Source organism: Vigna unguiculata, chromosome 4 (assembly GCF_037176805.1).
Source record: "Vigna unguiculata cultivar grain cowpea cultivar isolate G323 ecotype 2 chromosome 4, ASM3717680v1, whole genome shotgun sequence".
Lineage (NCBI taxonomy): Eukaryota > Viridiplantae > Streptophyta > Magnoliopsida > Fabales > Fabaceae > Vigna > Vigna unguiculata.
In genome coordinates this window covers 18,042,381-18,114,469 of record NC_140795.1, presented here as the reverse complement: position 1 = coordinate 18,114,469, position 72,089 = coordinate 18,042,381, and the positions used below count along the sequence as shown (strand labels likewise).

Genomic DNA, 72,089 nt, shown 5'->3' with positions numbered 1-72,089 from the left:
CTTTTCCCAGTTAACCCTCTCTCCGATGCTATGCTTCATCAGTACCACCTGCAACATCATCTGCTCCCGTGTAACGCATTACACGATCATCGCCAAACACAAGCAGATAGGGTGAGCTCATAAACAATTAACATATAAGTTAATAAAAAAAAGTCAAGATACATCCATCTATTTTATTCTAGTTAATTCTTGGCCCAAACCTTAATCCCCAAGGCTTTTCAACCTTCACAACACATAAATAATTAGCCTCGGATTCAGGGTTTATGATGCTCACACGAACCTGCCCGCTCGTGGTCCTGCCTCTACGAACCTCCCCGCTCGTAGTCCTGCTCTACGGACCTACCCGCCCGTAGTCCAACACACGTGATCCACCAGCTACGTACCTTCCCACACGCAGCATCTCTCAAGTGTGAGCACGGAACATACGAACCTACCTCGCTCGTATCCTCACACGAGAGTAACATGATATGAACCTCCCCGCTCATATCATCACGTGTTCACCACCATCCATGAACCTACCCGCTCATGGCATAGCATCCTCTGATCCAAGTTTCACAACACAACATGATAACGAAAACAACCAAAGCACACCTGATGTGACCCTAATAAGGCTTATAGCATTGGGCCAACGCCTGAGCCCAATCTTTTTAATTTCTTTTATTTTCTTTTATTTTTAATTAAATAAAGGATGTTCTAATTGGGCTTGTTTTGTTAATTGCAGCCAAGCCAATTATTGGAAGCATGTTGCATAATTTCCTTTTATTGGGCCTGCGCCCAATTACTTTCAGAGCTTCTGCAGCCCACGCATTTCACCATACCTCGTCAGCACGTTTTCCTTCAACCACAATGGTATCTCGTGCAGCACATTATGCATGATGGGGGTGTGGAAAGAAGAGCATCTGCCTAATGTTGGAGTGAGAAGCCGGCAATTGGGCTTCGTCTTGAGTCAGCCCAATTCATTGTCTAGCAGCAAGGAGGTGTCTCTGCTGACCCGCATTTAGTGATGTTTAAGGCAGCCCTTTCACGTGAATTAATTCGTTCAGCCTCCAACCAGCCAAAACTTTTCCACCTTTGTTTTGTGTTGGAGCGCTGTTAGGGTTCTTGTTCGCCCAACCTTCTTCCAGCCCAATTCCTTCAGCTGCAGCGAAGGTCCATAACATTCACGCGTATCCATCAAGCTGCCGCTAGGGTCATCTTCGTCCACCAGCCACTGAGATGGATCTTTCAAACCTTCACGCATCCCACACTACCTTCCGTTAGGGTTTATTCTGTTAGGTTTCAACGTATTCCCCAACCCCTTTTCTGTTAGGGTTCGTGTACACGGCCGTGCTGCCGTTAGTCTCCTTCCATACTTTTTCTGGTTGCCTTTTTCACCTATATAAAGGCAAGCCAATCTCATGTATTAGTCAGCTTTGATGAATGAGAATATTGGTTGAGAGTACTCCCACCGTTCGTCTTAGCTCCCCTTTCCCATTAGAAGAGGATTTCTCCTCCTAGGGTTCCAAACACAGTGTGCGTGTGAGTTCAGTGTGAGAACAAGAGCAAATCCAATCTTAAGAGTCTTCCGCTGCGTTTCCTCGTCGATTCCACCGAACAATCGACGATTGGAGGCCATTCTCCAACGAACGGAGCATGTTTCCGCCGATCAATGGCGCCGATGGCCTCATCAACACCACCCTACACAAGGTACATACTCAAGCTGGTCTTAAGGATTCCAATGCTTCCACGAACCTGCCCGCTCGTGGTCCAACTCTACGAACCTCCCCGCTCGTAGTCCAACACACGTGATCCACCAGCTACGTACCTCCCCGCACGCAGCATCTCTCAAGTGTGAGCACGGAACATACGAACCTACCTCGCTCGTATCCCCACACGAGAGTAATAGAATATGAACCTCCCCGCTCATATCATCACGTGTTCATCACCAGTCATGAACCTACCCGCTCATGACAACATCAAGCATATCCCAGACCAGGACCCACACCACAAACCATGCAAAACATATCACAATGCACCCTACCACTACACCATCACCTAGCGTAGCCTAAGCGCCGCTAGGCGAAATGGCAGTACAGACCGCCTAGCGGTTCCACATCACCGTCGGGCGCCACAACTTATAAGACATTCCTGTTTCATACTATCGCTTGGCGGTTCAGTCTACACCGCTTGGCGCTACACCAGTAATGTGACACTACTGGGTTTTAGGTACTCTAATTAATTTCCTAGAATTCAACCATTTAATTCTCAAACATCCAGAAATCAACATACACATTCATATATTCCAAATTACAACATCACAACACATATGCATCTTTCAAGTATAAGCACACATTCCTCTCTTTTATAATTCATATATACTTACCTCTTAAATCAATTCCAACACACACTTTATTTTCCCCTTCTCATTTTCCCAACCCTTTGCATGCTTACAATTCCATTACATTTAAAGTATGATTATCATGTTCCCATACTTTTCCAAAACCCGTCATGATCATGCAACACTCGGTCATAGTGATATCATCAATAGTGGCCTTATTCCCACGCTTATAACATCTTACATTCGAGCTAACATATATAGGTTCATATATTCAACATGTCTCAACAAGCACTACCAAAAACATACTCATCAATCATGCATCAATATATTTATATATATACATTCACCAATCAAGGCCATACCAGCACTTGATCACACTCAATCATCCATTAATAATAATACTATTAAGGAATTCAACAACCAATCATGAGTGACGTATATCTCCCTCTTCAGGCATCCAAAATGAATCTCCACCGTTCAAAGTGAAGAACAACATGTTGTGAAACACCTTACAAAATTTCACCTAAATCAGACGGTTAACGAAGCGGGAAATGCAGTTTCACGAAAACTGCGCAGACTAGAAAAATCGGTGGCGCCTGGCGGCATGAAACTACCGCCGGGCAATTCCTGTTCCACGAAAAGTACGAAAAATAGCGTTTTTTGTGAATCAGAGCACCATGTCTCACTGGTATGGCGCCTGGCGACCAAATGGGTGCCGCCAGGCGGTTCCTGCACCTGCGAACCTTACCTCCTTCACAACAACTCTAATTTCCATCAATTTCTGACTCTATAAGATCCGATTCTATCTTTTAGGATTACAATTCATCTCTAACACTTTCCATACGCGAATCCATTCACATTTTTCCATTTAGATGTGTGTCGTTTTCGAAATCCCCAATTCATCAACCTAAAAAGGGTGTTCTTAACAGTTCTCTCAAATTAACTCTAATTGATAGTGAAATTCCCCAATTTCTTTAGTCAAGTATTCAATTAAAAGTTAAGGATCCCTTTCCTTCCAGCAGTTCATCATCCGCCAGGCAGCAGTTCATCATCCGCCTGGCAGTAGTTCATCATCCGCCAGGCGGTTTCTGGAAAATTCTAGAAACACGAATTATACACAGCAGGGTATTGTACATGCATCAATTTAATCATACAGTTCATGAAATTAAACAGTACGCAATTAAAGGTACAATTCTAGCTCCCCTAACCTCTGATCCTCGCTCCAAACACGGATTGCACGTGACTTTTAATTCAAACTCACCCTTGCTCTTGCCTCACTCTTCCACAATGGTTTCCCACTCCAATTCTCCTCTACAATTCGTGCCAATCGCCCAGAAGTCTGTGATTTCGTATGCACTCCCCTGTCTCAGACTCTTAATCCCTTAATTATCCTCTCTCACTCTAATTCATTCCACCCTTAATTTCACTTAACCTTTTAAAACGAAAATTACAATAAAAGTGTGTGTTAATGTCTACTCAATATCCCTCACAATGTATTTGTCTACTCAATATCCCTCACAATGTATTTTTCCAGCACTCACGGCTGCCTTCTTGGCTACTAGGTTTTCCAAACCTTTTCACATTCATGCCAAAGGAAAAATTGGCAAAAAGAAATTATTTAGTTCTCAACAAGGTTTGAACCCACACCCATGCACATACCAAACCAAGGCCAAACCATTCAACCAATCCAGATTTCATGATAACTCTTACAATTCTAGGAATTTATCATCACCCCATGCATTCAATATATAAACACACAAAAACGCATAATTTAAATAACACCCAAGTGGCACGCATAGGACTCGAACCCAAGTCCTCACACACAATAAAATACTCTCAACCACTTGAGCTAGTACTTTTCCATGTCATAGTTCCTCACATTAACTGCTTTAAATGTTTCTATTACCCGCCATAATTAAATAATTATTTAAATAACTATTTAATTTTCTCGGGTCTTACATTGATATTTTGTACTGGCTTTTTTTAAGGCCTGTAACATGGAGATTTTATTTGGTTTGCTTTGAAATGATTCTGATGCTGATAAACCTAAATTTGAAGTCCTTACCCAAGACCTTCCCCTTCAACCCAATTTGTAAGCACCAATTTTTGTCTTACATTTTATCCAATATTACTATCTTCATATGATACTGTGATTTAATTTATGTTCACATATTTAGAGATATGATTGTGGCATGATAGTGTTGAGATATATTGAGTTGTGGGATGGTGAAACAATCTTTGATGAAAAAAACTTCCCCGCATACACTTCTATAAGTGCCTTTTATTGAATTTCGTTTTGCTCTCATGGTATTCACTCGTTATAATTTCATTTACTTTATTCCATACCGCAGGAACAACTTCAAGCACTCAGGCAACATTACATATGTGATTGGTTTATGGATTCCGAAAATATTCATCGGAATTACTTGCTCCAAGTTTTAGATGTATATAAACGTAAATAGTTTTTGTTGAAAACAATTGTAAAATATGATTCGAATATGACAATTGTCATTCAAACATTTCACTTTTGATTATATATGTATTAGGGAGGGAAATATTTATCCTCCTGTGCTTTCCATAGCCGTCCACATTAATTTGGTTCCAAAATTTAGTGGTGGTTACTAATTAATGTTTGTAAACTTTCATCTTACTTTGGAAAACGTTAAAGGAAAATTGTATCCCAAATTCAATTACAATTAATTTTGTAAGAATAAAATGGTAATTGGAATAAAGTTCCTTTTCTTTTTTGCAAATTAATTTTACGAAAAAAATATGTGGGTTTCATATTAATTGTTATGTACATGCAACTTCACTTAAAAAATGTAGCAGGGTTGTTTTCCCAGGAATGCCCTAAGATAAGGTTTAAAATAAGTGGAATGTGGAATGTCCCTATTGTGCATAGGTGGCGTTTTCCCTTTTATCGAGGGCTGAAAAGTTGGTCCATCACTTGTCAAATATGTTACTTTTTATCTCGTGCATTAACTCGTATGTGGGTTACAACTTAATTCGCTTCGAATTACAATGTAGTCTTAAGACTGATCCAGGTTAGTATACATATGAATGTTAATTCAAGAAATAATGGAATGGTAAAAATGATTATATGAAACGTCTTCCCAAATCCACTTAAGTTCATACACATGTTGGTGTGGCTCCCTTTCAATGAAATCAATGATGATAAGTTTTTATTGAAATGTATTGAATAAAAAATATCCTCGAAGTGGATCATGCATTGATTATAAAATCAGTTGGTCAATGTACAATGAAGAAATCATCCATTCAAGTGTTAAATGTTTAATACGAAAGACTCATTCACCATACCTATGGCACAACAAAAATTACAATCATGTTTAATCCAAAAGAGGACCAACCCATGGCCACATGTTCTAAATACTCCATACAAAATAATAAATTTGTGGACAATTCAGAGATGTCATTTATAGACACATGTTTCATGTAACGATGTTTGTTGATGCCATTTCATTTTCAAGTGCCCATGTCATCAAAATAAAAGACCAAACCATCGTCATTCCTGCAAAAAAATTATTTAATGAGTGTTGGGTGAATCTGGATACTAAATTTTCTCTTAATACCACAAATAAGAACGCCATGCATAAGTTATTTTACTATACCTAAAAATTTGTTCCTTGTGACACATTTTGTGTTTGATGTGTAGTATTTTGAATTGAAGTCAAGAGGGAAACAAATCCACTACACTGGACGTGTTCAAACTGCCAAAAAAAAATTAAGTAAAATTACTATATGTTGGCAAAAGCAAATACAAGTCTAAATGCTGAAGCAAGATTTTGATGATGATAAAAGAAGCCTAAAAGCCATCTGGAAGTCAATATGAAGAACATGTGTTGTTATGTATAAAGCTATCTTGTAAAGTGTAATTAGAATAGTTATAATCAATACGCAAAAAGCAAATTCTGGTATTTCTCGAAAAATCAAAGTGATAATCGGTTATCACTTAGGATAATCGATTATCTTGAGCTGAGTTAATTTTTTCACGAAAAGCACTGGAATAATCGATTATCACCTCTGATAAATGATTATCTGTTCAAAAATTTGTTTTCAAAAAACACACTAGAATAATCGATTATCAATTGTGATAATCGATTATCTTGGTCAGTTGGGCGCGACTATTCAGCTTTTGACCTAATTTTCAGAACCTTTATTTAAGGAACATTAGAGTTACTTCTAACTTACCTTTTTGAGAAGGTAGAGTGCTAATGCTGTGACTGCAAGAGAGTTCTCTTAGTGTTCTTAAAAGAAGCTTTGAAAAACCTAGTGTGGGTAGAGCGATAACTTTTCCTGAGAGGTTTTCTAGGAGATTGAGTGCTGCTGCTGTTGCTAGGAAAGCTAAGGTCAAGGTTCTCTGTGTGATTCAGAGAAAGGTGTTCATTGCTTGTGTGTTCAAGAGAGGTGTTTTCTTTCCTTACTCTTTTTATTATCTGATTGTAAATCTGATATTTGTTAGTGATTTAGTTAATCTTGTTTTTGAGAGATTAACAACTGGACGTAGGGTCTTTTGATCCGAACCAGTATAAATACTTGTGTTCAATCTTCTTCTCTATCTCTTTGTTTCATCTACTATTATTTTTAAAGGAATTAATATTTGATTTAATTGATAAAATTTTGGAAAAATTTTAAAGTATTAATTTTACCACTTAAAACCAATTCACCCCCCTCTTGGTTTTTGTTCAAACGCTTAAACATTTCGCTGCGCGATACCAACAATTGGTATCAGAGCTTGCTTTGATAGTTGTTCAAATTTTTCGAAAATGGTTGGACAAAATCAAACTTTTGTTGAGGGTGCGTCTATCAACAAACCTCCTCTATTTACTGGTGAAAATTATCCTTTCTGGAAAGTTAGGATGCAAATTTTTTTGGAATCTGTTGATAGAGGTATTTGGGATGCTGTGTTAAATGGTCCATTTGTTCCTGTTAATATTATAAATGATGTGCAGGAACCAAAGCCATTCTCGCAATGGACAATAAACGAAAATAGACGCGCTCAGTATGATGTAAAAGCTAGAAATATAATTTCATCAGCCTTAACCCTAGATGAGTTTTACAAGATCTCAGTCTGCACCAGTGCACAAGATATGTGGGAAATATTGCGTGTAACTCATGAAGGAACAGACAATGTGAAAAGGACACACAAGAACTCCTTGATTCAAGAATACGAAATGTTTCGGATGCAACACGGAGAAACTATCTACGATGTGCAGAAACGATTCACACACATTGTCAATCATCTCACAGGTCTAGGTAAAACTCTTGATACTGATGAATTAAATATAAAAATTCTTAAATCTTTGAACAAAACTTGGCAGCCGAAGGTGACAACCATCACAGAGTCACAAAATCTTGCGACAATGACGATGGCGGCCCTATTTGGAAAGCTGAGAGAGCATGAGCTTGAACTGGGCAGACTAAATGAAGAAGAAGATATTGGAAGAAAGAAGAACATTGCCTTCAAAACTGAAGTGGTTAAAGGCAAAAAGCAAAAGGAAGAAGATGATTCAGATGACGATGAAACTCTTAGTCTTATGATTAAGAAGTTTACAAAATTCATGAAGGCCAAAGGTAAAAATCAATTCAAGAACAACAAGAAGGATAATCAAGGATCATCTTCAAATTTTAAATGCTACGGATGTGGAGAATCTGGACATGTCAAGGCTGATTGCCCAAATTCAAAGAAAAGTGAAGAGAAGAAGGGCAGAAAATTCTTTAAAAAGAAGGCATACAAAGCATGGGAAGACAATGCCTCAAGCTCATCAAATTCTAGCGATTCTGATAATGGAGAAGCAAATCTATGTTTGATGGCTAATCACGATGATTCTGACAGTGAGGTAAATTCTACTTGCAATGAAAATGAGTATGATGATTTGTATGATGCTTTTCAACAATTACTTCTTAAATCTAGTAAATTGGATAATGCTCATAAAAAGTTAAAATCTGATTTTAAAGATTTGCAAAGTAAATTTGAAAAATCTCTTGAAGAAGAAGAATTTCTAAAAAATAAAATTTCAATACTAGAAAATAAAGAAAAAGAAACGGTTGAATGTGCTTCATGTAAAAGTTACATGTTTGATATATGTATTTTGGAGAAACATCTTGAAGATGCCTTAGAAAATAAAAATTGTGAAAAGTTTGATCTCAAGAAAAATCCAAATAAGTCCAAGCATGCTCATAATCATGATTTAAAAAATAATACTAAAAGAACTCGTAGAGTTTGGGTAGAAAAAGGAACATCTCATTCTATGAATACATATGCATGTACTGCTACATGTTTTTATTGCATGAAAAAGGGCCATACTTCAAACAAATGCAATATTAAACATTTTGGTGTTCCAAATGGGAAGTATGATTGGGTGCCTGTTCATAAGTAGATATTTTTCTTCTAACCCTAAAGACCCAAACAAGTTGTTGGGGACCTAAATGAATTGTTTCCTTATTTTGCAGATGACTTCTAAATCCAGAAGATCAATGTGGTATCTTGACAGTGGTTGTTCAAGATACATGACTGGAGACAAAAAGAAGTTTAAGAACTTTAAAAGAAAGGAACAAGGATTTGTCACTTATGGGGATAACAACAAGGGAAAAATACTTGGAACATGTGATGTAGGTGGAAGAAATACTTTTGAGATCAAGGATGTACTGTATGTGGAAGGACTAAAGCACAACCTTATTAGTATAAGCCAATTATGTGATAAAGGACTCAAAGTAATATTTGAGAGTGGCTACTGCAGTATTCATCAAAAGGACTCCAAATAAGTAACCTTAAAAGGTATGAGACACAATAACATTTACTTGATTGATCTTGATACTGCATCATCTAGTGATATAACTTGTTTGGTTGTTAAAGAAGAAAATCCTTGGTTGTGGCATAAACGAGCTGCTCATATTCACATGCAACAATTAAACAAACTAATTTCTAAAGAATTAGTAATCGGATTGTCAAAAATAAAGTTTGAAAAAGATAAACTATGTGATGCATGTAAAAAAGGAAAACAAGTAAAATCTTCATTTCATTCAAAAAATGTGATTTCTACATCAAAGCCTTTAGAACTTTTGCATATGGATTTGTTTAGTCCTTCAAGGACAAAAAGTGTTGGGGGAAATTATTATGCTCTTGTTATTGTTGATGATTACTCAAGATATACATGAACCTTCTTTCTCACATTAAAAAGTGAGGCCTTTAAAGCTTTTAAGAAATTTGCAAAAGTAATTCAAAATGAAAAAGATTTGAAAATTAAAGTTTTGAGAAGTGATGATGGTGGAGAATTTTAAAATGAATTATTTGAAAACTTTTGTGAAGAAAACACAATTATGCATAATTTTTCTGCACCTAGAACTCCTCAACAAAATGGAGTTGTAGAAAGGAAAAATAGATCTTTAGATGTTTTTGGTCTTAGGTGTGTCTTTCAATCTGTTGAATGGTTTTTCAACAGGTTAAAATGTCTCTTTTAGTTTGTTGAATGGTTTTTCAATAGGTTAAAAGGTTGGCTGTAGTAGTTTTAAACTGCAACAAATTCAATCAGTTGATTTAGTTTTTAATCGACTGATTTCACTTAAGTCAAGTGAAATCAACCGATTGATTTGACTATAAAACCTGCCATTTTTGGAAGAGAGGTTTGTTGATCATTTTAAAGCACGAATTTGTTCTGGAAACTTGTGGAAACTCTCTCCTTCGTGATCATATGTGTTGCAGCTGTTGAAGATTGATCTTGGATCAATTCTTGGAGCTTTTGGCTTGGTTTAAAGCTTTGAGAAAGTGGTTTGTGGTAGGATAGGTTGTGCTACCACTGAGGTTTGATCTTTCTCAAGCTTTTTGTGTGTGCCTGGTGGTTTTCCAGGTCTGCAACAGGGTTCTTGCTGTGCTGGTGTGATTCTTGTGTGATTCAATAGTCTTTTGTTGTGTTTTTGCATATTTTGGAAGTGTAAGGGTGGATACTTTGTAAATCTTTTGAAATAGTTCAAAGTCAAGCTCAGGTTGCTTTGACAAACTGGATGTAGCTCAGGTTTGAGTGAACCAGTATAAAATTTTGTGGTGTCCTCTCTTCTCTAACCTTTCTCCTTGCATTTTCATTTTAAAGTTTAAAGAACTTGTGCTTTAATAATCTTTTTCATGTTCTTGCATGTTTTCATAGCATTTGCAGCATTGAGCATGTTTACATAATCATTTGGAACCTATCTTGATCATTCTTGTGCATTGTTCTTGGTTTAAAATTCAAATTCGCATTTTTGCATTTTTCCCAGTATTTCAGTCGACTGTTTTCTTGTTTCAATCGATCGATTATACTAGAACAGAATCTGTTTAGTAAAATCAATCAATTAACTCTATTTTTGATCGATTGAAAGTGTACAGTTAAGTATTGTTTGCATCTTAACTTAGTAATCTATTTGATTCAATTAAAGGTGGTTTTTAGCTTGCAAAGATGGCCTAAATTTTTTTAACTAGCCAATTCAACCCCCCCTTCTTGGCTTTTCAACCATTTCAAAACAAACAATTTGTGCTACGATTCAATGTTGAGTTGGTAAACCAAATAATGAAAATTAATAGTGTCATGTGAATAATTATTTAGTGTTAAGGAAACTACTTAATTGAATGAGGATGTCCTTGTGTTCAAAATCTTACAAAGAAAAAGACACATAGTTGTATACAAAAAAACACATTGATACTATGGTATTGAGATGACATTTGAAATGTTCTTTCGTAGTATGATTCAACATTGAGTTGGTCAACCAAATAATGAAAATTAATAGTGTATTGGAAATATGGTTATTTTAAGTTCGGTAGAATATAATAAATTCTTTATTAACAAACAATAAGATAACAAAAATCATTGGATTTATGTTCAGCAGAAATTAGCTTTCTTTTTCAGACTTTTTGGACCAAATATAAAGTCCACAGTGAAATACTTGTTTAGGAAACAATAATGGTTTTCTGCCAACATGGAATGTTAGTGGCCTTAACTGAATTTACCTTTAGTAGTAAGTGTTTTCGTATTTCAGACTTTTTGTACAAAATAAATTGCAGTGTGACATACTTGTTTGGGGCAAAATTAATGTTTTTCTGCAACCATGTTCTAAATTTCATGCACATTAGACAAGCCTATAATGGTAAAAACGTATATGGAATTACCTTTAACACTAATTGCCTTCTTGTTTTAGACTTTTCATACAATATAAAATCCAGAGATTCTTCTTTACAAGTGAGATTCTTCTTTGCAACACCAATAATGCTTTTCTGCCAACATAAAATGTCATTGAGTTTTTCAGTTGACTTAGTTTTAATTTGAGTGCACGTTAACTAACCATAAAATTATAAAAATAGTAATTGGACTTCCCTTCAGCATTAACGACCTTCATCTTTCAGACTTTTTGTACAAAGAAAATCCCATTGACATGTTAATTTCGGAAATATGGTAGCCCTTATTTTACCATATTCATAAGGACAAATTAATAATATTTACATATATAAGGCAGTTATACACCTAAAGATGTTATCCTAATCTTAAATGTTTAGCGACTCTCCTATGAATTCTTGGTTGACTACTAATGTTAATAGAATTGCTTCAGGATATGCTAAGACTTGACATGGTTCTCTATCTCTCTTTCTTGACATGTTTCTTTGCCTTTCATCTGACATTGCCATATAGTTGAACCTACGCCAATTATTTTTCATTCACTAAATTACAGAGTTATCAACAGTCGCCTTTATAATAATCAACATTATAAATTTAAATATAAATAATTTTAAACTATAAAAAAGTACTTTTTTACTAAATACCAAATAAAAAGTAAAAGCTTTGACTTTTTTTATTCATCAAAAGAAAACCTTTTAAATATATTTTTATCTTACCTGCATAAAGAATTTATGAAGCATTAAATTAAAATACATTGAAAGATTTAATAATTAAATGAAACTAATATAGAATTTTTATTAAAAAAGCATCCAATATCTTAATTATGCAATAATTTTCTTGTACACAAAGTATTATTAATTGAAGATAGGATTCAGAGCACACGAGTTCAATTTTTAAAGTTTAAGCAATGAAGCAAAGCTCATGTGAATCTAACCCAAGTAACAAGGTTCTCTTGTCCACTTGATTGTGACATATCCATTAGTTTCCTTCCTGTCAACAATTCCAGCAAGACTCAACAACCCCATAACTTGAGATATTCCAAAACTCATAAAATTGCAACTTCGAGTTATAGGATCATACAAACTCGTATGTCATGCAAGTGATTGTTTGGTTTCCTATTTTTTATCAAATACATTTTCTAATATCCTCCTTTTGGGCAAGTCCAATATTCTTGAAAAATGTCAAACAAAATAAGAAACATTTGTCGTAAAAGAACCTACATCACGCCATTCCACATTTTATTAGTTAATTCTAATTCCACAAAAAAATAGAATGTCTTACCTTGGACAAACCTAACTCTGATTTGGAAGAGAAGCAAATGAAAAATTGCCTGAATTTTTTCCCCAAAATTTTCTCAACCTATAAGCATAAAAAACTATTTCATGAGTGAAGATAAAAAAACCATAGGTGCATTTAGAAATATTCACAATTCCCAAATAGAACATAACAACAAATTTAGAATTTTAGATCAACAAATTCCAATCCTTGAGCGAAAATAAATGTTACACCTGATGAATTCAAACATTCAAAATATGCTCACAGTACAATCTAAACCGTGTCAAATAATCTCTAAGGAAGCCTTTCCATTTAGTCAACCTAGTGGAATCATTATCAAGTTGGATCAAGAAGTAGACATAAGAAATACAAACAATAACAACAACCAACTAGATCAAGTTGTAGATAAAAGAATCTTATTTTAATAGTGAGGGAAAATGAGTCAACAAATGGTGTCAATTACAATAATGATACAGATTCCTAGCTTTACAATTTGAGTTAACAATGGGCAGGTTTTTGTAGGGTACTAAAGTGTCTCTACTCCTCATAGGTTTTAAAGAAAATAAGGGCACATAACAGTAATGATCTTCATGCAAACAGAAACCTCAATTTCCATGCTCACACGCAATGGATTCCTGTACAAATGAACCCAATGTGTGCGATTTGTGCGGGTTCTCATTGGATTCAAATCACATGGTCATGTTAATTTAAAATACACATAAAATGGAAAGCTCAAATGGGACCACAACCCAATCATAGTAGATACCTCAGTTTCATATCAATAGTAAAACTGTAGTCCATGACCTCTGAAAAATGATGCGACAAAAAAGTTGAAACTTAACAACCATTCACAACCATAAATGAAGAACTTACTACCAACAAAGGAACAACTTTGATTGCTCTGAGTAGGTGACTAGTGACCTATGACCTTGACAAAAAAGGAAGGCAAAACCGTTCAGTCTTCTTTCAAATGCTCCTCTTCAAAACCAAACCAAATTTGTAAATGCTTGGTGTGGGTTACCATTAAGCCAAGAGGAATGACATAAAAGAATGCAAAAGCGATAACTAGTGGCCACAAACCTATCTTCTTTAAAAGGATAACTAATGATGATAGCCGAACAACTTTCTCAAGCACCGACCATAATTCTCCCTTGCTTTATTAAGTGTTGGGTGACCACAAAGGTGAGAAAACATATTTCACCACTTGGCTTCCTTTCTTTGGAGAAAACACTTCCTTTTTTTCACACATACTCTAGACTTCACCACCACTCATAATTGCCACATCACAAGGGTTAAAAAAATTCATAAAACTTAAAAGGAAAATAATATAGTAACAAGAAAAAAGTGACAACTTCTCTCACTATCTGATGTGGTAAGGTTTTTTTAATTTTAATTTTTTTACACAATTTCCACGTTGGCCATGTTTTTGAAAGAAGTGCGAGAGAAAGGGAGGTTTTTGTTGTTCGTGTGAAGAGTGGAGAGTGGTTACACTGTGTTGCAGAACTAATCAAGTGGAAAAACAGTTACCATGGTTTCGTCTTCTACTTCCTCTGAAGTTCTTAATCTTCCCTTGAAGGTCATTACTTTCCTCTGAGCTTAAACCCCACTATCTTCTTCCATTCACCGTTCGGTGTGTTTGTTGGCGACGCTTTAGTTGGTGGAGAAGGTGTGGGTTTACGGAGTGGTGGAAAATTTTTGTGGGTAGTTGATGAGTCATTATTTTCTTCCATTCCACTAGCCTTTGTGTACCCATTAGACAGTTGTTCAGTGCTTAATTGTTCATCTTTAGAGTGTTTTTCATCTGTTGGGCTTTATTGGGCCACTTTTTGAATTTGAACTAATTTCACATTATTTGGCCTAATTTTTGTTTTTAATTATTTTTAGGTATTTGGGTGAAGCAATTTTGGAGCTTGGACGTCAATATTCAGTTGAAGAGAGTCGCCACATCATTTCCATGTCATTTCCACGTCAGCAAAGTCAATGGGTCAACATTTGAGGCCCAGAGTAGCATTTTTGTAATTCTGCAGCTCATAATGGCAGTTTCGTAAATATGAGTGACAGGGGGTGAAATGACTACGCAAATTAGGTCTGCATGGAGGAGGAGCCGCTACTTCATCTTCTCCATTCTCTCCAACTCCATTTTTTCGTGCTCCAAGCTTCCATGGATGTCCCCTTTTGCGGTTTTTCACGTTTTTAGGTCATTTTTACCGTTTTTATGCACATTTGACAGCACCCATTAAGGGTTTTGCGTTTTGATTTCGTTCTACATTGGGCAGCTCCTTTTGTGATTTCATTGACTTGGAACAATACCCATTCATGGGTTTTTTACATTTATATATGATAGCACCGTTTTGCATTCCATTTAAGCTTTGAAATCTCTATTTTTGCTCTTAAATTGCGTTTTCAGATTTCATAAGTTAGGGTTCTTGGTTCTGTTTTTGTGATACTAGTTTTGAAGTGTTTAATTGCTCATTTCCATGTCTAGCTAAATTCTTGTAATGACTCCTTGATGAAAAATGCAATGAAGCTTTGAGGTTGTGCTTGTTTTGTGAAATCTGCCATATTTTTGTTCTGAATTCGTGGAATGCATGTGGTGAATCTGTTAATGCTTAATTTACAGAGTAATTACATACGTTTTGGTTAAGATATGTTCATGCTTAATGTATGTAGCTTGGCTGTCACGAATTTAAGGAGTGTGCATTACTTAATTGCATAATGAAGCTAGATTGTAATTTTCGCTTAGTGAATTATTATCTAGTGGATTGAGATAAGGCAGAGTTGGTGTTAATTTGGTGGCCTATGATAAGTGAAATTGCGTTTGAATCAAGGATATCAATACGGTTTTAATCACTGTAGCATTTAATTTAATCTGTTGATTAGCATTCTGAATCTGTCTGCCAAACCCCCCCTTGTGTTATTGTTGTGTTCATCTGAAAATTTCGCTTTGAATGAAAATATTGGTCGTTGGGAGACGACTTGGTTCACTTTCATATACTGCATTTAATATGTTCTAATTTGGTGGGGTACGACCTCTATCAGTAGTTCTTGTTCTGAATCTTCGTCGAAAGGAGGCCTTTTTCCAGTAATGTAGTCAGTGGCGTGGATATTTCAAGAGTTGCATTTCAATTTGGTGTTCGATCAGTTGTTAGAAGGTAAGTAAAACATTCGAAAGTGATTTTAGTTTGTATCTTTGGTTGTCTTCATGGGTTGTGTTGTACTTAGATTTTTGTGGGTGAAAGGATTTTTTTTTCGTTTAGGGTTGATCTTAATTCCATCTTCTAGCTTTCTGTTTAGACGAAGGAAATGAGGTTACATGTTGTGGTTGTTGTTGTTGGTTATAAATGTGATATTGCTTGGTGACTGCATTTTCGTTTTGGGTGGAAGGTGAATATGTTAATGATTTGGTTTTTGGTTAAAGCGAAATGGCTGGGAAACAAAAAAGAAATTCTTCATCAGAAAATTTGGAGAAGGATGTGAGTAAAGGAAAGGCATCATGGAGTAGAAAGAAAGTATATGTGAGTGATGCCAAAGCTTTTGATAAGAAAAGAGGTAAGTTAAATAATGAATGAATTTATGCATTACATTTGGTATATTTGTGATATTGTTTACATTTGTGGTTATTGTAAGTTGAATTGTTTGGTTTTTTTTTTAGGTTCACATTGAGCATCGATGCCAAATGAAATACATTGTTCAAGCAAATGCACTACTGAGTAATACTCATCGTGCAATACTTGAATTTACACCTTTTTCTTCTTGCCTACGGCTAAAGAAGGAGTTGAACATCAACTGTGCGTTGCTAAGAGAGGTCTTGAGTCAATGGGTTCCCAACGAGGAATCCATCCAAATTAGGCAACAGTTGGTTAAATTAAATTTTCAGATGTGAGTATATGTTTGGGGTTGAGTGCAGTAGGCAATGATGTTATTTTTGACAGTGACTTGTTCGGGGAAGTCGATTGCTTTTTCGTTCTAAGGATATAAAGATCATTCACATAATTGAAAGGATGTGTGTGGAGAGTGTTTGCCGACTTTATGGGCTTGTATGTCTTGTTGTTTTGTTTTTCCCTAGGACTTCTAGGACTCTGACAAACCTGCCTTTTAGGTTATTAGATAACCTAGATAACATGAGGAAGTATCGGTAGGCCAATTATGTTCACAATTTCATCATTGCTTCTTTGAATCGATCATCCATAGTGTATAGAGAGAAGGAAAATGAGCACACTATATTTGTGTCCGGTTCAGTCATTGTGGTTCAGGTACATGTTTTTTCAATTGTAATAATTACAGTATGTCTTAGTTTTTTGACATGTATTAATAATGTGAAATTTGTTGAAGGTATGGGCTTGTCAGAGGCTTTCTTTGGGAGATATAATTGATACAGTTATGTTCCCTAGATATTTGTCTTAGCCGTTGCTGAGAATGCAGGGAGAAAGAATCATGAAGTGTGTTGAACGCAATCAGGTGCATTATGTTGTATATATTTTTGTGCATTTAATTGAAATACCGTGTATAATTGCCAACCTATATGTATTGATTTGCTAAGTATTTGTGTATTGCTAAGTATGCATTGTATAACTACGAAGCCATTGTTATTGATTTTCAAATTAGGTAATCTAGAAAACTATGATGGTGGTAGTTCATAAATTGGAAGTTTGGGTTTATCATTTCATTATTTGGCACTTAGCATAATTTGGCATTGGATTAGTGGAATATATTGAGTGCATTTAGAAAATGAAGTATTTGGTTATATAGTATTACATATTTGCGAACCCATGTAATATTATTTGCACATATGCCTTTAATTGTAATTTGATAAGAGCAGGTTTAATTTGCCTTCAATGTATTTAACTACAAACCCCTGTGTTTGGAAATGCAAATCCATGATATGTGATATGAACAACTGTATTTTTTGTTTTTGTTTCCTAATAACTTTTACTTGGGATTTGGAACCAAACTCTGTGTTGGTGTAGGTTCAAATGGATTAGGAATTAACCCAGGAGGAAATGAACCTTCCTATCTTGGTTGATGAGGCATGTCCAATGGAAAAAAAAAGAAAACATAATTGCTGGACAAGTTGAATGCTAATGCAAAATTGCTACTGAAATTGAAACAAGAATTGGAGAAGATGAAAAAAAATTTTCACAACAAGGTTGGAGTAGACGGTTGATGAGGACCATAGTGCTGCTTGTGATGTAGTTCAGGTCAATGGTGGAAGAGATAATGATCAAGAAATTAATGTTAAGGAGGGCCACATTGAGTTTGACAACACTGGTGGTCCAAAACCCCTAACAATTGGTGAATGAGCGCCAATTGATAGTGAGTAGATGTTGCCTGCTGCAACCAATGCAATTGCTGAAGTTGTTGAAATTTGTGGAGCATCAACATTGCATAATGACGACATTGGTGCAACAGCTGTGTCTATAAGTGTTGAAGGTGATGGAACTCCTGAAGCACAAAATTTAGGCATTGAGGAGACAACTGGTGGTCTAGGGACAAGTGTTCAAGCTGTCACCATTGGTGGACATGCAACTAGTGTTAGAGCCTCAATCAGTGTTGTAGGTGCAACTAGTGTTGGGCTTGCCAGAACTACTGCAACAGGCATCAATGGCAAAGATGGCAGATCTGCTGAAGCAGCCTTGAGCGCTAAACCTCGAATTACCCCTAAAGCTACCCAAACTACTGAAGAAGAAGAAATTTACAAAGAGCATAAGGTCGGTGATGATGCCACTTTAAGTGACGATTTTGCGATAATTGTTGAGGCACTAGCCTTTGTTTCCCAGTAGTTAGGCACTAGCCTTTATTTCCCAGCAGTTAGGCGATCTTGAAATGATCATTTCAACATTTTGTATTTTAGTAGGAAGGTTGTAACACATGAATTTTGGTGCATATTTGTCATCAAAAAGCCCATGCATCCCTTTCTGAAGTTACAGATGCCATCTTGAAGGAAGAAAAGGTAATGGACAGTGAAGTAGGTGATGACAACCTGATCGCCTAGCCATTGTTCCTTACACTATGCCAAAATTAGGAATAGATAGCGCTATTTAGATAACGCTTATTTAATTAAATGCTATGTATTAAAACACATGCTAAAAGACAGCGTTTTATTAAACAAATGCTATAAAAAGCGTTATACATAGACAACGCTTGATTAGAAAAAACGCTATCTATGTTTGTTTTATACTTTTAAAAATAATAATATTTTAATATAAACTGATAGAAAGCGTTTACAAAGTTAAGCGCTATTTATGTTACGTTGATATATAGCTTTTAAGCAAAAAAACGCTATTTATTTTAGCATCTAAATGATACAGTTTCATTTATATGTTTAAAACTAAATAAATTATTTTAAATAGATGAAATAGATAGCGTTTTATAATCAATGGAAAGCGTTTATGCAAAAGAGCGTCATCTATGTATCATAAAAAAATTCTCTCGCGCCATCCAATCTTTCCCATTGTGTTTTCTTTTCATCTAACCCTCACGCGAAAACAGAAAATCCTCGTCTCCCACCAGTAGAAGCGGCTATCGTCTGCAGCCACAGTAGAAGCAGGCGCGTCTCCAACCAGAGCAACAACGTTCGCATCCTCCAAGCACAACAACATTGATATTTAGAGTGGGCACTATTGATTAAGGTTTTGGGAAATTCGTTCTTCTTCTCCATCAATTTTTCCAGCAACGAACCAGTTCTCTTAGCAACCATTGCACGGTCCTTCATTGAGTAGCAAATTCTCTTCCTTTCTCCTCGATTTTTTGTATCTTTGTTCATTCTTTGTATTGTTTTTATCTATCTTTGCCATCAATGTGAATATATATGCACTAATCATCGATTCTGTAAACCCTCCATGTAAATGATCTACTGTTCTTCTTATACCTTGACCGGAGATGTAAATACTAAACTCCAAATACTATTTTTAAATGTACGGGGGTTGTGGTTGTGCGTGAGTGAGCGACAGAGAAGAAATTAAATGGAAGTCACGAGGGAATTGATTTCTGATAAAAATTAATATTGAATTCACCTACCCCTACAAACTCTGCATTTCAATTTTAACCATTTGCTGGAAACCGTTTGCAATTCTACCAACTTGATTCATTTACATTCAAAAGATTGGCAACCATGGCAGGAGCATTACTATATCACAGTCTGCAAAAAATTGTTTGTAATTTAGGGCTTATTGGAAATGGTTGAGGTAACATTGTTTCTATTGTTTCTTTTTTTTCTCTGATGAATGGTAAATATTAATTAGGAAACAAAATTTGTATTATTTTATTTTGTTGATGATTATTAATGATACTACTTATTTTGAATTTTGTACACTAAAAATCTGATTGCATTATGAATTCAAAGATATTAAGCATTATACCAAAATGCTGGTAGGAATGTGGTAAGGTCCATTACGCTGATTCTTTATTCCGTGAGGTTGGTGAAACGTTGTCATCGTCACAAGCATGGCGGTGATCGTTCGAATTGTTTACCATTTATACAATATTCTAATCCTAGGCATTTCAACATGGATAATGACCACATGCACCAAAAGGGGTAGAGAAAGAAAAATTGAAGCAACTAATGTGGGTAGAGTGAAGTTGAAGTCAACAAATGTTACTTCTTAGTTCACCTGAAATCAGTGGTATTGATCCACTGCCATGTCTGCGTTACTAAAATCCACGATTCTCCCTATCATCATAATGCAGAGCAAGAGAAATCAGAAACTTCCCTTTTACTGATTTTGATTTTGGTGTGTTCTTATTTTCTGCAGTTTGAAATTTCATCACTACCTGGTATCCTTGAGAAAGTATCCCATATGCTATCTCCTTTGTTTCCTTCATCTGTAGCTCCCTCAAACTGTGACAGAAAATGTTTACCTTCTTTCTTAAACTGTCATTTCAATTAGAATTTGAAGTAAAAGTTTGTATTAAGGTTTAACATGAATTATGCAGATGAATGAAAATTAAAATGAAAAAGGTTTGTATAACTCGGTCTAAGTTTTGTGAGCTGAATAATAGAAGGAAACCTGAAATGCATACCTGGTGAGCTGAAGAAGCAATTCCAAATATAAACCCTTTTGGGAAATCTGCTCTACTTATTGATTCTGCTTTCTCAATTGTTATGAGGACAAGAGTTAGAGAGAAAACAATAAGCCTCATGATGGTTGTTGATGTAAAATGAATCTTTGGTGGTTAGAGTCTAAAATGCGTTGGTTATATTTATATACATAAAAAATGTAGCTATCTTTGTTGTAAAGGTGAAGGTTGTGGCAGAAGAAGAAATAGACTAATTAAATAGAGTGGGTTTCTTGAGAAATCTTTTGTTCTTGGTATTCAACTTCTCTGAGGGACCATGCTCATGAATCAAACACAGATGAATTTTGATGGCATCATTGGCATGTAATATTTGATTAGCAAGAGATCTTTCTATGTTCTTCTTATCTAAAAATTGTGTTTTGTGTGTGTAGGGAGATGCAAAAGGGTGTCTTCGGATAATGTTGATGATGAGGAAACTTGAACCTAAGGGAATGGTGCAGTGTGCTTGAATAATAAGGTTACAGTTGCGGGGAAGAGATTATAACTTGTGTTGTTAGCTTAATGCCACACTCAATGTGCCTTTCCGCTTTTATACTTCTCCATTTCTTCAGTATGTTTATGTTATTCGGGTGAGTGGGTAAGTATTTCAACCAGAACATTGAATGAGGCCATAATTATCTTAATACATTTGCTTGTCGTCAAGTTCATCTTCTTTGTCTTTCTAATCCACTTTTCTCTTCACGCAATGATATAAATAATTCAATAGATGCAACATTTGATTTTTGATGTGAATACTTCTGTTTAGAATCCATTAAATATAAACATGTAGGAAATGTTCCTTCATACATTAATGTTGTCCTTTGAAAGTATTGACTAGTTTTCTCTGTAGTGATAACAAAGATTGGTGGAATGGTACTGATGCCCTTATGCAATTGTTGCAGGAAGAGCATTCATCTTTACTCCCTCGTGGTTGGGAATTAACCAAGCTCAGTAAGAGTACCAAAGTAGGTGAAACATTACCTTGCTAAAGAGTACCAATATTGGATCCAGCCAGAATGCTTTTTAAACAAGTAATTATATAATATGTGTTGATGATATTTAGAAATAGTGGATTCTATGCTATTTATGAAGTATGCTTTTTAAACAAGTAATTATATAATATGCGTTGATGATATTTAGAAATAGTGGATTCTATGCTATTTATGAAGTATGCTTTTTAAACAAATAATTATATAATATGCGTTGATGATATATATTTTTTCATAAATAATGTGAGTATAATATATCATATCTATTTTTTTATTTTTGTATTAGATAAATACGAGTTTTTTCATCACTTTAATGTACATTATGATTGATATATTATATTGATCATTGAAGTTGATATAACCTTATCTCATATATTTAAAAGTTTACGTTAAATTCAAAGTTCAATAAGTTTCTGAATAAAAAAATTGTGAGCCAATTACTGAACCTCCAATCTCACTTTCCAACATTGTTTATTTACATAAAAAAGTTTGGTTTTGTAGAAATAACACTATACGCCAAGTTTGGATGGGCCACTTGCCAGAACTTTCTTGTAATAATAAATAAATGTTTTTTTTTTGTATTATATAGACAAATTATCTTTCATATCTTCTCCCCCGTTGACCCATAACTCACCACAATCCGGGGGCAGAGAAATATAAAATGAATTGAAAAATAAGAGAGTGAAAATATATAAAATGAATTGAAAAATAAGAGAGTAAAAATATATAAAATGAATTGAAAAATAAGAGAGTGAAAATATATAGAATTTCTCCCCCGTTGACCCATAACTTACCTTGTTAAGCTCTGTATCAAACAATATGGCTTCACATATGACCATCCCCTTCCTGATTTATAATTATTGGACCTGCATCACCTTGCCTTCGGATATAGGTAGAAACCAGTCAATGAAATAAATCTTCCCATCTAAATTGTATTTTCATTCTCATTAACAGGATCTTAGAAAGTAGAACTCTTTATTGTCATTTCTTCGCACTGTAGCACTAGATGTACTTATGCAGAAAAAACTTTGTTGCATATACATATATATCTATCCTTGTTTAAGTCTAGTACTTCAAAATTTATTATTAGTCCTACCCAATTTCCTTAACATTAATTTACCTCTTTCTATTTTCCTTAATTCTCACAGTCACAACAATGTGCATGAAATATATATAAAAAAAGCATTTAAAATATGGGGATACAAATACAAATGATGGACTTGTTTGTGTGTACACAAACAAATACTGTTATTGTTTATTTCTTGTCTATTTGACTTCAATCAACTTATTTCTATTGTTTCTTTTTTTTTCTCTGAATGAAACACAACAGAGTTAGGTTATTCTTAATGAATGACGTGGAGTTGCTATCTGGGAATCATAAGATCAACTAACTAACTGGGTACAGAAACAAGCACCTCAAATGGCTTATCTAGAACTTCTGGCATGCTAAAATTGGATGGTGGATTATCATTAATAAGCCCATGTAATTGGTTGAGGTAACATGAATATTATTTTATAGTTTCTTATTGGAAATGGTGTTAGTTTGAAGAATATATGTATGCATGTGAATTTTCCTTAGCTTTATGTTTTAGAAATTAAAATTATTAGATTAGGAATAAGAATCTTATTATTATTATATTGTATCTTGACTTCTATATAGCTAATATTATAGTAACTACATGATAGCTCAAAGAAAATATGGATCGGAAATGGATGTTTGCTAGTCGATTATCAAAAGAATATGAAGATGGGGTGAAAGAGTTTCGTAGATTTGCAGTTGAGCATGCAAAAAACCCTAGTAGAATTATTTGTCCTTGCTTGAAGTGTTGTCATTCAAGGGTAGTGAACGCAGATGAGTTAGAAGCACATTTAGTATGCAACGGAATTGATAAAAGTTATTCATGTTGGACCAAACATGGTGAAAATCAAAAAAATGATATAGCACATAATGGGCATGATAGCACAAGTTATGCACCACAAGAGACTGACACAACATATGACTTTGACCAAGTTGAGGAGATTGCAAACATTATTGAAGAGGATATGCGAGATTGTCCTCAAATGTTTGACAGGTTGACAATGGATGCAAAAACACCATTGTATAATGGTTGTACTAGTTTCACAAGACTATCAGCGGTGTTAAAATTATTCAATTTGAAAGCAGGAAATGGATGGTCTGATAAGAGCTTTACTGAATTACTATCACTTTTGAAAGATATGCTACCACAAGATAATGTACTTCCTTGTCGAATGTATGAGGCTAAAAAAATGTTAAGCTCTATTGGTATGAGCTACGAGAAGATTCATGCTTGTCCAAATGATTGCATTCTTTTTCGAAATGAATATGCACCATTGGATAAATGTCCTAAATGTAGAGCATTACGTTATAAGAAAAATTCAGCACCGATGAAAGTGGTATGGTATTTTCCTATAATACCAAGATTTAGGCGCATGTATCATAATGCACAAGATGCAAAGAGCTTAAGATGGCATGCAGATGAAAGGATATGTGATGGAAAGCTTCGACACCCTGTTGATTCTCCTCAATGGGCAAAAGTTGACCATGATTACCCTAATTTTGGAAAAGAACCAAGAAACCTACGTCTTGCTTTGTCTACTGATGGAATAAATCTGCATGGTATGCAAAGCAACTCGCACAGCACGTGGCCTGTGGTTACGATTATATATAACCTACCTCCATGGCTATGCATGAAAAGGAAGTTCATGATGTTGTCCATGTTAATTCCAGGTCCAAAACAACCCGGGAATGACATAGACATATACTTGGCACCTTTGATTGAAGACTTGAAGGATATGTGGAACGAAGGTGTAGTGGTGTATGATGGCTATATGGAAGAAAGTTTCCAGCTAAGAGCAATGTTGTTTGGCACAATTAATGATTTTCCAGCATACGGTAATCTATCTGGATATAGTATCAAAGGGAAGTGTGCATGCCCTATATGTGAAGATAATACAGATTGGGTGCGATTGGAACATGGTAAGAAAAATGTTTTTCTTGGTCATCGCAGATTCTTACCTTCAAAACATCGTTATCGAGGGTGGAGAAAAGCGTTTAATGGAAGAATAGAAGAACGTAGACCTCCAGAATTGTTGTTTGGTGATAAAGTTTTTCATAAAGTAAAGAATATAAACAACAAATTTGGTAAAACTTTTGCAGCAGATCTAGTCACATTTGGGTGGAAGAAAAAGTCAATCTTTTTTGAGTTGCCATATTGGAAATCCTTGTATGTTAGACATTTCCTTGATGTTATGCATATTGAGAAAAATGTATTTGATAGTGTGATAGGTACATTGTTGAATGCTCCTGGAAAGTCTAAGGATGGCATCAATGCAAGGTTGGACCTACTTGATATGGGAATTAGAACAGAATTAGCACCAATAAAGAAAGGTAAACGTCAATATCTACCACCAGCAGCTTATACTCTATCTAGAAAGGAGAAATTTGTGTTTTGTAAGTTTTTGCAAGGAGTTAAAGTTCCAGAGGGTTACTCATCAAACATCAGAAACCTAGTATCTATGAAAGATCTAAAACTAAAAGGGTTGAAGTCTCATGACTGTCATATTCTCATGGAGCATTTGCTACCGATAGGCATACGTTCCATTTTACCTAAAAAGGTAAGATGGACCATAACTAAACTATGTTATTTCTTTAGAGCCATTTGTAGCAAAGTGATTGACACTGGAAAATTGCAAGCACTAGAAAGAGAAATTATTGTAACTTTGTGTGAGCTTGAAATGTTTTTCCCACCTTCTTTCTTTGACATAATGGTTCATCTTACCATTCATTTAGTTAAAGAGACACAATATTGTGGGCCAGCATATATGAGATGGATGTACCCAATGGAGCGTTATATGAAGATATTGAAGGGTTATGTGAAAAATCGAAGTCGACCAGAAGGATGTATAGTGGAACGATATATACTTGAAGAAGCTATTGAGTTCTGTACTGATTACCTCTCTAATGTTGACTCAATAGGACTTCCAAAGTCTCGACACTTAGCAAGAACCTCAAGAGAGGGGATTACTGGAAAGACTATAATGACCATATCGAGGAAAGATTGGGAACAAGCTCAACTGTATATTCTACACAATGACGAAGAAGTTGAACCATATATTGAGAGACACAAAGCCATGCTAAAAAGATTAAATCCAACTAGGACTGACAGTTGGATAAGTAGAGAACACAATGCAACTTTTATACAATGGCTAAAAAGCCACATTTATGCAGAGTTAAATGTGAACTCCTCTAATATTTCTGACAGATTGAGATGGTTAGCAACTGGTCCAACTTTTCAAGTCTTCTCTTACAGTGCTTATATGATTAATGGGTATACATTTTGTACTAAAGAACGAGATAATCAAAGCACTATGCAAAATAGTGGTGTCACTTTGGTGGCTGAATCTATGCATATCTCAAGTGCTAAGGATAGAAGTCCTATATATGCAAATATGTCGTATTTTGGGGTAATTGAACACATATGGGAGTTGGATTACAAAACATTTCAAATTCCCATATTTGGTTGCAAGTGGGTTGATAACAATAACGGAGTTCGACAAGATGAGGCAGGGTTTATGCTTGTGAATTTTAATAAAGTGGGGTACAAGGATGAGCCATTTATTTTAGCATCACAAGCGCAACAAATATTTTATGTCACTGATCTTGTAGATGTCAATTGGTCAATTATTTTATTATCCAATAAAATAAATGAGCATCACAATGAAGATATAGAGGACGAAAATACAAATATTGAGGATGATCCTTTATATGACATATCATATGATGATGATCCAATAACAGATGATATCTTGTATAGGAGAGATGACCATGAGGAAGGGATTTGGATAAATCCATCATTTTGTATCAATAAGAAACCTAATCATTTAAAGTTGACTACAAAAAAGAAAAGGTTGGTTTACACGTGTTTTTTTCTTTCGTATGTTACATTTATAACTTTATATTTTTATGTCTTTCCCTTTTTACCGATGCTAACCTTTTTTTTAATCTCTTTTGTTATAGGTAAATGACATCTCATAGTGAAGATAATAATCTTCCTCTTGAGGAAGCAAAATGGAAGAAAGGTGTTGTGATTATGAAGAAAATTATTCGAGCTAGAAGTGAAGGAAGAAAATTAGATGTAATGTATCTATTTGATCCTTTAATATCTTTTACTTTCCAGAAAAATAATATGTGCTTATTCATGATATTAGGTTTCATGGAATGCAAGAGGTCAACCAATTGAACCTGGTGGCACAAACTTCATTAGTTATCTTGGATCCATTGTCCGTTCTAATGTTCCTATAACATGTGATAATTGGAAAGACTTGGCTTTGAGTTCCTATAAGGACATTATTTGGAATGATATACAAGTAAAATATATTATCCTTACTTATTTTAAAGTATGTGTTATGGTTGCCCAAACTTCTTTATGCTAATTTTTTTTCTTTTACAGTTAACTTTTAATGTTGATACATGTCGTAAGAATTATGTATTAAAGGAGGCAGGTAAGTTGCTTAGGACTTTTAGAACTAACTTGGCCAACACTTATCTAAAGGATGAGAATGGAAATTACATAGAGAATCCTCCTACTGAGCCTCTTGAGAAGTATGCATCAATGATTAGTGAGGATGTTTGGAAAGACTTTGTTGCAAAACGTATGGATACAAGTTTCCAGGTAATCTATAATATCCAAATGCAATGTATTTATCCTTTGATTCATGTAGATAAGATTACATTTACAATCTTTCTATATAGGAAAAGAGCTTAAAAAATAAGGAAAGAGCATCACACTCTAAGTACCCTTATAGAGGTTCACGTAAGGGGTATGCACGCATAGAACAAGAAATGGTAAGTCAATATATCAATAAATAAACAATACACAACTTGCTTATATGATTTGTAACTAGGTTGATTATATTTCCCAAAACTTAGATAAAGGAATTGGGATCAAATGTTAGTAATATTCCCCGTCAAGAATTATGGAAGCATGCTCGTGTGAATAAGGCTGGGGAAATTGAAAATGAAGATGTTCAGCAAGTTTGGAACAAATGTGTAAGTAATATCTTTTCATATAATATTTGTCTGTGTTTGATATGAGAATAAGTGTGATATGTTTGATTATTGTTTATTGTAGGTAATATTGTCACAAACTATACAGTCAGAAGAGATGAGTAATGCTCGCTCAGACATTCTTGCTCAAGCATTATGTGTCCCAGAGTATCCAGGTCGTGTTAGAGCAACAGGATTTGGAGTCAGTCACAAAGATTATTTTCCGCCCAAAAAGCGTTATACACAACAAGACCATGATGCATTGACTACTCAAATGAAAGACATGGCTGAAAGAATGGCACGAATGGAGAATGAGATTAATTCACTTCGAAAGAAGGACACATCTAATAACATAGAAGAACCTGATATTGGTGTCAATAGTGGCCAAGGGAGTTGCACAATTTCATCAAATAGTTTTCCCGAGGTAACTAACTTTTCTACATTAGCGTAACTTGCTTACGTTAAATTTGTAATAGCTCTCTACATTTGGTCACTTTAAACATTATATCTTATAGTTATATTTTATAATGTAGGGGGTCTCAAGTTGTAAATTGTTTGTATCATCACCATTACTTTGCTTGGTTACCCATGGGAAATTGCATAATGTTAAAGGTGATACACTACATGGTAGATCTCTACCTAATGGTCAGGTTAAAGTTAGTGTAGATATTGCTGTGGAGCCAAATGTATCCTTGCCTATACCTAATGCTGATGACGAGATAATGACAATAGGACAAGCAATAGGTACATTTGTGGCATGGCCAATCAATCTTTTACAGGTTGTTGATGCGGTATGCTTGTCAAACCTTATTAATTCATAATTATTTATGAAAATATTTATCTATCACCTAATTTTGTTTAATTGATGATGTTTTAGGATTCCACTCTATCTAAAAAGAAAAAGATTAATAATACGAATGAATCTGTCGCACCTAAAAGAAAATGTCAAGGAAAAATGACTGTTCAACATATTCCTCGTAAAGTGATTCATCCCAATCTTCCTCAATGGTGCAACTACCTCTTTTCATATATGAAATTAAAGCCTACAGAGTCACTTTCCCTAATAGAAATAGAGAAAGACATATTTGGTTTTGATGAACATAAAGAAATCATTAATGCAGAAATTATTGGAGAAATTATTGACTATGCATGGCTTGGTGCAACTACAATTTCTATATATATCGGGTACAATATACTACTTTTTTATAATTGACTTTAATCTTTGGTGAGTAGCTTTTATGATTTTACTAACTTTTAATTCTTATATCTTTCTTTTGTAAGGTACCTATATCAAAATTTCATTAAGCCAAATCATAAGGGGTTTTTCTTTTTATCACCCCAAATAACAACACATGAACTACCAATGAAAGAGAGAATGCAAAAAATAGTGAGTATATTTCTTGACAATGGGGTGATTAATAAGTTTGTTCTTGCTCCTATCAATACAGGGTAATACTTTTTTTCCTAACTTTATCAATAATGTATTATTTTCAAAGTTAGATGCACAAAATCTAATTTTGTTGATGCATTTTCAATTTTAGCCAACATTGGGTCTTGCTCGGAATCAATCTTAAAATGGAGATAATTTATTATCTTGACCCATTGGCAAAAGACATTAATATGAGGCAAGATTTGAAGAAGTTGTTTGACATGTAAGAATCTTCTTAATGTGATTCACATATATATATATATATATATATATATATATGTATACTTTTTGTATATATATTTTTTTACTTATGTATGCTTCATTTTTATTATTAACAAGGGTTATACAAACCTACCGAGCTCAAAGAGGGTCTATGGTTTCAAAGTCTAAGTTAAGCAATATCAAATGGACACCAATTAAGGTAGATTACAATTGTGCATTTGAAGATCAAATGATGTTGTTTTATTTGAAGGTTAATACCAATTGTATTGATGTTTTCTAGTGTCCAAAACAATCCAACGGCCATGATTGTGGGTATTACATTTGTCGATATATGAAGGAAATTGTCACATATTGTGAAGGAGGGACAATTCCAATAGATGTAAGTTATCTTAATTATATGTATTATTCATTTGTAGTAGGATTTTGATTGACTAATTTTGTTTTATTTTTCTTTGTTGTAGTATTTTCCTAGTTGCAGATGTCAACAATATTCTGACAATCAAATCATTGAAGTCAGGGAAGATTGGTGTTTTTATCTCATTAGTAAATGTTTATAGGTTAGTTGTATAATTCCTTATATAACAAAATAGGGAAGGTTAGGAATAATGTTTTGTCTAAAGTGTTTTGGCCCCACAGTCTAGCAAATATGGAACATGATGGATGAGTACTACAAATATTAGTTTTTTTTGCTAATTTCTTTCATGTAATATTATACTTTTTTAAAAATATATAAACATCATTAAGTTTTTTTGTGTAACTATGTAAGAATTTCAATGCCCTTTCATTTCAGTTTTGCTTGATTTCATTCGAAGTCTTTATACATGCATGTGAGTCGAAGAATAGAATGAATAAAAAATTAAATAAATTATAATAAACAATAATCAAACCAATACACATCGCTTGTTTTAAAAAATGTTATCTATTGATGAATTGAAAAAGTGTTATCCATTAATGAAAAATAGACAATGTTTATTTGAACAAGCGCTATCTACTAATGAATTGAAAAAGCGCTACCTATTGATGAAAAACGACTCTCATAGACAGCGCTTATTCAGTCAAGTGTTGTCTATGAGAGCTTTTATAGACACCGCTTATTCAGTCAAGTGTTGTGTATGAGAGCTTTGATAGACAGCGCTTATTCAGTCAAGTGTTGTCTATGAGAGCTTTGATAGACAACATTTTCTAAAGAAAGTGCTATCTATTAAAAAATATATAGATACCGCTTGTTTAGATAAGCGCTATCTATCAAGTGTCATTAGACAGCGCTTGTAAAAAAGCGCTGTCTATTAATAGATACCGCTCCAATAGATAGCGCCTAAAAAGTGCTATCTATTAAGAAAAAAAACGCTGTCTATTGCCAAATTTGGCGTAGTGTTACGTCAAACTAAATAATCCTCCTACTGAAGTAGTTGGTCCTTACATGGAGAAGTTATTTTTGTACCAAGTTATAACTTCAAAAGTGAAAAGGTAATGGGAATTGTCTTTTTTCATTATTGTCGGTGTTATTTTGATGACTTTAATATCATCTTTTTCACATGAAAGATGTGTATTTGTTGAGATAAATGAGCAGATACTGACCAGTAGTGAAACATGTACTGCTTTATTTATAAACAATTTTAATTTGTTTGCCAAAGTTAATTGTATTCATATTTTATGCATGATAAGGTCATTCGTGATTGTTCAAAGCGGAAGGTTAACAAATGCGTTTGGTCTTTAACAAACTACAATGAGTTATTTGTGCATAGACTTCTTTCTATAAATGATGTCTTCACGACAAAATTTGTTAGTATTGTCAATGTTGTCTGTTGTGGCTATAGTCAGTTTATGTGTTTCAATTATTTTACTTAACTTGTTTCAGTTAATGGCATATGTGCTTCATGATAACCATTAGTGGTGTTATGCCCTTAATTGGGAAACAAGAAAATTGTATGTTCTTGACTCCCTAGGACACAATGTCCTAGGAGAAAACAAATTGATAATCATATTAGAAGTAGTGTGATGTTCTTTAATATGCAGAAATGATTTTTTATTTCTTTTGGCTATAAAGTAATATGACATGTTACTTGGTTTGTTTAAAGGCCCATAATTTGGAGCATTTGTTTTCTATGCTATGTCTCCCCTATCCAAAGAGAAACCAAGTTTCGAATTAATCATTGAAGACTTGCCACAACAACCTAACTTGTAAGCTTTTGTCGGTGTCAATTGAAAGTAGTAAGGCATGTAAGACATGATGACTATTGTCATATTTCATTTCATTAAATTTGGTTTTGATGTACAATTTGACTATGGTATTAGGGTACTTAAATATCTGGAGCATTAGGAAACTGACAAAAAGTACAATGGCAAAAGTATGCTTGTTTATAGTGGCATAAGTACATTTTGCAAAGAGGAAACTAATGATTTGATTTAATCATGTCATAAGTAATTTTGTCATCAATGCTAATGTAGGTCAATTGCTCATCATCACTGATATCCTCTATTGTCTCTAGAAGGATTTCATCTAGGTGCTCCCCATTTGCATCCACATTCTTTTCCAGATTTGTTTGAACATTCATGTGTACATCACTGTCTACAAGTACTTGTTCATTGGGGTTCAAATTGGCTTGAACACAGTCTTGGGTTTGTTCCTTTTGTCCCTCCATAGTATGTCAAGGTTGTACCTCTTCAATTTTTGGACTACTGATGTCATGGTTGACGACCTATGCATTTCATGATAACTTATCACATTAAATATGTTTTTGGACAGCACACAAAATAATGAATAAATTATAAAATATCAGATCTTAACAATATTCCTTTGTGTGATTTTTGTGTACAACTTATCTGGCTTGGGCTTGAATATGACCACTTCTTTCAGTTATATGACAACCCCAACACCAATTAGTGGACCACATTAAGGATGTGAAACTGCTTTTTTGTGGACGTTGGCCTGGGCAGTATGTTTTTGGTCCTGATATAAAATTTTACGAGCATTATAATCTGTATTTAGCATGTTATTTGGGGACAAATTGAGGACATTAACAACATAATATAAGATCAACAATCTTAACAATCATAAGCAGATTACCCAACCCATTTGGCTTACACTCCTTCACAACACAGGCCACAAAGGGCAATCTGTCAAAAAGAGTAACCTTTTTCATGTGACCCTCTTCCACCAAATTTGCATTTGGTATTAGTTACGCCATTCAGTTTTTTGCACTGATGAAAAAAAAGAGGTTCATTATGTATATATCTACAACAAGTTCATCCACTAATATTTTATCATGGTGTTTTATGTACATGGTGGCCCATTTCGAAGCATTTGTTCCCAAATCATGAGCAAATGTTGTTGCAGCGATGTCCTCCATAAATTGTTGTGTTGACTACCCTCACTCTGCCTCACGGTTCATCATCACAGCATGAAAATTTCCTACTGGACCAAGGATAAAAGACATAGTTTCATTGCACCGTCGCATGAATGTGTGCAAGTTGAATACATCTACTTCCAGAGCCTGCCATGGTTCCATTTTCTCTACTGTAGATACCCACAAGAATAAAATTATGAGGAAGGAGACCCATTCAATGGGTCTTATTTGAAGTGTTGACAAAACTACCCTTTAAAAGTGATAATTTAATTGACGTGACTTTTCCGTCTTTATAGTCCATCTTGTTACATTGCTTTTCTACGTTTTCTACAAGCCACTCTCTCACAGTTGTCCTGTCAACCATCAACATTAAATTGCATTCATTGCATGGAAGGTCACTGTCTTACTTTTCAGGTTGCACAAAATAAGTAAAAATAATTAAACCCTGATAACACTGTCGTTGACGCGATCAAATTAATACTACTAAACTATAGCAACTTCAGTATTGCTAAGATAGTAGTCAAGAAAATAGAAAGGGGAAAGTAACCCTAAGTCGTCTCCCAACGAACATGGAATTAATTTTTAACAAATTAGTTCTTATAAAACTATACAAATGAGTTAGTCAAATAAAATAAAAAATATAGGGGATTAAGATAAACAAAGATAGAAATCAAATTTAAAAGATAAAAAGAAATAAAAAAATAGTAAAGAAAATAGATTGATTCCATTGCTTTTTCAAAATAGATTCATCATCGGTTATCTACAGATTATTGCTCAATTAATTATTGTTATAGATTTACAAATTAATCAATGTAAAGTCTCAATTAATTTGTTGGCGATCTCACTTTTAACCAAAGTACAGTCTCAATTAAAAGTGAGAAATTTTAGATTATCCACAGTAAATTCAACCAAAGTACAATCTTAATCAAATTTACTATGCCTAATCATGTCTATTCTTTTATCTCCTCACCAAATAAAAAGCTTAATTAATCAAAGTAAAGTCTCAATTAATTGTAGTTAGAGTAAATACCTTTAACCAAAGTAAAGTCTCAATTATTGGTAAAAACTCATTTAATCATATGAAAGTTTCTAAATAAAATCAAAGTAAAGTCTCAATTCAATTTAAAAACCCTTGGACTCATATGACCAACATGCATATAGATTTAAAATCATTACTTCTTACGTGATTTAAAGATAAAAGACATAGATGAATGAAAACCTCAACAATAATAAAAAGAACAAAGAAATTAATTGATCTAACATTAGAATCCAATTAAGAAATTACAATGGAATCAACCCAAGAAGTTTAGAACTCCATGAATGCAAAATAAAGAGAGAAGAATAGAGAAGAAAAGAGAGAGAAAGAAATTAGGCCTCCCTAAGGGTTCCTCAATTCCGACGTGCTGAGCTTCTTGGAATGCTTGGCTTGGATTTTTGTGATTTTTATAATTTCCTATTCTTGGATTTATTTTTAAGGTGTCATGAAGCTTTAAGCAATTTATTTCCACACCTCCATAAGCTCAACTTAGCTACAACTGCACTAACACACCTCAAAATATCCAAAGAACATTTATGCAACTAAAAAGCTATTTTTAACATGTTTTCGTATCTGATGCTCAATAAACCCAATTATAGGAAATCCCAATTAAATCAATCTTTGAGCACACAAATTCAATTAAAATACCCAGAATTAAACATTAAATGAGGGCAAAAGCACACACTCATCAAACCCCTTTAAAACAAGTTAAAGCAAATGAAATCTGCCATTAATATTCAACGCATAACAACTGTTGAGTTTTTGGATGCATTGAAGAGGTTCAAGAAGTAGTAAATAACATCATTTTCTTTGACCAACAACCACCTTCCACCCATTGTAGTGGTGCGTTTTTCTATGTTTAATGTCTTCCAGCTACGTTACACTTTATGAATGTAATTGGTATAAAGTCATATTTATTTTTTTCAAATCCACTCCTTACTCTCAAATGAATTAGAAACATTGTTCTAAATTAAAAAAAATGATTTAACTCATTGAATGACCATAGTGATGTTGAATGTGTGGATAAAATTAACTCATTCTGATTTTAATCTCATCCGTAGATGCAAAATGGGGAACGAGATGACCTTATATGCTTGGATGACATTACTTTACTTGATGAAGATTGTGGTTTAGGTACATCATATGGGGAGGATACCTTTGGTTTTGCTGAATTGATTAACCACACTGAGGATGGTGCTTTGCCCATAGTTGTAATGCAATTTGAGACTACAAAAGACATTAAGAGTTTCTACAAGAAACATGTTGTCAAATGTGGTTTTGGGGTGCGAATTCACACCTCAAAAAAGGATGATGATGACCACTTGTGTTACCTGAAATTAGTTTGCTCAAGGGAAGGTAAGTATGTGTCCCAAATCCCACCCAAATTGAAGACCCACCCTACCCAAAGAAGACAATGTCCAGTATCCTTAACAATGGTGAGAAAACCACAAGCATGGATAGTAAGCGCTATGGTTCATAAACACAATCATGACATTAGTCCTACAAAATCAAGGTTAATACGTAGAAATAGAAGGTTGAATTTACAAGCCAAGCAAACCCTATATATTAATGACCAGGCCGGTGTACATTTGAACAAGACTTTTAAGTCCTTGGTAGGCCATGTAGGAGGTTTTGAGAACTTAGATTTCGTCAAGCGAGACACAAGGAACTACATCGGGCAACAAAGACGTGCCTTTGGGAAGGAAGGAGATGGCCAGGCTTTGATGCAACATTTATCAATAATGAGAAAGTTGAATAATTACTTCTATTATGAAATTGACATTAACGCAAAAAATATAATCATTAATGTTTTTTGAGCAGATGCAAGGAGTAGAGCTACCTAAGTGGATTTTGGTGATGTTGTCTCATTTGATACTACATACCTAACCAACAAATACGACATGCGTTTCGCACCATTTGTTGGTGTTAACCATCATGGGCAATCAATTCTACTAGGTTGTGGACTGTTGTCTTTAGAAGATACTTCAACTTTTACATGACTCTTTCAATGTTTGTTGTGGTGCATGGGGAACAGGGCACCGGATGGGATCATAACTGACCAATGCAAAGCAATGAAAAATGCTATTGCTTCTTGTATTTCACAACACCAAACATCAGTTGTGTTTGTGGCACATCATGAAGAAAGTCCAAAAAAAATTAGGTGGATTGACAACCTACAAGACCATAAAGCATGGTTTGAAACAATTGGTTTACGAGTCCACCTCCACTATTGATTTTGAGGTAGGTTGGGAATAATTCATATCCAAGTTTTCCTTACAAAATAACGAATGGCTTTCAATGCTTTACAAGGAAAGAAGTAGATGAGTTCCTTATTCTTTGAAGTCCCAATTTTGGGCTGGTATGTCCACCACTCAGAGAAGTGAGGGTATAAATGTCTTCTTTGATGATTTCATTAATTCTACCACAACACTCAAACAATTTGTCGTCCAATATGACAATGCTCTATGATCCAAGGTCGAGAAGGAAATTGAACCCGACTTTGGTTCGTTAAATACCACCCTACCTTGTGCCACTCAATCATTTATTGAAAGGCAGTTCCAAGAAGAATACACTCATGCAAAGCTTGCTGAAGTTCAACAAGAGCTAAGGAGTAAGATTAAATGAAATATGAAGACTTGCAAATGTGATGACATCTATTCAAAGTACATGGTTAAAGAGGAGTGCATTCGTAATGGGGAAAGTGCTGACAAAAGGTAAGTCCATCTTGGTAAGAGAAAAAAAATTCTTATTTCACCATTGCGACGTCAAACAATTTAAAATAAAAGGCCAAAGGTTAGTTTTTGTCCTTTATTATTTTAACTTGAATATGGATATGAATGAAAAACAAGTCACACAAATTCACACTTATGCAACCACAAGTTAGCGAATAAAGTGTACACTGCAATTTAAGAGTATATATGACAAAATTAGTATTTCCAGCAGAAATTATGACTACTTCCAGTAAGGTCACAAACTTACAAAATTATAAATATTCTTCATGGCATCAAGCGGACTCTTGAAAGTATTATTTATAAAGAAAATTAATAATGGAAAATGTTTTGTTAAAAACAATTAACTTGGGTTAGCAGTAGATATGTCATTGCTTTGCACTTACAAATTGAATGAAGAACAAACATACGCATGGGTATATTTGACTTGAGTATATTCCATGATGGACAACCTTGAATATTTAAGGCCTCCTCCCAAGATAAACGTAAGTGAAAACCAAGTACTACTGCTTAGCACTTATGAAGCCATGAGTTAGCACATCAACTATGCACTGGAATTTAATAGTATATAACATAAATTATGACTACTTTCAATTACTTCACTTATTTGCTATATTATAAATATTTCCTATATTCTAAAGAAAGTGAAATATGCCAGAGGTTCTGTACAAAACATTTGACATGGCTTAGCACAACTTAACTCATTGCTTAACACTTATAACCCATGGCTTACCAAATACATGACAGCGAAATTTAACATTACTCATTGTGAATCTTTTTAAGCCCTTCAATCTAGGCACCATTTATAAGATGCGCACTTCAACATAAAATGAGAATAAAACTAAATCATTCCAATCCATTCAACTTACTTCAATAAAATACAAAAATAACAAGCAAATAGTAAGGTTGGTTAACCAATTAACAACAATAACAAAATTGGTGTTCCAAACATCACTTTTATAACTTCATAATTAATCAACAACTTATATAAAAAAGGGAAGCAGAAATGTATCGCACTGTATACATAAAATGAAACTAAATTCTAACATCACTACAAACATGCAACAACTTCTAAGTAACCCACTTCCTCCTCCTGTAAGTCATAAACAGAGTTTGTATCGCTTCCTAGGTTCTTCCTTCAATCAGTAGTACAAATTAGTGCTTTCAGCTTCCTCCTTATCAAGGTGCCCACCAACCTCTTGGCCCTATTGCTGCTGAGGAGTACTTTCAACAAATTCAAACCTGTCATGCTGCCCATATTCATGAAAGTCTTCCTATCCCCCATTTTCATATGGTTATGCTAGAACCTCCTGTTTGAAATTGTTATTCCACGTATCATTCATTATTGCTTTAAACTCTGCCATTGCCTTCCGTAGTTCCAAAATATCTGCTTCTTGTTTATCTATTTCTATACTTAAATGTTCCTTGTCTTCTTTGTCGTCCTCAAATCCTATACCATATTTATCAAAAGCTTCCTTCACAAAACGATGAGAAAGCTCAAAGTTTGATACACCAACATCCATGACAACTTGAAACATTACACCAAAAAATTACTTGAAAAATTCAAATCAATAACTACAACTAACTAATCATACAAAGTCAACTTTCATACCTTGTTCTTATTCAAAGCAGTAGTTATTTTGTCCTCAGCCACTTTCATATCCATCCATTGCAATACTCAGGGGAACATTGTCCTTGATTTTCCAATATTACATTTTGGAATCAAGCAGTGCTCAACAGACCATAACTAAAATAACTCAACAAAAAAAAAAGTAACTTAATACATTTCTTCCTATTTCAAACAAAACAAATTTGAATTCAAACCAATTCATTACGAATTACTTGTAACAAGTACACACAACCAACAATGTGGAAGTGTCTCTTCTTTCCTTTCTCCATTAAGAACATGAATGCATTGCATATGCTCCCACCTAAGTATTCATAAACAAGTCCACCCCAATTGTATTCCCAAGACTACTAAGGTAATCCACAATGGTAAATACAATAGGGAAAATGGTTCCCTTGCGACTTGGACAAAGGAACTCTGATATTCGCTATAAAATATATAGCCTACAATAATCCTCCAAGGTAACTTCGTCCCTACATCTTGCTAGAAAATCATATAACATGTGAACATTAACACTTACGTTATTTAAGTTAATACTCTCACCATGAACTCTTAAACCCAGTCCCAAACAAACATCCAATAAAGATAAACAAACAACTATATTACTTATTAAAAACCCACCCCTCCTTTCAACCCACAAACTAATTAACAACTAAGAAGTTTCCTACTAAAACTTCCTTTCAACATGCTGCACCATCCAAATGGTGTCCCTTGAATCACGGACCTTTGTTCTGTACATAAATTGTTATTTAAGGAAGCAATGTACTTTGTCCGACAATAATGCCTTAAAGTCTGCACATATTCACGAACAAAACTTATGAAATGTCATTATATAAATTAATCAATAATAAAATAAATTTAATATCACACCTTAACCTCATGTTTTTTCTCACCACCACATTGACTACTGTCACTATTATCAACCATTACAGTATCGCTTATGTAAACAACTGTTGTTTGTTGGTATCGTGCAGCGGAATGTTTGGCGTTTGGACAAAAACCAAGAGGGGGGTGTTTAAGTAATAAAATTAATACTTTAAATTTTTTTCGAAATTTTACCGATTAATTTAAATATCAATTCCTTTAAAAGCAATAGTAGATAAAATAAAAATATAGAGAAGCAAAAATGACACGGATATTTATACTAGTTCAGATCAAAAGATCCTACGTCCAATTGTTAATCTCTTCAAATATAGAGAAGCAAAAATGACACGGATATTATAATCAGATAACAAAAGAATAGGGAAAGAAAACACCTCTCTTGAAGACACAAGAGATGAACACCTTTCTCTGAATCACACAGAGAATCTTGACCTTAGCTTTCCTAGCAACAGTAGTAGCACTAAATCTCCTAGAAAACCGTCCTAGGAAAAGTTATCGGTCTACCAACACTAGGTTTTTCAAAGCTCTTTTGAGAACACTCAGAGAACTCTCTTTGCAGTCACAACACTAGCACTCTAGTTTCTCAAAAAGGTAAGTTGGAAGTAACTCTGATGTTCCTTAAATAGGGGTTTCAAAAATTAGGTCAAAAATTGAACAGTTACGTTCAAACTGATAGGGATAATCGATTATCACTATTGATAATCGATTATTTTAGTGTATTTTCTGAAAACAAAACTTTGAGCAGATAATCAATTATTAGAGGTGATAATTGATTATTCCAGTAATTTTTACAAAAATGGAAGAGTTATGATCTGGTTGTTGATTCTAGGCTATTGTAAGTACTTTAAACATTTTACAAGATAACTTTAAACATAAAACACTTGTCTTCATAATGTCTTCCAAATGGCTTTTAGGTTTCTTTATCATCATCAAAATCTTGCTTCAGCATTTTAACTTGTCTTCTGCTTTTGCCAACAATGTCACATCTTGTCATATGTGGAAAAATAATACCTAGGCTTAGCACTTGAAAATTAAGAGGTCAGTGATAAGTCATTATTTTCCTTCATTCCACTAGCCCTTGTGTACCCATTTGACAGTTGTTCAGTACTTAATTGTTATCTTTAGTGTGTTTTCATCTATTGGGCTTTATTGGGCCACTCTTCCAAATTTGGGTTAATTTCGCATTATTTGGCCTAATTTTCGTTTTTAATTATTTATAGATATTTGGGTGAAGCAAATTTTGGAGCTTGGACATTAATATTCAGTTTAAGAGAGTCGCCAAATCATTGCCACATCATTTCCACATCATTTCCACGTCATCAAAGTGAATGTGCCAACATTTGAGGCCTAGAGTGGCATTTTTGTAATTTTGCAGCTCATAATGGCAGTTTTGTAAATAATGAGTGGCAGAGTGATGGGACCACAAGAATTAGGTTTGTCCTTGATGCAAGAGCCACACACTTCATCTTCTACCTTTATCCAAACTCCATTTTCGCTCTCCAAGCTTCCATACAAGAGCCCCTTGCGGTTTTTCACGTGTTTGGCTTATTTTTACCGTTTTTATGCACATTTGATAGCACCCATTGAGGGTTTTACGTTTTAAATTCGTTTTCTTGCTTGGGCAGTTCGTTTTGTGGGTTTTATAGACATGGAACAACACCCATTAATGCGGTTTCGCATTTATATATGATAGCACCGTTTTGCATTTCATTGAAGCTTTGCAATCTCTCTTTTTGCTCTTAAATTGCGTTTTCAAAATTCATAAGTTAGGGTTTTTGATTTTTGATGTTCTGGTTCAGATTTGAAGTGCTTGATTCTTCCATTTTGATGTCTAGCTAACCCTATTGCATTGATTCCTTGACGAAATTGAAATGAAACCATGAGATTGTTGGTCGTTTTGGGGTTTGATTCGAAATTGCCTCTATTTCAGGTTGTGTTTAGATGATAAACACATATTTGATGCATGCTTAATCTCAAATTCGTGTGTGCACATTAATGGCTCGTATTCATGCTTAATGTTTATGAGATTTGTCACAGCTTGCTTAAATCTGTGGGTATTAACTGTCTAAAATTTGTTACGCTTAATGATAATGAATCCATGGTAATTTTTGCTTAGTTGATTACTTAGGATTCATGAGAGCAAATTCGAATAGAACAATTAATTTGGTAATCTGTGATTGGTGGACTTTCAATTGAATCAAGGAATCATTACGTGTTCATATAATTGTTAAAATTATCTGCGAATTAAAGTTTGTTGTGAATCAGAATCTGCCAAACCCCCCTCCCTGTGTTATTATTGTGTTCATCTGGAAATTGAAGCTTTGAACAAGAACATTGGTCGTTGGGAGACGACTTGGTTCAACTGTCACATACTGCATTTTAAGTGTTTTAATTTGGTGGGGTACGGCCTCTATCAAATTTGGCGTCGTTGTTGTAACATCCCTAAGGAATATTACTTATTTTAATTAAATAAAATTCGAATCACAATAAATATTGCATTGAACATAAACTATTTCCCAAAAACGCGGGAAAATTTTAAAAGAACATAACTGGTACCATACATAATTCGAATGTACCATATCGTTATATACAAATGATATTAAAATTCAACATAAAAATATTTACATCAAAAACAAAACAGTAGAGTTTCTTTCAAAATCCCAAGTAGCCCATGCTTTCCGTCTCTAAGCAGCTCCTAGCTCACCTATCACATCATCTGCTCCCGGATAACAAATTATCCGATCATTGCCACACACACACACAGATAGGGTGAGCTATGCACAATAAAAATGTAAACAGATATATGAAATAAATATGTTTTCCCCAATCCCAAAAATACATAATTAAAATCCTCATACTTTTCAAATCACCCAACCATGACCTCATAGTCCTTCATGAGTCATATGCATGAACTAGGTTTTGGGACTTCCCTGTGCTCCCACGAAAATAACTCATTCGTGGTCCAACCCTATGAGCCTATCCCGCTCATAGTCCTGCCCTACAGACTCCTCGCATGTAGTATAAACATCCAAGTCTCATAACTTGAACCCTGGCACGCACGCAATCACCATACTATGGACTCCTCGCCCAATAGTAGCCGACGGGAACATCACAGTTCCTTGCCCATCGTGCGCCCGACACATGCAATCACCATACTAAGGACTCCTCACCCATTAGTAGCCGACGGGAACTCAACCAGTTCCATGCCCATCATGTGTCCAACCACCGAGCACATCCCAGACCCCTATTGGACTTAGTCCTTCAAGCCCAAACATCACACCACATGCATATACAATCTATCCTTATGAGATACAACTAAAACACACTCACAAGCACATAGAAACATAAAAGTTCGCATAAACTCGCTTAGGCTAGGGACCTCTCGCCCAAGCTAAGCCCTCAGCCTTGCCTAGGCTAGCTCACCTTGCCTGAGCGAGCTTAAAACAACAACAACATCAAGTTATCTAGCTTAGGCGAGATCCTCTCGCCTGTGCGAGTCACACCTTCCCCCTAAACAACATACAGACCTCGCCTAGACGAGGAACCACTTAAACAACGTCATTTCTCATCGCGACCTCGCTCAGGTGAATGTCTCTCGCCTGAGCGAGACTGAGTCACTCAAAACACCAATACTTCTCGCCTGGGCGAGATATCGCGCTCAAAAGCGCCCAAATTTCCTCGCAATCTCGCTTAGGCGAACTGTCCCTCGCCTGAGAGAGACTAAGTCGCTCAACACCAAACCAAGGTCGCCTGGGCGAGCAGCGCGACCCAAACCAGACGTGAGGTTCTACAACTCTCGCCTAGACGAGATAAACTCGCTTGGGCAAGACTTGCAGAGTTCCCTCACTGTCACACACGCATTTTACCCAAAACAATGTTAATTCATGCCCAAAATTGTACCACAAACCAGTCAATCGATACCAATATAATTATAATGGCAAATGCCATTCAGAATCATCCATTCCAACCCACTATACCACCAATTGCGAATATAAGACTAAAAGTATCCAAAACTCTCATCCCACAACCTATTCCACATACATAATCAAACATCCAAATTCCACATATCTCCATTTCACAATCACAAAACATAGAATGCGAAATTGACACCATTCAGAATTCAATTAAGAAGCAATAATCCATAATCATAAGACAAACATCAATTAATACACAACACACAGAGACAGCTCCCTTAACTTGAAAATTTGATTGAAATTGGTTTTCCTTGGTTTGCCCATTCTGCTAGACTTTTCTTTACCCCTTCACATTCATACCACAATGATTAGTTAGCAAAAATAAAGCTTATTCTTTGCCCACCAAGGTTTGAACCCATGACCTTCCACTCATAAGGCCAAAGCACAACCATTATGCCAATTCACATTTGATGATATACACAATCAACATAAGTTTACATTTCAAATTCCACACTTTTACATATTATTAAAAATAAATCATAAAACAACAACACATAATTGGCAAACATAGGACTCGAACCCAAGTCCTCTCATACAATCAAGTACTCTCAACCACTTAAGCTAGTACTTTTCCACACCATAACTATCAGAATTTAATGCCATAAAGGCTCTCACTACCCGTATTTATAATTATTTATTTATTTAATTAATTAATTTTCACAGTTCTTACAGGAAATATTTTTTCCCACCTAACATAAATTCAAACCAATCAAAGTAATAAACTCAATAACAATTGTGATGTACGAACACTATACATATACAATGCAAGCTCACTAGACATCATATGTGCAAAAACAATACATTGGCTTACCACTTAACAACTGATAGGTTACAAAATTTTTTGTTTTCCAACCTACCTAACCTCAATCAAATGAAAGTGATTACCAACTTTGATGTGCGAAAACTATACATATTCAATCTCAACTCATTAGTGCAAACAAAACAACATGTGTGCAAAAGTAATACCCTGCCTTAGCACTTAAATACTAACAGGTTATCATATATTTTCATTCCCACATTACATACATTCAAACCAATGCGTTGCAAACCAATCTGACTTCCTATAACAAATTAACCTTGCAAACCAATATCCCAATTAATCACTTCCAATAACAAAAATAAATTTATATTACATCAAGTCTATTTACCTTATGTCAGACCCGGGAAAAATTAGACTAAAAGAAAACACATGGAAAAAAAATTATAGTTTGATTAATATTGTTGAATTATTTAATTTAATTAGGTTATAAATTTATTAAATATGGAATAATTATTATTTAAGTGATGGTTGTATTTTATTTAATTAAATGAGTTATTAAAGTTGCTATTTATCTAATTTATGGAATTATGGTTTATGGAGTATAAGTGTTTTAATACTTATAATGCATGTTATGTGTTGTTTGAAGCTTTACCTTATTTCTTCTCTTTATTTTGTTGATTGGTGCATGAGGATTTAATGAATATACTTGATATATCCTTCTTCTTTTTGATGGCCTGCATGTGTGATTGTTTTCTCTTCATTCACACTGTTGCAGCAAGTTTTTTTCATGAGATTAACTCTTCTACCTCTCCTTTTTTATTTACGTGAATGTGGTGACGAGTTATTAGCTTTCCTCTTTCTTTTTTTTGATATCATGTGTATTGATGTGGGTGCAGTACAAGATTTTATATTTCAATGAGGCCAAGGATTGATTGAACACTTGCTTGTACATGAGCTATTTATTTTGGTGCAGCCACCTTTCCTTTTCTTTATCTCGTTTTGAGGCACTACCCATTTTTCTACACTGCACACTTTTCATAAATGGCGATTTCTACTTCGTTAACCATTGGATCGAGCTGAAAGTTTAGCAGTTTATCCTTAACACATAGTTCTTGACTTTGACCGGTCGGATCTTGAATCAAAGCTCTATAGTGAGAGTAGTTTTTATCACAAGGTCCTTGTAGTTTGGTTGTTGACAACATTGACCTTTGTTGTTTGTTTGATGCATAACTTTCTCTATAGTTATTCAATTAAGTTGGTTTTTGTTGCATTTGATTCTTGATTCAATCATCTTTAATTTGAATATAAATACATAATTTTTGGAGTTTTACACAAGCTGCAGTTTTACTTATAAAATCCCAAATCATTTGCCTAATGTGTTGTTAAGTTGGATTGGATAAAAAATATAAGAATTAGTTATGTTGCAAGAGAGAGAGATGTAAGTGAGGATTTTGAGGCATGAAGGTGTGCAAGGTTGTGATTCACAGTGGGAGAGTGACGTGAATAAAGAGGTTATGTGATTGGTGATTTTTTCTTGGTTTGTATGGCTTGCATGGTTATGTAGTTTAAACATTGGTTTGAGGATACTTATTTGATTGTGATGTTATATTGTGTTTGAATGAATGTCACTCGTTGGGTTCATTGTATGAATGTATTATTTGATAAGTTGATGGGTTTATGTTATGGTTTATTTTCCATGCATGTGATGGTGTATATTTTGTTGGCAATATGTAATTCTCATGGGTTGCATTATGGGAGTGTTTTGCCTTGTTGAGACTCTTGGTGGAATTAAATGTTGTGTGAGGTTTTCCGTACCTAGGAACCCAGTGAAGACTCTTTTGCCTGTGTGAAGAAGTGGAAAAGGTTATCTTGTCTTGTGTGAAGCAGTGGTAGAGGATTGGTTTGAGTGTTGTACCCTCTCGCCTGAGTGAAGCAGTGGGGAGGGGGTAGATGTTTCACCTTATTTCAGCTCGTTGCGAGTATAGTGCCGGTGTGCGATGCATTGACATTTTTACTCATAATTCCTTGAGGAATAAGGAAGACAGTCTGACTGCGTTAAGTGGGACGCATCGAACCATAAAGCTTGATTATGATCACTATATTTGAAGATTTAACATGAATGTGATGCTATGTTTGGCTTAGTATGATTGTTTGGATTTCGGGTTTGTGTGTTCAAACGAAGGATGGATTGTGATCAGAATGTTTTCGTGTTACTTGAATGCGACATTGAGTATTATTGGACATGTTTTATTTGCTAAATTTCTTTTATGAATATCATTGTTTATGGTTAGCTTACCCCTATTTGTTTGTTTGTGTGTTTGTTGTATGTGCGATGATCATTTAACGTGTGTGTTATACATGAGCAGATGATATTGTAGATAATCTTGGCATGGAGTAGATGGACGAGAGGCTGGGGTAGACTCGGGAGTTTTTATAATATATTTAGTTATTTGAAATCAGATACTAAAAATTATGTAATTTTCTTTTGATCGCAAATGTTATTTGATGTTTTTGATAAAGTGACGGTTTGAACTATGTAATTTAAATTAAGTTAAAAGTTTTTATTAGTACATTTTCAATGTTAATTCTTTTTTCCACTAAATGCAAAAATTTTCTAATGTTCCGTGACATCCCAAATTTGGGGTGTTACACCTTACCCCACTTCCCATAATGGGTTGGGTTCAACAATGGCTTTGCTTACCTCTTCACCAATGTAGAGCCACAACACAACGAAAAAGACCAATCCTTTAGATTCTGATTCAGAGTGATTCTTTTCAACAATAGACCTTCCTCTCCCGCTGTTCAACAACACTATAACAAAAAAAATCCAAACTTTATCAAATATTCTCCAAAAAGCGAAACAAAAAGGCCTCATTTCCACAAACAACACGAAATACCAGGACTTTGTTGCAGTGGGTAAACCAAATATTTTTTGTGCACCACCAACAGAGAAATCACCAACCCCGTCGAAAAGAAACTTGGGGGAGGGAGGAAAAACAAACTTGGAGGATGGAGGAAGAAAAAACTTGGAGGGTGGAGGAAGAACAAACCTGAGGGATGGAGAAAGAAGAAATTGCTCTCCACTTCTCTCACGAGCTCCACTATTCTCTCTCCTTACTCTTTACCCACTTCTATCACGAATCAACCTCCCTTTCTCGCGCGCTGTCTTTGACAAACATGGTCAATGTGGAAATTGTGTAAAAAAAAATTAAAAAAACCTTGCAAGGTCAAGTTGTGAGAGAAGTTGTCACTTTTTGGTTGTTACTATATCATTTTTCAACTTAAAATCATAAAGCCACGTCATGGGAACACGTCATGGGGTAAGAAAAGGGTTAAATGATGAGGATCATTGTATCACTATTTTTTTTCTCTCACTCTCATTGCTGCCACATGATAATAGGAAAAACAAATGGGTTTAAATTTTTTGAATCTTAACCAAATGTCAAATAACACAAAATGGAAGAAATATTTATTGGTTAAGGTTAGGGTTTTTGGGAGAGGAGAGAAAATGGGAGATTTAAAAGCAGAGATAACCCGGGGGAGGGAAGGAAGAGGCTGCAAGAGAAACACAGGTTGGAAGAACCAATCAAGGTAGAGAAGCTTGACCTTGTCTTTATGTTGATTCTTTTATCTTTTGTATTTAATGAATGAGACTTTGAAGGGTGTGCATAAGTGTATGAGTATTGTTCATGTTGTTGTTTTGTTGCTGAATTGTGACCATATCCTTGAGGTTGAGTACCACCATTTTCTTAGTATGCTTCGAGCGATGCACGAATCAGTGGATTGTCCGAAGTTGGTGTAGGTGGGGCTTCCAAATGTCGTTCTGTGGCCGCATATGGGTGTCCAGGTTTTATGGGATGCTCTCCATTTGGGGTGGGTTGGGTAGTGCAACTTCTATTCTCCTTAATAACCTACACCATGTAAGGCCCGCTAAATTCCTTTTTCCTTTTCTGCCCTAAATTAAAAGGGTTGCCCTAATGTAATGGGCCTAAGGGCTGGCCTAATTGGGATTCAAACCCTAATCTACCCTAATTCCATTCTTTCATTCACTTTTCAGAAAACACGTTCCACCTTGCCTCCTTTGAGTAGTCGCAACTCTTTGCTAGTGTTAGCTGTCAACCTTCTTCCAGCTAGCTCAAGTCAGGTTTCTGCTCCACGTATGTCATTCCTCAGCTCATGATTCCCCTTTTTTGGGCTTATTTCCATTTTTACCGTTAGGGTTTGGTAGTAACTCGTTCCTTTTTTCTGTTTTACCGTTTATTCCAACTCTTTGGCCATCCTTAGGACAATCGTGCTCACTGTGTGCATGTCGGAATGTTCCGCTAACTTGTTTTCCAGGTACGGGAGGTTAGGGTTCGCCCTTTCTTTTGTGTTATGCTGATTGTGCTACTGTTTCATCATTTTAATATGCTTGGTGTGTTGATGCGAACTTGTGTATGGTAGTATTCAGCCATTTGTCACCTGTTGAGTGTTTATGCACGAGAGAATAGTGGTGAGCACTGGTTTCCTCGCCCAAGCGAGCATGTGTCGCCTAGGCGAGATCAATAGAGGCTCGCCCAAGCTGCTTCACGCGAGTGGTCGCTCAGGTGACTCACGTTGCTGTTGAGCGAGCGAGCATCTCGCCCAAGCGAGAGGGGTCTCGCCTAAGCGAGATCCCGTGTGAGGCTACTGTTCCCCTTTTCGAGCCCTCTCCTAGGCGAAGGAGGCTCGCCTAAGCTAGAGCCTCTTGCCTGAGCCAGAGCCTCGCGCCTGAGCGAGACCCTTTAGCCTGAGCGAGGAGCCGAGCGAGGTAGTGTGATGTGTGATTGTTTCCTTGAATCTTGAATTGTTAATGCTTGCTTGGATTTGACTATTTTGTTAAATGCATGAGACAAATAAATATGCATGAGTGATGTGATTCATGAATTGTGAATAATGGGTTTGACATGAACTTAGCATGTGATCTTAATGAAGAGGTTGGTATTAAAGTGGAATGGTAACGAGATGAGTTGGAATGGTATATTCATGGATGGAGTATGATGAATTGGTATGGATTGATCTGGAACCTGAAAGGGATTGGTTATAAAGGGACTGACTCTTGTGGTGAGAGTAACAGGAGGCCTAAAACTCATTAAGGGCTAACCTTCTGCGTGAGGTATTGATTCATCGTAACACTTGTAACACAGCTCGGGGGTGAGCAGAGGTATCAACCACAAGTGCAAGCATCCGCTGAATTTGACCAGATTATATATATCCAGATGAGTCGAGTCAGGGTCTAGTGTATTGCTTGATAAAGTCATAACATGTGGGGTGATTTATAAATACTGCTTGAATTGGGTGATAGTATGTGATTGCATGATAATTGATTTCTACTCTAGCTTACCCTACTATTGGTGTTGTATGTTCTGTGGTGTGGTATTTTCTTTTACAATGATCATCAACTTGTTGATGTGAGTAGAGGTGAGAACTCCCCGAAATAATCAGGGTGATGAAGGTTCCGCTGCATAGTCCGCTTGGACTAGATCTGTATCTTGATGGGGTTGTCGGTTGGATGTTGTAACTAGTTTGCTTTGGCATCGTGGTGTTCCTAGTATCTTGTAGGGGTTGTGTTTAATAGCCCAGGACTGCGCTGCTATACTATTTGTGCGTGAGTTTCTTTAAATTACGCTTATTAATTAAATGGGACGTTACATTTATGGTATCAGAGCGGTCATTCCTTAGGTCTGTGGACTTGGATGTTTGCTTAGCTTTCTCTATGTCTTTCTGAGTGTTCCAGTTAAATTTCTTGTCTTATCAAGCCTAACGAAGTGATTTTCTGTGTGCCAATGAACAATGGCACCTTCTCGTAAGACTCCACAATCCTCTAATGGTGACATACCCGATATCGTAGGGCAATAGAGGCGATGGTAGCTACTATGACACAGCAACAGATAGCGTCGCTCGAGCAACAACAGCTAGTGATGCAGCAGATGGGGGCTGCTAGGGTCGCTACTGAGGATGCTCATTGGTAACAAATGGAAGCCCTCCGGCAGCTGGAAGAGAACAGGACAGTTGCACCTGTTTTTGGTCCCGAGCCACAACCGATAGTTAGGGAGTGGAGCCTAGAAGATTTTCTGAAGCATCATCCGGTGAAATTTGACGGTAGAGTCAGCCCAGATGCAGTAGACCAGTGGCTGAAGGATATAGAGAGGATCTTCGATGCGAAGATGTGCCCGGTAGAGAACCGATTATCATTTGTTGTATACATGCTAACCGGTGAGGCGAAGCATTGGTGGATTTGCATGAAGTCCATCATGGAGGAGAGGGAGGAGTCGTCACGTGGGAGGCTTTCAGGGGGAAGTTCCTCTCAGAGTATTTTCCCAACAGCAGCGTGAGGTATGCCAAAGAGGTGGAATTCCTCTAGTTAACTCAGGAAGGGAAATCGGTGGCTAAGTATGCTGAGAAGTTCAAACACCTCAAACGCTTCTACACTCTACAGCTCGACAAGGAATGGAGATGCCGCAAGTTTGAGAATGGTGTCCGCGGTGATATTCGCTTGATGGTGGCTCCCTTATCCATCAAGGACTTTGCCGCTTTGGTAGAGAAGACCAGAGCGATGGAGAAGATGAAACATGAAGTAGTAGGCCAGCGCCCTCAACAGCCATAGGAACCACAGAGGATTGGTGGACCATCTGGGTCCAAACCCAGACATGAGGAGCGGAGGAGGCAATATGATAGACCCCACCTTCAGTCTTAGGGCTCTAGGAGTTTCCCTCCTTAGTAGGGCTGAGTACAGTGTTATATATGTGGATGCCCTCACCTGAGGAACGCTTGCCCGTGTATGGAGTGTTACTGCCGGTGCAACAACTGTGGCAAGGAAGGCCACTTTGGGAAGGACTGTCCCACCATTGCTAGGGCAGTGACACGGCCTCCAGTTCAGACACCCCACCAGCATCAGCAGAGGGACAGAGGCAACAAGCCTCAGGCGACGGGCAGGGTGTTCACCATGACAGGGACGGAGGCGGCAAGCTCAGGTAACTTGGTTATTGGTTATTGTGTGATCGCTGGTGCTAGTTGTTGTGTGTTATATGATAATGGAGCGACACACTCCTTTGTGTCAAATGCTTGTATGGAACGTTTGGGTCTGCTGGTGTGCGAGCTGCAGTGTGAGCTTGCGATGTCTACTTCGGCGTCGGGTTTTGTCAAGACGTCGTCCTTATGTGCTAGGTGTTCGGTGGAGGTAGAGGGACGCAGGTACAAGGTGAATCTAATCTGCTTACCTCTACAGGAGTTGGAGGTAATCTTAGGGATGGATTGGCTCTCTGCCAATCGAATTCTTATAGACTGTCGAGAGAAAAGATTGTTGTTTCCTAACTCAGAGGAGCCTGAGTTTGTATCTCCTTAGGGAGTGGTGAAGGAGATTCAGAGTGGCGCACAATGCTTCATAATCTTCGCTCATATGGAGGTAGAGAAGGAAGAAATGTTAGTTATACCGATGGTGCACGAGTTTGTGGATGTGTTCCCGGACGAGGTATCGGGGTGGCCTCCCAATAGTGAGGTGGAGTTCTCTATCGATCTAGTACCAGGAACCGACCTAGTATCGATGGCTCCATACCGTATGGCTCTAGCGGAGTAGGTGGAACTCAAAAAACTAATTGAGGAGCTGATGAAGAAGCAGTTCATCCGACCCAGTACTTTGCCTTGGGGAGCACCAATGTTGTTGGTGAAGAAGAAGGACGGGAGTTCACGTCTGTGTGTGGACTACAGGCAGTTGAACAAGATGATAATCAAGAATAAGTACCCTCTCTCGAGAATTGATGACTTGATGGATCAGCTGCATGGGTCATCAGTGTTCTCGAAGATAGATTTACAGTCAGGATATTATCAGATATTGGTGAAGGCCGATGATGTGCAGAAGACGGCCTTTAGATCCAGATATGGCCACTATGAGTACGTGGTTATGCCTTTTGGTGTGACCAATGCTCTGGCTGCGTTCATGGACTACATGAACTGGATTTTCAGACCGTTCTTAAATAAGTTCATCGTGGTCTTCATAAACGACATTCTCATATATTCTAATACTCAGGAGGAGCATGCTGAACATCTGAGGTTGGTGCTTAGTGTCCTAAGGGAGAAGCAATTGTATGTCAAGTTGTCCAAATGCGAGTTCTGGATGGATGAACTTCAGTTTTTGGGCCATGTAATATTTGCGCACGACATTGTAGTGGATCAGGCAAAGGTCAAGGCAGTGGTTAAGTGGGAAAGTCCCAAGTCAGCAATAGAGATCAGGAGCTTCGTGGGTTTAGCAAGCTACTATAGGAGATTCATTGAGGGATTCTCCAAGATAGTGGCGTCCCTGACGCAACTCACACGGAAGGACCAACCTTTCACCTGGACAGATAAGTGTGAGGAAAGTTTCCAAGAGCTGAAGAGAAGATTGACCAGCGCTCCGATACTAGTGATCCTGGATGTTAGGAAGCCTTTCGAGGTCTATTGTGACGCCTCCCATCTCGGACTTGGTTGTGTGTTGATGCACGAGAAGAAGGTTGTGGCATATGCCTCGAGACAACTCAAGGTGCGTGAGAGAAACTACCCCACTCATGACTTGGAGTTGGCGGCCATAGTATTTGCCTTGAAGATCTGGAGGCACTACCTTTATGGTGCACAGTTTCGGGTGTTCAGCGACCACAAAAGCCTTAAGTATTTGTTTGATCAGAAGGAGCTGAACATGAGGCAGAGGAGGTGGATGGAATTCCTGAAGGACTATGATTTTGAACTGCTATATCATTCGGGAAAGGTGAATGTAGTGGCTGATGCATTGAGTAGGAAGACTGTACATGCTGCACACCTTATGATTTAGGAGGTGGAACTACTAGAGCAGTTTAGAGATATGAAGTTGCAGGTGAAGTTGGGTCCGAGTCCATTAGGTGTAGTACCTTAACTATATCTAATGATTTCTTGGATTCAATTAGGGAGAGGCAACTATTGGATGTCAGCTTGAACCGAGTACGAGAACAACTTGGGATAGATGAGGCAAAGGATTTTGCTTTGGGTAATGATGGCATACTGCGGTTACAGAGCAGAGTGTGTATACCTGATGATGCTGAGGTAAAAAGGTTAATCCTTGAGGAAGGGCATAAGAGTCGTCTTAGCTTGCATCCTGGCATGACTAAGATGTACCAGGATCTCAAGGAATCCTTCTGGTGGCAGGGAATGAAGAAGGATGTTGCACAATTTGTATCCGCTTGTTTGACATGTCAAAAGACGAAGGTGGAGCATCAAAGACCCGGTGCGAATCTACAACCCTTGGAGATACCAGTGTGGAAATAGGACAGTATCTCCATGGGTTTTATGACCCATTTGCCACGGACTTTTAGGGGGCATGATACAATATGGGTTATAGTGGACCGATTGACTAAGAGTGCTCACTTCTTGGTGATGAACTTGAGGATGTCCATGGCAAAGTTGGCCCAACTGTACATCAAGGAAATTGTAAGACTGCATGGAGTACATTCGAGCATTGTATCAGACAGGGATCCTCGGTTTACATCACGATTTTGGCAAACCTTACAAGATGCTTTTGGAACCAAGTTGACCATGAGGACGATCCAGTCACTTGAGGACTTATTACAGACATGTATACTGGATCACTTGGGAGCTTGGGATGAAGTGTTACCGTTGATTAAGTTTACCTACAACAACAATTTTCATGTGAGCATTGGCATGACGCCATATGAGGCTCTTTATGGCAGAAAGTGTAGGACCCCTCTTTGTTGGTATCAAGATGGGGAGGCAGTGCTTGTTGGACCAGAGTTATTAGAACAAACCACCGAGAAGGTGAGAATGGTGAGGAGCAAAATACAGGCTTCTCAGAGTAGACAGAAGGCTTACGTTGACCGTAGAAGGAGACCTTTAGAGTTTGCAGCTGGGGATCATGTGTTCTTGAGAGTGACCCGAACCACTAGCGTGGGAAGGGCCCTCTGCTCAAGAAAGCTTTCGCCCAAGTTTCTTGGTCCTTATCAGATCTCTAGGAGGATTGGACCAGTGACATATGAGATAGCTTTGCCTCCTCAATTGGCAAACCTTCATCTGATGTTCCATGTGTCACAACTGAGGAGGTATGTGTTTGATCTGGCTCATGTGTTGGAATCTGAGGATATACATATCAGAGAGGATCTTACTGTGGAAGTGCCACCCATTGCCTTGGAGGAGAGTCGAGTTAAGGAACGTAGAGGAAAACCGGTCAATCTTGTCAAAGTTATCTGGGATCGGAGGACTGGTGACTCTACTTGGGAGTTAGAGGAGGATATGAGGAAATCACACCCGCATCTTTTTACCTGGTAAGTTTTCATTTTCGAGGTTGAAAATTTTCTTGTTGGGGAGAATGTAAGGCCCACTAAATTCCGTTTTCCTTTTCTGCCCTAAATTAAAAGGGTTGCCCTAATATAATGGGCCTAAGGGTTGGCCCAATGGGGATTCAGACCCTAATCTGCCCTAATTCCATTCTTTCATTCAATTTTCAGAAAACATGTTCCTCCTTGCCTCCTTTGAGCAGCCGTAGCTCTCTGTTAGGGTTAGCCATCAACCTTCTTCAAGCTAGCTCAAGTCAGGTTTCCGCTCCACCTAAGTCATTCCTCAGCTCATGATTCCCCTTTTCTGGGCCTATTTACATTTTTACCATTAGGGTTTGGTAGTAACTCGTTCCTTTTTTCTGTTTTACCGTTTATTCTAGCTCTTTGGCCATCCTTAGGACAGTCGTGCTCACTATGTGCGTGTCGGAATGTTCCGCTAGCTTGTTTTCCAGGTACTGGAGGCTAGGGTTCGCCCTTTCTTTTGTGTTGTGCTGATTGTGCTACTATTTCATCATTTTAATATGCTTGGTGTGTTGATGCGAACCTGTGTATGGTAGTATTGAGCCATTTGTGACCTGTTGAGTGTTTGTGCACGAGAGGATAGTGGTGAGCACGTGTTTTCTCGCCTAAATGAGCAAGTCTCGCCTAGGCGAGATCAATAAAGGCTCACCCAAGCTACTTCACGCGAGTGGTCGCTCAGGCGACCCACGTTGCTCTTGAGCGAGTGAGCATCTCGCCCAACCGAGAGGGGTCTCGCCTAAGCGAGATCCCGCGTGAGGCTATTGTTCCCCTTTTCGAGCCCTCACCTAGGCGAAGGGGGCTCGCCTGACCGAAAGCCTCTCGCTTGAGCGAGACCCTTCAGCCTAAGTGAGGAGCTGGGTGAGGCAGTGTGATGTGTGATTGTTTCCTTGAATCTTGAATGGTTAATCCTTGCTTTAATTTGAGTATTGTGTTAAATGCATGAGACAAATAAATATGCATGAGTGATGTGATTCATGAATTGTGAATAATGTGTTTGACATGAACTTAGCATGTGATCTTAATGAGGAGGTTGGTATTAAAGTGGCATGGTAACAAGATGAGTTGGAATGGTATATTCATGGATGGAGTATGATGAATTGGTATGAATTGATCTGGAACGTAAAAAGGATTGGTTATATAGATTGATGTCGTGTGTGTGTGTGTATATATATATATATATATATATATATATGCATGATAGGTCTTTCTTGATTGAACGAACATAATTGGTTGATGGTCAGTGCATAAATCCTTGAGATCTCTAGGTGGGATCTAAGGGTCGTGCTTTAGTGGTCGGGATGTAATTCCATGGCCCCTGTTAGTGGGTGTCCATGGTGGTGCCCCATCTATATCGTCTGGTAAGTATTCAAGGTAAGGTTGCATCCTGACACTCTAAGGAGTCAATTAGTGTCACTTAGAGCGGACGGACTCTTGTGGTGAGAGTAGCCGGAGGCCTAAAACTCTTTAAGGGCTAACCTTGTGCGTGAGGGATTGATTCATCGTAACACTTGAAACACATAGCTCGGGGGTGAGCAGAGGTATCAACCACAAGTGCAAGCATCCGCTGAATCCGACCAGACTATATGTATCTAGATGAGTCGAGTCAGGGTCTAGTGTATTGCTTGAGAAAGTCATAACATGTGGGGTGATTTATAAATACTGCTTGAATTGGATGATAGTATGTGACTGCATGATAATTGATTTCTACTCTAGCTTACCCTACTATTTGGTGTTGTATGTTCTGTGGTGTGGTCTTTTCTTTTGCAATGATCATCAACTTGTTGATGTGAGCAGAGGTGAGAACTCCCCGAAATAATCAGGGTGATAGAGGTTCTGCTGCATAGTTCGCTTGGACTAGATCTGTATCTTGATGGGTTTTCTTTCTGGGCTATGGCCCATGTATTAGTTTACTGTTTTAATTCCCTTTGGGGTTTTCAGTTGGATGTTGTAACTAGTTTGCTTTGGCATCGTGGTGTGCCTAGGATCTTGTAGGGGTTGTGTTTAATACCCCAGGACTGCGCTGCTATACTATTTGTGCGTGACATTTCTTTAAATTACGCTTATTAATTAAATGGGACGTTACACACCACATGCTTCTTTAATCTGAGGAACCCATGGCCTGCATTAGAAGTGGATAGTTTCTGGGTTCTTTCTTTTTTACGGTGCAGCCATGCGTTTCTTTTTGGGGTTAGTCTCCCTTTAACACATAGAAGGTCTTCTCTTCTTTTCCTGGTGCTATAGTTGGGTTTTTTGAAGTTTTCAGCGCAAGCAAATAGGCGCAACCCTTGTATCATTTCTCTAAACTTGGAGCCTGGTTCGTGGTAGTTTCACAATGAGTGCGAGGAAATCGTGGTTGTTCCATGTTGGTGCAGGTGGTTGCGGGACTTTTTATGTTGTGGGTTTTGGGTTGGATATGTGGTATGGGTGCTACCATTTGGGTTCCAATTCGTGTGAGTTATAGCGTGTGTAGTGGATGGATAGTGTAGTACTTTTCACGATTGGTTCTAGGATTGTTTTCTTTTGGAAGTGGTTAGTTCGGAGTTTTCTTACGTTCATGGATCAGGTGAGGGGCTTTGAGTAAAGACAAGTGGGTGCTATCAAAGGATAGAAGGGTTCTTCATTTTATGGTTTTGACTTTTCTTTACGTTCCTAAAACTCATTTGTTTGAGGGTGTAGTGCATGCGTTTCTGTGGTGGTTTATTATTGGAGGTTGCGTTTCTTTTTCTTGATGCATGGGGTGGTCCATGAATAGTTTTCCTCGACTTAATATATTACGTGTGTTGGTACAACTTCCTTGGTTCTCATTAGTTTTTTATATAGAATTGATTAATTGACAAACAAAGTTTGATAAAGCTGAGGTGGCTTTATGTATCACATGTTTTCATTTTTTTAATTTTGATAAAATTTACCACGCTGGCTTCGAAGGAAAGAAACTCTAGTTTTGAAGAATTTTTCTTTCATACTTTTCTCCTTTCTCACACTCTCCTTTCTGTATCTTTGTCATGCGTTCCCCTTCCTTTTTTCGTGCACCACTACATGTTAGTTCCATTACTCTTGCTTTGTTTTCAAATTTTTGGGTTTACTATTTTTCATTTTGCACCCTCCAAATTCACAACACACGTCTCTATTGTTTACTACAAGCGCTAGGCAACCCTACTCTTTGCACCCTATAGAAAATGTGCAGCAGAATGGTTAGTGTTTGGACAAAAACCAAGAGAGGCTGAATTGGCCACAAGTATTTATACTGGTTCAGCTCAAAAGATCCTACGTCCAGTTGTTAATCACTTTATACAGAGAGATTAACTCAATCACTAATAATAACATATTACAATCAGATAATCAAGATAATAGGGAAAAGAAAACACCTATCTTGAAGACACAAGAGATGAAAGTAACTTTCTTTGAATCACACAGAGACCTTGACCTAGCTTTCCTAGCAACAACAACAACACTCAATCTCTTTGAAACCCTTTTAGGAAAAGTTATCGCTCTACTCACACTAGGCTTTTGAAAGCACTATTAAGAACACCTAGAGAACTTCTTTGCAAACACAACACTAAGACTTTGGCTCTCAAAAAGGTAATTTCGAAGTAGAATTGCAGTTCTTTAAATAGTGATTTCGAAAAATTAGGTTAAAAACTGAACAAACATGTTCTAACTACAAAGGATAATCGATTATCACTTATGATATTTGATTATTCCAGTAGGTTTTATGAAAACAAAATTTGAACATAATCGATTATCACTACGGATTTTCCAAAAATGAGGGAACCCAAAGAGATGAAGTTTATGTTGCTGATTCTAAGTTAATTAAAAATACTTTACAAAAGCAATTAACTTATTTTACAATCTCCCCCTTGATATGATGATTCCTATAGTTGAGAGTCTTACAAAGAGAATGGTTAAAATAAGTTAATGTTTTCTTTAAACTTTTCTCCCCTTTTTTTATCATTAGAGAAAAGGCTAAAACTCCCATTATATCAGATAATCATCATACCACAAGAAGAAAAAGATGTGCTTAATCATTCATAATTATATTTAAAAGGGAAAGTACAAATAGTGGTAAATCATAAAATAAGAAATAGAAATCCTCCCCCTAAAATTTTGCACTCATGTCATCATCTTCTTTTGCATGAGTGAATTCCTCATCAAACCTATTTTCTAGATTTGAAATTCTAGTATCTATCCCCCTAATTAGTCCAAAAACTTCTTCGTGACGCGAGTTAGAAAGAAGAAATAATTCTTCTAGCCTTTTATTCATGCTCAATATGTTGTCTTCTAAGAAAAAATGATCCAGCACCACTAGAAGATCCAACATTTTGTGAAGTAGAGGCTATAAGATCAGAAGGAGGAGTTCTTCATTTTCAGCTTCATAATTTGGCTTATCACCTCTATGGACATATACATCACCAAGAGGAATAAGTTTTAACTACTTGAGAGAGTTGTCAGCAATTTCATGTGCACGAATTGTACTTTTACAAAGCTCCCCAATTGTGTCGACTCCTTTGTATTCATAAATCCTTAAGATTAGGAGAGAATATGGTAGAGGATATTGTGGATACCTTTTGGCTTTTAGCATAGTATCAAGGATTAAGCTTGACCATTTGATGGGCACACGATTTAAAATCCCATACATTATAAGAAGATCAATGATGAGTCATTATTTTCCCTTATCCCATTCCCCTTTTTGTACCCATCTTGATGCTTGTTTAGTGCTTAATTGTCTCTTGCTAGAGCATTTTCCTCAATTGGGCTTCAATGGGCCATTATTTCGAATTTTGAGTAATTTGACATTAATTGGTCTATTTTTTGTTACCAATTATTTTTAGGTATTTTGTGGAGCAAATTTTTGAGCTTGGACAATAATCTTAAGATGAAGAGAGAGTTTCCATATCATTGCCATGTGAGCACCATGCCAATCAGCTTGTCCACGTCACTTGTCCACCATTTTGAACCTATAGTGGCATTGTTGTAATTCTGAGTGGTAGATTGGCGATTTGTAATTATAAGTTCCTATGGTAATGTGACCACATTTTTGGAGGGTTTCCTTAAAGTGACAATCCCTCTCTTTTTCTCCCTCATTCTCAATTTTTACTTTTTTGAGAGAACACCCATTTGGGGGTTTTCGTTTTCACGCATTTTCCACACGTTTTGGAGTGTTTTTGAGCATTTTGCACACTATTTCAGTCTGTTTTCTTCATATTGGTGATGTATTTTTCTTTACCTTTGCTTTGTAATTCAAGACTACTTGAAGGACATACAATTAAGCTTTGAGGTTCTATTTTGTATTTGTGTTTTGCCTCTTAATTACAGATTGGGTAATGTGTTCTTGGTTGATTTCGTTCATGCTTAATGAATTAGGTTGGCTGCCATAGATGAATAGACGTTTGTATTTCTTAATTGCGTATTGAAACACGCTTTCAATCCTCGCTTAGTAGGTTTGAACGAGTGGATTGGGTATGACTAGAACCCTAATTACGTGACCCATTATGAGTGAAATTGCATTCAAATTCAAGGAAGTCAATACTGTTTTTAATCTGCTTTATTAACATTTACAAAACTATTTAATTTATTATCATAATTCTGGAATCTGCCACCCCCCCTTTGTGTTGAATTGCATCTGAAAATATCTTTCAATGAAAGGTTTGGTCACCGAGAGACGACCTTGGTTGAACTATTGAGTACTACATTTACATGTTTTATTTGGTTGGGTACGACCTTGATCAATCAGCCTCTAAGCATATGGCATGATTTGTTCCTCTAGGACACATAATCCAGACAATTAAATAGGGGATGAGTCTTTCATCCATTTTGAGACCCATTGCTGATAATTGTCTTCCAACATCCTGTGCAAGGTTGCATAAGAAGGATTAGTAAGTCAAAATTTGATTAAAGCCATTAATACCATTTAGGATAGACTCAACATCATCATTTATGGGAAATTTTGCCACATTTTCCCAAATATAATTATCAATGATGATGCTAACACCTTTGACCTTTGTGTAAACAACTTCATCTCTGATTTTGAGATTGTAGTAGAATACTCTCATAAGATCAAGATAGTATGATCCCTGTATTTCTACAAAATGCTTGATGCCTTGGAAATTGAAAAGAGAGGGAAATTCAAAACCTGCAGTTGTGAACCTGCGAGTACTAATGTAGTTGGGAGAGATGATGGCCTTAGGTTTCCAGATTTGGATAAATTCATCTCTCCTTTCTTCATCGAAAATCCAACCTTCAATGGAAGAAGTTCGTGGAGAAGGCTGAGTTGAACGTGGAGTAGTACGTCGACGAGTGGGAATTTTTCTGCGGGATGATTTTGCCATTGTGAATAACACAGAAATTTGAGAGTGAGAGAGAGAGCTGTGCGAAACTTTAGGGTTCAAAAGGGGGCAAATTGAGAGATGTCGATTTTTCTGGGTGAATAGTTGAAATTGGCGGCGAGAATTTATAGGAAGATGTTTGCCAACGAATATATTGAAGAAATCGAGGCAAATCTAGCCGTTACAACGACTAGTTTTTGAAATTTTTTTGCCCAACGTTGCGCGATAATTGATTATCCTTGGCGATAATCGATTATTATTTCAAGGTTTGAATCCTAAAAAGAATTGGATGAGCAGATAATTGATTATTGTAAGTTATAATCAGTCATTACAGAACAGATTTTAGTAATTTGGATAGGGGTCTTGATAATTGATTATTCTCTCTAATAATCGATTATCCTTAAGAATTTGAACTTTATTCAGAGAATGGATAATCGATTATCCTTAATGATAATCGATTATTGAGCGATGCTTTACCAAAATTTGGAAAACTTTAAGTTGTTGCACTTTCAAGATATTTCTAGTATTTCCAAATCTCTCCTAAGTTCATAAAATCCATCTTCAGCTAAAGGTTTTGTAAAAATTTCAACTAATTGATGCTTGGTGTTTACATATTCTATAACACAATTTCCTTTACTTATGTGATCCCTTAAAAAATGATGTCTAATTTCTATGTGCTTTGTTCTATAGTCCATTATGGGATTTTTGGTTAAGTTTATGGCACTTGTATTATCACACTTTAGAGGTATGTGATTTTGATAAATATTATAATCCTCTAATTGTTGTTTCATCCATAGGATCTGAGCACAACAATTGCCAACAACAATGTATTCAGCCTTAGTAGTTGAGAAAGCCACATATGTTGAGTCTAGAAGCTTTGGAGTTAGATATTCGATCGTCAGACCCTTCTGTAACTCATGAGGAAGACTGTTTTCTTTCTTCGTTTCTGAACAAAAAAACCTACAGTCATCAAACTTCCTTTTAAGCAAACTAAAGGAAATGTCTCCACCAAATCCAAACGTCCTGACCATTTAGATTAAAATGCTCCAGAATATCAGTCTATACACATAGATAAGACATACAATAATTCCTTTTGCCACCATCTCTTCATATTCCCATTAATATTTTATTTGGAATTTAATGATATTAATTTAAACCAAAAAATTACATTTGTGATACAATTTAAATTATCTAGTAATAAGTTCAATCAACAATTAAAATCTTAATGACATTATATATCAAATTTAATAATAATGACATTAAATTAAAATTTAGCAGTAACTAATAAACTTGTAAACCAATAACATTACAAATATAACCAAAATTAAATATAATATATCAAACTAATTAATTTTACGTTATTATATCAAAATTATATTTACTTAATAAATGTAATAATTACATATACTCAAATTACCAAATCAATCCTTTAAAATCATTTAAATCGAAATAATTGATTTATATACATAACATTAAATAACAATATATATTACAAAAAAATAAAAATACATATTACAGATATAATTAAATCCTACCTTATCACCAATTCATCATGAAATATACTAAAAAAACATAACATAAAATAATAATTAATTCAACCTAATTATATCAATAATATATCTCTTAAATCAATCTAATCGGTACATATAATTAAATTAACTATTGAAGTCTTGAAAATATTTTTTTTCTAATAATTTATTTATACATAAAAATATAAAAATCTTTTTTTTTCAAAATAACCAAATTTTAAAAACAAAAAAACACGAGCCGTGCATATGCACGGGTCTCCTACTAGTTAGATCTTAAAACTAAACAAAAAAAAGAAAAAACTAAAAAAAAAGTGAAAATTCAATTTGTGAACTACGTTACCTCGAAATATGTTGTGCAATGTGTTACTTGAGTAATGTTATTAATTTATAGAGGTATTAGATTAATATTAAATATTTAATTTTAAAAACTTAAATAAATGAGTTGAAATTTCCGATTCTTTTTTAGGATTATTTTTTTTCCGATTTCATATTAATTGATTACAATATTCTTTTTTAGGAAATATGTTTAGGTTTAACTCAATCATACTAAATTAAAATCTCAGCAGTTGTTTTTTTATGTTAAAAATGAACTATTTCGAATATATAAGTAACTAAAATATTTTTATATTTAATGAATGATATTAAGAATCTCTTATCGTTAATCTTTCCGATGAGTCTCATCCAATTCTTAGTTTCCTATCACTTAGCATGAACCTCATGATGTGTTTATTTCTCCCACAATTTCTAATTCATTCAATATGTTAATTCTTCCACTATTTATAATCCATCCACTCAATTAATTCCTCTGGTCCCTGGTGTTTCTTCATCTTATAAACCTACTCATCTATTGCAAACACATTCAAAGTCAAGTATTGTCAAACCACGTCGTTTTCCTACCTTCTCATTATTGCAGAACCAAACATTATCTAACAAGCTTTAATTTCTCCTCATTGATGCCAAGCAATGCAACATGGATATGATGCTTTAATGGCTAATCATGCATGGCCCCTCATTATTCTTCCTGTTGCGTGGACTACAATAGGTTGTAAGTGGGTCTTTCGTATTAAAGAAAATATGAATGACACAACTAATAAGTACAAAGCTCATTTAGTGGCAAATGGGTTTCATCAGAAATTTGGGTGTGATTATCTTGAGACCTTTTCTCCAATTGTCAAGTCGGTTAATATTTGGTTTTTCTCACCTTAGTTCTTACTAACAACTTGTCCATTCAACAGATTGATGTAAACAATGTTTTCATAAATGGAATTCTCCATGAAGATGTATACATGGCTTAACCTCCTGGCTTTGAATATGTAGATTGTACTATGGTTTATAAACTTCACAGGTTTATATATGGATTAAAACATGCCTCATGAGCATGGTATGAAAGACTCACTTCTACTTTGATTGGTTTTGGGTTTGTTCACAACAAATGTGATCCATCCGATATTGATGACAAAAGATCTAGTTTTGGTGCTTGTATATTCTTTGGCAATAATCTTGTTTCTTGGTGGTCTAAAAAACAAACTTTGGTTGCATGGTCAAGACAAAAAGTCAAAATATTGTAGTCTTATTGTCACTGGTCAAAAATCTTGTGGTTGTAGTCTCTTCTTAAAGAGCTAAACATGAATTATGCTACACTTATCCTCTATTGTGGTAATCAAAGCACTACTATTTTAAGTCAAACCTTGTTTTACACTCCCAGACCAAACATCTTCTATGTGCGGGAAAAATTCCTTGACCGATCATTAAATATCACTCACATTCCTACAAGTGATCAAGTAACAGATATTTTCACTAAACCCTTTTCTCAAATCTGGTTGTGTCACTTGTGTTACAAACTCAATGTTCTTGATTATTTTCATGAACCTTGAGTTGAGGGGGACTTTGAACGTGTCTAGTGACAATATATATTTCTGTTTTGATATTTTATTATGTTTTGCATTCTATTATTTTGTTACGTAAACTCTGCTATTTCTCTTATGTATTTTCTCTCTCTTCCTTCTTTATATATATATATATATATATAATATTATGTACTCGTATATATGTAATAATGAAAAATAATAATATTTTCACCTCTTCAATTCTATGTTTTCTTTCTTTGTACAATTTATTTCCCCTTTACATTGAAGATCATATTTCATGAATTGTAAACCAAAATTTCTTTTCCATTTTGCCTCTTTATCTATGCTATTTTGATTCTTATTAAGAGAGAATTAACTTAGAAGTATCCTACATTCATTTTTGATACATAAATATTTTTCTACTTGAATTGAAGTTGCTCTCATGACATCAATGTTGAATTAAGCTCATTATGTTATCGGTTAATTTACGGATTCCTTAAACATATAATATATTCAATAAGAAGAATAAAAATGAATAAACATAAACAAGACTAAGATTGAAATAATATATTATATAATTAATCTTAAATAAAAATAATGCTAAATAATAGACTAAAACTATTTCCATCAAGTTAAAATTAGACTAAAATTAAGTTAAGATTGAGTGCCAACGTGACTCAAATTTTCGAGTTTAATTACACATGAGAATTTTGTGTGAGTTTAGTTTTGTTGGCAAAAATACATCAATTAAGAACATTATCATCCTTACCTTACTAACACAGAAATAAGATAAAAATAAGGATACACACAAATATAACAAGGAAACCCCAAAATCGAAGAAAAACCACAACCGTTCTCTAATGACAACTAAAGAATAACACTATATGAAAATTTATACAACACATAGACTACCTTCCCATCCCTTTGTCCCCAAGTACACTCACACTCTTCAAAGCAAGAATTTAACCAAACCTCACAACACTCTACTACAAGAGTATAAGAAAAGTAAAATACAAGCTTAAAGTGTCTTTGACTGGAACAAGGAACATCATAGACTTAGAACCCATTATATAGTCACTAACGCCCACTCCCCAACTTATACTAGTCAATATAGAACTTTTTAAGACGTATTTGCCCAACATTCTCCATCCTGATTAAAATAAATACATCTTCGTTGCCGATACCAACAATCATACTCCACCATAAAGAGCATACTTACTTGGAATTAAACTATCCAAAGAATTTTCACTTGTAATTATACCATCCAAAGAATTTTCACTTGGAATTAAACCATCCCTGACCAACCAGGAGCTGCCATGTCATGTCCTTCTTCCTCAAGGAGATATGTAACATGTAACATCCCATCCGGATATTAGGATTTTAAATTAAATAAAATAGAAATAATACGTCAGCGTCATTTATTAAATCTCATTTCCCAAAATGCGGGAAAATTTAAAAACTTCATTACATAGTCAAATAAACTAAATCCAAATCATAAACTTGATTAAATCATAAGTATCGCAAAGTGTTTACAAAATTATTCCAAATCATAAAACAATAAAACTCTTAGAAAACTCTTTATCCCAGTCTAGCCCCGCTCCGGTTCTATGCCTCACCAGATCCACCTGCAACATAATCTGCTCCCGTGTACCGCGTATATGATCATTGCCAAACAGAAGCAGATAGGGTGAGCTAACGAAATAAACATATATATATCTATGGCACAAATATACAATCATACAATCACACCAAAGGAAATCCATCCTTTGATATTCCATCACATGGCCACCACCATGTTAATCGTGTTCTACGTCTTCTAATGAGTACCCCAAGGTGTCTTGGTGCCATACCTATCAGCCACAACCGATAGAACACGTGCGGGAAACCATTGCTACGGATCATACACCGTAACGCCAGGTGGAGTTCCCAAATACGAACATAGTTCGTAATGTCCCAAGACTACCAACTCGTCAGCTAACTACTGTGGAGGGCAATCTATCTAGACCCATCCGTATTGGCCACAACCAGCACACCCACACCAGCAACACTCGCCAACCCAAGCTCAACTCAAGGGTACTTCGTGTTCATCCGCCATTCCGAGCTCAACTCGAGGGATGTCATTCCGAGCTCAACTCGAGGAATGTCACGTGCTATAAGGCATTGCCATCTATAATGTTCCAGGCCTTATAGCACCTCACATGTGCATTCATCCCGTAGTCATATAGACAATCCCAAGCGTGCTCAAACAAAATATAAGCAGGAGCATTCTAACAATTTTAAGCACATGATCTTATGCACCAATGCAATTTAATATTGACACCCATGCCTTCACCAAACCAATTCTCTACATGTGACTAACCCAAAGGAACATTCAAATTGATAGAGACATACCACATAACCCAATCGTGCTTCATTAGAAGTTACTAGAACTTATCAAGAGGTTATTCATGCATTTTAACGACTCCAAAATCAGCAATATTGAGTAACGTATATCTCTAGCAATTGACCTCGAAATCCAATCTCCACCGTTCAAAGTGAAGAACCACATGTTATGGACCACCTGTCAAAATTTCACCTAAATCGGACGGTTAACGAACTAGGTTATGCAGTTTTACGAAAACTGCGCGAACTAGAAGAACATAGTGGCGCCTAGCGCCCAGAAGTGAGGATGTGGCGCCTAGCGGGACTTAAATACCGCCCGACAGTTTCTGTGCGCGAAAAGTACGAAAAACAGCGTTTTTCGTGAACAAAACACCACTGCATCGCCTGGTATGGCGCCTGGCGGCTAAAGGGGTGCCGCCAGGCGGTTCCTGCACCTGCGAACCTTACCCCCTTCACAACAACTCTAATTTCCCTCAATTTCTAAGTCCATAGGATATGAACCCAGTTATTGGGACTCCAGTTCATTCCTAACACTTCCCATTCACGTATTCATTCACATTTCCCCTTAGATTGCTACCACTATAGAAACTCCCAATTATGAAACCCTAAAATGTGAGTATGTCTCATTCCCCCAATTTTTATTCTTATCACGCCCCAAATTTCACAAGTTTTCAATTCGATTTGGTTAATTAATAATCTTATTACACTTCCTACTAGTCCAAATCTGCCCAAAATCCAGAAAAAAACATCAAAACCAAGCCTCATGGCTCGCGTCGCCTGGCGGTTCAATCAATACCGCCAGGCCCTTCATAAAAAAAAAAACCCAGAATTGGGTTAAATTCTGGCGGTCTCATTCGTGCCGCTAGGCGGTTTCCCTTCGCAACCCAGAAATGCAGTTGAAATGGTATGAGTCGCCTGGCGAAAATTCATCACCCACCAGGCGGTTTCTGGAAAAATTCTAGAAACACGATTCTCAAGCAATGCAAGGGATAAATCATACATAATGAGTTATAAATCATGCAATTATTCATAGAACTACAATTAAACGCAGTATAACTCCCCTAACCTGATTCCCTTGGCTTAAATTTTGGAATTGTTGTGAATTCTCTCTTGATCCTCAATGATCTCCCTTTGGCTTTCTCTCCCAATTCAGCTTCAAAGCTTCACTCCAACCTTACTACTCTCAAAATTCGTGTTTTGTTTTCTGAGTACACTCACAACTTGCCAAAACCCTTCTTCTTACCTCACATTGGCCTTTTAAAGGTGCCTTAAAGCTAGATAACAACCAAAAACGAATTTAAGGTTTAATGGCAATGTTTATTATCATTCATTGATTCTTTAATGTCCGTTTTTCAGCCTCCCTTGGCTGCCCATGCATCTAGGGTTTCCCTTAACCCTTCAAATTCAAGCCAAAACCCAAAATAGCAAAAATAAAAATAAAGTTTAATTTGGGTTCTCCAAAGGTTCAACCCATAACCATACAAATACCAAATCAATGTTCAACCATTTAACCAATTCATGTTTTGTGATGACTAATATAATTAAATGATTATATCATTTCATATTCATGCTCAACATATATTTAAAAATGAAAACAAATAAGTAACACACAATTGGCATACATAGGACTTGAACTCAAGTCCTTTCACACAATTAAAGTACTCTAAACCACTTGAGCTAATACTTTTCCATATCATAGCAATCCGCATTAAATGCCTTAAAGGCTCATACTACCCGCATTTATTAAATAATTATTTAATTAATTATTTAAATTTCTCGGGTCTTACATAGCAAAACCAACATTCTTCACAACACCACCACCATGGGAATAACACCGGACCCTGCCCTAGCAGCCTTTGCTAGAGAACCAGCCTTCACTGCACTGTCATAACACCAAGATGCAACAATCGCCAACCACGTACCACTGTCGCACAAGCCACGAAATGTCGTCACTATATGGACTTCTATCGCACCATGCATGAGCCACTACACCACTCGTTAGACCAGATCGTGCTTCACGACAATAGTAACCACTAGACCTCCAAGTGCACTCCATGTAAGCTCGGATATGTAAGCTACACCACACGAATAATACCTATAACCGGTAGAGCACTTCCTCTACGCACATGCCGTAAACCGCGACTCACACATATCAGATCTCCATCGTGCATCACTCATTAAGCCACACAAGCACCACCAACGAAAAATACCCAGAATGACACAGAGAAAACTAAGCGGACACCCAAGTCCACACACCTAAGGGTCGACCGCTCTGATACCATAAATGTAACATCCCAAAAACTGAATAACCTCAATTGATAAAACATCACATACATGAATAATTCATATATTTTCCTTAATTTGCAATCGTTATTTCAGATTTTTTTTTCTCCCCTACAAGTTCACTAAATTCAAATACCTTTTTATAAATAATTTTTCAATTCACAATTCAATTTAAGCACTTGTAAAGAGTGAATGGGATAAGTCACAACAAGTTGAGTCAGAAATAAGTTAACTCAATTCTTATTTTGATAAATTAAAAATTTTGTAACTTGATTTAACCCAACAATTAAATGGATTGACTTACTTAAAAAATATTTTTTAATTTATTTTATATATTTATTATATTATAATTAAAATAAATTTAATTTTTTAGATTAAATATATTTATAATTCTAAATTTAAATGTAAAATTAAAATTTCTCTATAGTTGGTGAGTTCGATTCGAATTTACGATAAGTTGGATTGATTTAGGATTGTGAATACATTATAACCTCTATTTACAACAACCTTTCAATAAATTTACATAATTACACAATTAATATTTTATGACAATAGTTAAATGAAAATCAATTCATAATTAATTTTCTATGATAATAGTTAATTGAAAAACTAATTCAAATAATTAAGTTTCAAAATCCAATTAAATCAACAATTACATCCTTAGTTGAAAACTACCATATACTTCCACATCTTAAAAAATCTCGAAAAGATAATCTATGGTGGATATCTAAAACTGGAACCAACTAATCCCTTAGGAAAAAAAATGTTTGGGGTCATATGGCCCTTAAGAAAAATAATTTTTTAATAGTGTGGATAGAATATAATATATTACAATGGAGTCGGCACTTTGCACTTTCGGGTCTCTTTGCCACAGTGTCTGTCACCTTACCCTTCAGAACAAACACGACAACATCTCAGAACTTCCTCTTACCTTGTATATATAGATACATATGTTATGAGTCTCTGGTGTCCCAGACAAAAATTATTAAAAAAGAGAAAAACTTTTCCAACCCCAACTCAATATTTTGTCCAAATTCATTGTTTCAGCGTCAACCATGAGGCGACACTTATCAAAATTCTTTCACTACCCAATTGGGTTTAACCTATCAAATTCCTTTCCGGTGAGACCCCTCTCTCTCTCTCTCGGTTTGTTTAGCTTATTCTTTTGGTGATGTAACTGGTCAATCAAGTTGGTTGTAATGGATTGAAAATTGACATTTTGGAACACATCTATGAAGTTAACTGAATCGTTCATGCCATGTCAAATTTCGGGTATAAACTTATAATTTCCCTGTTCTATCAGGATCATGGAAAACCCCCTCATTGTACTTCAATTCAGTTTCTTTTTTTATCGAATGCTCACTTCAATGATAAGTTATAGTGATACCCATTTACATGCAGATGAGAACTGTTATTTTATTTCTTGTCCTAAGAGTACTGGTTAGCCTGTGCTAGATTCATGCTTTGTGTGTTAATCTGGGGTGTGGTGGTACTAATATATGTGCAAATTCAGTAATAAACTTGTACTCCTCCTCTGGTTCTACCAACCTAGAAAATGCAAAAATCAATCACTTAGTTGTTCCATTTTAATATAAATTAAGTTTTTACCGTATGCGTACTTGAAGGATTAAATATTGATACCCAGATGATTATTTTTTGTTGTTTAAGAATTTATTAATCTGGGGTTTTGGTGGAGTTTATATGTGTTCAAATTTTGTTTATGAAAATGTGGCTGGCATGTGACACTAATTTTCTTGAAGCAGTTGAAATGTGATGTGAGTTCGTTCTGTGCTGCCAATAGTATTCGTCAAGGTTTGTTCGGTGGACACTTGAATGAATGTGCCACAAGAGCTTTGGCCACTACATCTTGTGCTTCGGTGTCTGAAGATCTGCCAAAGGATAATTCCGTCTCTGATATGTTGGTAGATTCATTTGGAAGGCTTCACACATACTTGAGAATATCTGTAACAGAGAGGTGCAATTTAAGGTGTCAGTATTGTATGCCAGCAGAAGGTGTGGAACTCACTCCTAGCCCTCAAATTTTGACAAAAACTGAGATTCTACGATTGGCAAATCTGTTTGTAAGCTCCGGGGTAACTAAAATACGTTTGACGGGTGGGGAACCAACTGTTAGAAAGGATATTGAAGACATATGTTTGGAATTATCAAACTTGAAGGGACTGAGAACATTGTCCATGACTACCAATGGTATTGCTTTAACGAGAAAACTTCCAAGGCTGAAAGATTGTGGGCTTACTTCCCTCAACATTAGTGTAGACACTTTGGTACCTGCAAAGTTTGAGTTTATGACCAGACGCAGAGGGCATGAAAAAGTTATGAATTCAATTAATGCTGCCATAGACCTTGGATTTAATCCAGTTAAGGTATTTCTTGGTTACATATCATTACTTTTTGCTAGTGTTTCTCATTGATCACCTTCCCATGAGCAGCTACCCTTTTGCTCAAATTCATTAAGTTAATCAAATGAATTTTTCAACAAGGGTGCATAACCTCAGGTAAATTTCATGTCACTGATGGATGAATTTTAAGGTATCTTTGATGTTTCTCTGCATTTCAGGTCAATTGTGTTGTAATGCGAGGATTCAATGATGATGAGATCTGTGATTTTGTTGAGCTGACCCGGGACAAGCCAATTGATATTCGCTTTATAGAGTTCATGCCTTTTGATGGGAATGTTTGGAATGTCAAGAAACTTGTACCCTACTCAGAAATGTTGGATACAGTGGTAAGGTAGAATTCAGACTGGAGGCCTAACTTTTATACTACATTTTGTTGTTCTCTTATAGCAGATAGAGACCCTTTATAACCATCATTACCAAACAGATGAAACAGTTTCCAAGCTTAAAAAGAGATCAGGATCACCCTACAGATACGGCCAAAAATTTCACAATAGATGGGCATGAAGGTAGAGTTTCGTTTATCACATCAATGACTGAGCATTTCTGTGCTGGTTGCAATAGATTGCGGCTACTTGCTGATGGAAACTTCAAAGTCTGTTTATTTGGTCCTTCGGAGGTAAGTTATATTCAAATCATCAAAGCTCAGTGTACTATGCTTGTCCCCTAAACCTGGTGATGGTAATTGGGCTAAAATCTGTGATGTCACTTCTATTTGAATACTTAATGTTTTTGGTGAATCTGTAACGCTAAACTTGATGATAGTATATGAAGTCTGGATGCTTAGTACGACATGAGTACGTACAACTACAGGAATACGATGATCTTTTTGAAATTTAGGATATGCTATGTTTTGGATTCTTAGCAAAACATTATAGATGCATAATATCGGTGAAGAAAGAGAGAGTGGGGGTAATTTCTCATTAATTCATGATTATGATGATCGCAATTTAGTTTAAAAAATTGATATGAATGGAGAAGTATCAGTATTTGACATGGGAACAAACACCTTGGTGTTTCCATTTTGAGTATCAGGGCATCGTAGATCATATTAATTGCAGGCCTTCTAAATGTACCGGTAAATGAATTGGATAGTTTGGTGATGAGGGT

The 72,089-nt window shown here is 35.9% G+C and overlaps 4 protein-coding genes and 1 pseudogene across 4 annotated transcripts; all 5 read left to right on the top strand.

Moving 5' to 3' along the window:
- The first annotated feature begins 23,503 nt into the window (after positions 1-23,503).
- On the top strand, positions 23,504-29,166 carry LOC146886875 (uncharacterized; annotated as a pseudogene).
- Positions 29,167-29,224: 58 nt separating this feature from the next.
- LOC114172720 (uncharacterized) lies at positions 29,225-30,114 on the top strand. Its single transcript, XM_085672330.1, has 5 exons — positions 29,225-29,310; positions 29,403-29,513; positions 29,630-29,711; positions 29,793-29,891; positions 29,974-30,114. The coding sequence occupies exons 1-5, from the start codon at positions 29,225-29,227 to the stop codon at positions 30,067-30,069; spliced, it is 474 nt and encodes a 157-aa protein (XP_085528456.1). The 3' UTR covers positions 30,070-30,114.
- Positions 30,115-49,860: 19,746 nt separating this feature from the next.
- On the top strand, positions 49,861-50,492 carry LOC146886874 (uncharacterized). The gene is made up of 2 exons (XM_085671910.1): positions 49,861-50,197; positions 50,263-50,492. Exons 1-2 carry the CDS (start codon positions 49,861-49,863, stop codon positions 50,490-50,492), a joined length of 567 nt encoding a protein of 188 aa, XP_085528036.1.
- A 174-nt stretch (positions 50,493-50,666) lies between these two features.
- Positions 50,667-51,461, top strand: LOC114172504 (uncharacterized). The gene is made up of 2 exons (XM_028056956.2): positions 50,667-51,122; positions 51,231-51,461. The coding sequence occupies exons 1-2, from the start codon at positions 50,667-50,669 to the stop codon at positions 51,459-51,461; spliced, it is 687 nt and encodes a 228-aa protein (XP_027912757.2).
- An 18,847-nt stretch (positions 51,462-70,308) lies between these two features.
- LOC114172503 (GTP 3',8-cyclase-like) lies at positions 70,309-71,546 on the top strand. The gene is made up of 3 exons (XM_085672201.1): positions 70,309-70,946; positions 71,141-71,313; positions 71,407-71,546. The coding sequence occupies exons 1-3, from the start codon at positions 70,479-70,481 to the stop codon at positions 71,408-71,410; spliced, it is 645 nt and encodes a 214-aa protein (XP_085528327.1). The 5' UTR covers positions 70,309-70,478; the 3' UTR covers positions 71,411-71,546.
- The last annotated feature ends 543 nt before the right edge of the window (positions 71,547-72,089 follow it).

Coding starts and splice junctions, on each gene's coding strand:
- LOC114172720 (XM_085672330.1), top strand. CDS start 29,225: ATGAAAGAGAGAATGCAAAAAATAGTGAGTATATTTCTTGACAATGGG. Junction 29,311..29,402: donor CTTGCTCCTATCAATACAGG/GTAATACTTTTT, acceptor TTTCAATTTTAG/CCAACATTGGGTCTTGCTCG. Junction 29,712..29,792: donor TCAAATGGACACCAATTAAG/GTAGATTACAAT, acceptor GATGTTTTCTAG/TGTCCAAAACAATCCAACGG.
- LOC114172503 (XM_085672201.1), top strand. CDS start 70,479: ATGTTGGTAGATTCATTTGGAAGGCTTCACACATACTTGAGAATATCT. Junction 70,947..71,140: donor TTGGATTTAATCCAGTTAAG/GTATTTCTTGGT, acceptor TCTGCATTTCAG/GTCAATTGTGTTGTAATGCG.
- LOC114172504 (XM_028056956.2), top strand. CDS start 50,667: ATGGAGTGTTACTGCCGGTGCAACAACTGTGGCAAGGAAGGCCACTTT. Junction 51,123..51,230: donor TACCTCTACAGGAGTTGGAG/GTAATCTTAGGG, acceptor GTATCTCCTTAG/GGAGTGGTGAAGGAGATTCA.
- LOC146886874 (XM_085671910.1), top strand. CDS start 49,861: ATGGAAGCCCTCCGGCAGCTGGAAGAGAACAGGACAGTTGCACCTGTT. Junction 50,198..50,262: donor AGGGGGAAGTTCCTCTCAGA/GTATTTTCCCAA, acceptor TAACTCAGGAAG/GGAAATCGGTGGCTAAGTAT.